Below are 72,089 nucleotides of genomic sequence, written 5' to 3'. Positions count from 1 at the left end.
TTTGAGAATGGCAAAGAGATTCTTTTAATTCTAGAAATCATAAAGATATTGAAGAAAATGAACTAGTTAAAAAATACTTGATACACTCATGGAATGAATCACATATAATTACCTAACAGTTTAAACTTCAAGTATGCAGAGGGGTAAAAAAAAATCAAACTGCATGGTTGCTGCTTCTAATTTCTAACAGTGATGGCATAATCCATATCAACAGGAAGTAAAACTCCATACTATTCTTTCTAAATTACAAAGACCAGGGAAGAGAGAAAAAATACATGGAATTTGACAATTTCTTCAAATTCTTTCCTGATGCTGAATGTTGAAACCCAGATATTAATTACAGACCTTGATTAAAGGGTGCACAACAATGAGTCTTTGCATAAAAAAAAGAGGACTAACGGTAATTAAGTCTGTGAGAGTAAGCTCAAACGATTCCAGAAAAATGGAGGCACAGGGATAGATGAATTATCCTGAAGGAAAGTAAGAATTTGGCAATTTTTTTTTGGAGCCTGTTAAGGTTAAGTTTCAAAAGAGTTTAGAATGACTCTGATACAAATAAAATGAACACGTCAACGACATTGTTTAACTAGAAAATTAACGAGGGAACCAGTAAGATGTTACACCTAGTTCAAAGGAGAATTCCAAAAATCACACATACAAGCAGTAAGCAATTCTGAAATCCATTTACAAAGATTGTAATAACATTGTTTGCTGACATATCCCCAGTGCATAACAAAAAGACTGACACATAACGTATGTTAAAAAAAAAAAAAAACCTGGCTAGTTTTGTAAATTCATGCAGTAGAGGGTCAGAAACAGCAGTTTATTACAAAGATAGCTCCTTTGGAATCACAGGGTAGCTAGTGCCAAAGACATTTCTTTTTTCCCTTTCTGTTCAGAAAGTAGGTTTAGTGTGTTTGGGGAACATAGATCAATGAATACACTTGAAGCAATTCTTCTTTATGGCTTTCTAATATGTCATTTTTCATATTTCAAGATAGTGTTGTAGATACTTTCATACTTTCAATAAAACATGCATGTTCAGCAAATTTTTTCAGTACGTGTGATATCAATCTCCACTGCCTTCCCATGTCCCCGGGTGACTGGTGGAGCCTTTTTATAAAATGGCCGGCAGTGTGAGAAGCACACTCAGTGGACGTGGATGAGCATAAGGCTGATAAAACCAAATCAAACTAGTTGCGGCCAAATTGATTCCCACGTGTCAGAGTAGAGCTGCTTCACAGGGTTTCCAGTGGCTGATACTACCTCTCAGCTAGTAGTCGAGTGCTTAACCCTCTGCGTCACCCAGGGACTCAGCAAGGCTTATAGGCTGGGCTTTTAATACTATAGATGATAATGTCAACTTAACTTTTTAGACAAAAATATATGAAGTCCTGAATTTTAGTATTTAGAAAATTAACATACTAATTCTCAGAGACTCATAACCTCTATGAGTCGGAACCATCTTGACAGCACCTAACAACAATACTCAGAGGGCCATTTGGAATGACTCTCCCTCTCATTCTCAGATATTTTAGTACCTTCCATATTGTTCACTTCTAGCATGTAGCGTATTAAATACTTGACACATGCACATACAATTATGTTGAAGATTAGCAACAATATGAGGGGGATAATTTCACATCTTAACATACTCTTTGTAGACTTGATCCAGAGAAACAATGTGAGCCAAAATTCAGTTAAGAATGTCTTACCCATTGCTTAAATACAGTCACTTTTCTAACAGAGCTTAACTAGCCCTTCCTTCCTTGAAAGATGGCAAACATTTAGAAGTTTGAAATTTCCTCAGGGTTTACAACCTAATTTGGGTTCAGAACAATATGGCCTCTTAACATCTTCAAGCTTCAAAAGCTTCCATTTATAACTTCATAAAGGGATGGCAACTCTGGCAATACTGGCCTGTTGATTGGCCTGTACACATATATACATAGAAAATCTAAAAGTGTGCTGGGTAATGGTTCAGATTGACCGAGTGGGGTGATGTTGAATTTTGACTCTCCAAAGCCTTCTTCTAGATGGAAATTTTCCGTGGAAATTTGCCATTTTAGTACCAAAATAGATTCATGATATCAGAGAAAATGAAGGCCATAGAGCCTATATTTCTGTGTTAATTAAAATATTTTCTGACACGAACACACATTTTTTTGCCTGGACCAAATTCATTTCAGTGAGGTACACTTGAAAATTCTAGTAGAACAAGCAACTTCTCTATAAATAAATATGATATTTTAAAATAACCAAAAGAGTAAATAAATAACAAGAATATTCTTTCTATACCTTTTATACAATTCTGACAAAGCAATGTTATCAATATAAATGTTATTATTGTTGTTGTTACATTCCGTCAAGTAGGTTCTGAATCATAGCAACCCTATGTACAACAGAACAAAACACTGCCTGGTCCTGGGCCATCCTCACCATTGTTTCTATGCTTGAGCCCATTGTTGCAGCCACTGTGTCAACCCATCTCGTTGAGGGTCTTCCTCTTTTTCACTGACCCTGTACTTTACCAAGCATTATGTCCTTCTCCAGGGACTGATCCTTCCTGAGAACATGTCCAAAGCACCTGAGGCAAGTCTTGCCAACCTTGCTCCTAAGGAGCATTCTGGTTGTACTTCTTCCAAGACACATTTGTTCGTTCTTTTGGCAGTCCATGGTGTATTCAGTATTCTTCACTAAAACCATAATTCAAAGGTGTCAATTCTTCCATCTTCCTTATTCATTGTCCAGCTTTCACGTGTACATGAGGTGATCGAAACACCCTGGCTTGGGTCACGCAAACCTTAGTCCTCAAAGTGACATTTTAGCTTTTTATCTCTTTAAAGAGCTCTCTTACAGCCAATTTGCCCAATGCAATGCACCTTTTGATTTCTTGACTGCTGTTTCCACGGGTGTTGATTGTGGATCCAAGTAAAATGAAATCCATGACAACTTCAGTTTTTTCTCCACTTATGATGATGTTGCTTATTGATTCAGTTGTGAGTATTTATGTTTTCTTTATGTTGAGGTGTAATCTATACTGAAGGCTGTAGTCTTTGATCTTCATCAGTAAGTGCTTCAAGTCCTTTTCACTTTCAGCAAGCAAGGTTGTGTCATCTGCATAACGCAGGTTGTTAATGAGTCTTCCTCCAATCCTGATGCCCCATTCTTCTTCATATTGTCCAACTTCTCGGATTATTTCCTCAGCATACAGATTGAATAGGTATGGTGAAAGGATACAACCCTGACGTACACCTTTCCTGACTTTAAACCCTGCAGTACCCCTTTGTTCTGCTTGAATGACTGCCTCTTGATCCATGTACAGATTCCTCATGAGCACAATTAAGCTTTTAGAAATTCCCATACTGCTCAATGTTACCCATAATTTGTTATGATCCACAAATTGAATACCTTAGCATAGTCAATAAAACAAAGGTAAACATCTTTCTGGTGTCCTCTGCTTTCAGCCAGGATCCTTCTGACATCAGCGATGGTATCCCTAGTTCCACGTCCCCTTCTAAATTCGGCTTGACTTTCTGGCAGTTCCCTGTCGATATACTACTACAGCCGCTTTTGAATGATTTTCAGTAAAACTTTACTTGCATGTGATAGTGTTCGATAATTTCTGCGTTCAGTTGGATCACCTTTCTTGGGAATAGGCATAAATATGGATCTCTCGCGGTTGGTTGGCCAGGTAGCTGGTCTTCCAAATTTCTTGGCATAACCGAGTGAATGCTTCCAGTGCTGCATCCGTTTGTTCAAACATCTCAACTGGTATTCATTCCATCAATTCCCAGAGCCTTGTTTCTCGCCAATGCCTTCAGTGCAGCTTGGACTTCTTCCTCAGTACCATCGGTTCCTGATCAGATGTTACCTCTTGAAATGGTTAAATATCAACCAATTATTTTTGGTATAGTGACTCTGTGTATTCCTTCCATCTTCTTTTGATGCTTCCTGCATAGTTTAATATTTTCCCGGTACAATTCTTCAGTATGGCAACTTGAGGCTTGAATTTTTTCTTCAGTTCTTTCAGCTTTAGAAATGCTGTGTGTGTTCCTCCCTTTTGGTTTTCTATCTCCAGGTCTTTGCACATGTCATCAATAATACTTTACTTTGTCTTTTTGAGCTGCCCTTTGGAATCTTCTGTTCATCTCTTTTACTTCCTCATTTCTTCCTTTTGCTTTAGCTACTGGACTATCAGAAACAAGTTTCAGAGTCTCTTCTGAGACCCAGTTAGGTATTATTTTCTTTCTCTCCTGTCTTTTTAATGACCTCTTGCTTTCTTCATGTATGATGTCCTTGATGTCATTCCACAACTCGCCTGGTCTTCTGTCATTAGTGTTCAATGCATCAAATCTATTCTTAAGATGGTCTGTAAATTCAGGTGGGATATACTCAGGGTCGTACTTTGGCTCTTGTGAACTTGTCCTAATTTTATTCTGCTTCAACTTGAACTTGTATGTGAGTAATTGATGATCTGTTCCACAGTCGGCCCCTGGCTTTGTTCTGACTGATAATACTGAGCTTTTCCATCATCTCTTTCCATAGATGTAGTCGATTCAATTCTTGTGTATTCCATCTGGCAAGGTCCATGTGCATAACCACTGTTTATGTTGGTGAAAAAGGGTATTTGTGATGGAGAAGTTGCTGGTCTTGCAAAATTCAATCATGTGATCTCTGGCATCATTTCTATCGCCTAGGCCATATTTTCCAACTATGGATTCTTCTTTGTTTCTAACTTTTGCATTACCATCACCAGTAATTATCAGTGCATCCTGACTGCATGGTCGATTAATTTTAGACATCAGATGTTGGTACAAATCTTCAGTTTCTTCAACAATATAAATGGACAATGACAAAAGAATGATATTTGCCAATGCTCGAAAACAAAACCCGTTGCCATTGAGTCGATTCCAACCCATAGCGACCCTATAGGACAGAGTAGAACTGCCCCATAGGGTTTAGTTACATGCTATTTCTACCCAGTTAGGTATTTTCATAGTTAAAGGGCATATAACTCTTAATCTTAGAGCCATAAATTTTGGTTGGAGTAAAATATGATAATCTGAAATAAAATAATCAGGTTCGTTTTTAAGCAAATGTTGATGTCTGTGTCTTATGTCTGTAGAAATCCCATCTCCTCTTCATGGCTATTTTCATTTCATCTTCATTGTTCTTTTGCTGGCATATGACCATCAAATGATCCACAATAGCTCCTATACACGCCTTTCCTTCCCTCTGTCACATTATCAATCAAGTTCTAGACTTGTACTGTTTTTACCGCTTCATTCATGTGATTTCCCTCCTTCCATTTTGTCAACTTTTTTCTTTAAAGCTGATGACCAGCTAATTCAATTAATTAATTGTATTTGTGGGTATTTAAGTACGAATATGTTACCTCTTCCAGTCAACTGACAGGTATTATACATAGATCGTCTGTGTGCAACACCAGAATATAATGTCTCCAAATTTAGGGATTATTGCAGACCAGTAGGGAGAATGATCAAGGGAAAAATGGGACCATTGTAACACCTAATATATGCCATATTGTTAGTGTTGATGCAGAAAATTATATGCTCTATATCCCATTTGTTAATAATCTCATTCTTGCCCTTTCTTTTCTATAATGTAAATGGTTGTACTTCTCTTGCTAGCTTTTTTTCTTTTTAAATCCACTGCTTGGCTTTAAAAATGTAAGATAGTGTACTTTTCTTCATGAAAGAAATCTCTACAAAATAAGAAAGAAATATTCCAATACTCCCTCTCAAAATAAAAAAAAGACACTTTTACATTTCGAAGCTATCCTTGCTAATGTTATATCTGACAAAAATGTTTAAGACACCCTGACATCAGTGATGGTTTCTATTTCCTACGAAAGTAAAGTTTAACCTTTAAAATGTTTGTAATTCTGATTGGATATCTTACTTAATAACTGTAGCACTGGTAATTCTATTTAAATTGACATTTCTGACTTCCGAAAGCTAAAACTGTGTGTGTTTCTTTTGTTAGGTCAGAAGAGCATCACTGGTATTTTCCTTTTCTCTCACATTGATGAGAAATCCAAGTCTCTGAGAATTTCTTATTTAAAAAGAATGACAGTTTTTTCTTATCGTTTAAATTCATAATATTTTTATTGGTAGACATTAGTGCAGCTCACCAATACTTCCAGCTCTTCTCCTTCTGGACATAGTGAAGGATTGCATATTCCTGTCCCCCTTGAAGATGGGAGAGGTCACATGTGAGCAGAATTGATATGTACAATCTCCAGATGAAAATAGTGAATCACTTGTGTTTGACTTTCCAATCTGCTTTTAACTTCATAACATTAATGGAGGTGCCATAAAATTCATACACCCTGGAGAGTTGACTCAACACATGGAGGACAGCTGACCTGGAATGTCACCGAGACATACCACAGACTTTGCGTGAGTAAGACACTTTTATTGGATTAAGCCATTGAGATTTTGGAGTTGCCTTTTAATAGAGCAAAATCTGTCCTTGCTATCTATGCTTTCTACACTATGAAATGTTTACAGTGATTATCAGAATATGTTTGAAACACATAATCTAAATATACTCCATATAGCTTAACGTTGTTGTTGTTAGGTGCCATAGAGTCGGTTCCAATTCATAGCGACCCCATGTACAAGAGAACAGAACACAGCCCAGCCCTGCGCCATCCTCACAATACTGGTTTTGCTTAAGCCCATTTTGCAGCCACTGTGTCAATCCATCTCATTGAGGGTTTTCCTCTTTTTCGCTGGCCCTCTACTTTACCAAGCATGATGTCCTTCTCCAGGGACTGATTCCTCCTGACAACATGTCCAAAGTATGCGAGATGTAGTCTCACTACCCTTGCTTCTAAGGAGCATTCTGGTTGTACTTCCTCCAAGACAGATTTGTTCATTCTTTTGGCAATCCATGGTATATTCAATACTCTGCCCCAACACCACAATTCAAAGGTGTCAGTTCTTCTTTGGTTTTCTTTATTCATTATCCATCTTTCACATGCATAGGAGGGAATTGAAAACATCAAGTCTTGGGTCAGGTGCACCTTAGTCTTCAAGGTGACATCTTTGCTTTTCAACACTTTAAAGAGGTCTTTTGGAGCAGATTTGTCCAGTGCAATGTGCCGTTTGATTTCTTGACTGCTGCTTCCATCATTGTTGATTATGGATCCAAGTAAAATGAAATCTTTGACAACTTCAATCTTTTCCCTGTTTATCATGATGTTGCTTATTGGTCCAGTTGTGAAGATTTTTTTTTCTTTTTGTTGAGGTGTAATTCATACTGAAGTCTGTGGTCTCTGATCTTCATCAGTAAGTGCTTCAAGGCCTCTTCACTTTCAGCAAGCAAGGTTGTGTCATTTGCATAACACAGGTTGTTAATAAGTCTTCTGCCAATCCTAATTTCCCATTCTTCTTTATAAAGTCCAGGTTCTTGGATTATTTTCTCAGCATACAGATAGAATAAAAAAAAATAAGTATGGTGAAAGGATACAGCCCTGATGCACACTTTTCCTGACTTTAAACCATGCAGTATCTGCTTGTTGCGTTTGAATGACTACCTCTTGATCTATGTACAGGTTCCTCATGAGCACAATTAAGTGTTCTGGAATTCTCATTCTTTTCAATGTCATCCATAATTTGTTATGATCCACACAGTCAAATGCCTTTGCATAGTCAATAAAACACAGGTAAACATCTTTCTGGTATTTTCTGCCTTCAGCCAGGATCCATCTGACATCAGATTCCCTCATTCTATGTTCTCTTCTGAATCCGGCTTAAATTTCTGGAAGTTCCCTGTTGATGTACTGGTGCCACTGCTTTTGAATGATCTTTAGCAAATTTTTGCTTTCATGTGCTATTAGTGATATTCTTTGATAATTTCAGCATTCTGTTGGATCACCCTTCTTTGGAATAGGCATAAGTATGGGTCTCTTCCAGTCGGTTGGCCAGGTACCTATCTTCCAAATTTCTTGGCACAGACGAGTGAGCACTTCCAGTGCTGCTTCCAGTTGTTGAACCTTCTCAACTGGCATTCCTTCAATTCCTGAAACCTTTTTTTTTTTTGTCAATTGCAGCTTGGACCTCTTTCGTCAGTACCATCAGTTCCTGATCATATGCTGCCTCCTGAATTGGTTGAACATTGACCAATTATTTTTGTTACAGCAACTCTGTGTATTCCTTCCATCTTCTTTTGATGTTTCCTGTGTCATTCAGTGTTTTGCCCATAGAATCCTTCATTACTGCAAATCCAGGCTTGGATTTTTCTGCAGTTCTTTGAGCTTGAGAAATGCCTACCGTATTCTTTACTTTTGGTTTTCTAACTCCAGGTTTTTGCACATGTCATTATAGTACTTTGCTTCTCAAACTGCCCTTTGAAATCTGTTCAACTCTTTCACTTCATCATTTCTTCCTTTTGCTTTAGCTCCTCAGTATTAAGAGACAGTTTCAGAGTCTATTTTGACATCCATTTTAGTCTTTTCTTTCTTTCATGTCTTTTAATGACCTCTTGCTTTCTTCATACAGGATGTCCTTGATGTCATTCTGTAACTCCTCTAGTCTTCTGTCATTAGTGTTCAATGCGTCAAACCTGTTCTTGAGATGGTCTCTAAATTTAGGTGGGATATACTCAAGGTTGTACTTTGGCTCTTGTGATCTTGTTCTAATTTTTTCAGCTTCAACTTGAACTTGCATATGAGCAACTGATGGTCTGTTCTGCAGTAGGTCCCTGGTCTTGTTCTGACTGATATTGTGATTTTCCATGGTCTCTTTTCATAAATGTAGTCCATTTTATTCCTGTGTATTCCATCTGGCAAGGTGCACATGTGTAGTCACCATTTAGTTGTTGAAGAAAAGTATTTGCAATGAAAAAGTCATTGGTTTTGCACAATTCTATCATGAGATCTCTGGCATCATTTCTATTACCTAAGCCATTTTTCCAACTACTGATCCTTCTTCTTTGTTTCCAACTTTCACATTCCAATCACCAGTAATTGTCAGTGTATCCTGATTGCATGTTTGATTAATTTTAGACTGCAGAAGTGGGAAAAAGTCTTCAATTTCTTCATCTTTGTCATTAGTGGGTGGTGCGTAAATTTGAGTAAGAGTTGTATTAACTGGGTAGAGTATGGATATTATCCTATCACTGATAGCATTGTGCTTCAGGATAGATCTTGAAATGTACTTTTTGACAATGAATGGAACACCATTCCTCTTCAATTTGTCATTCCTGGCACAGTAGACCATAAAACTATGCTTGTCTGATTCAAAATGGCCAATACCAGTCCATTTCAGTTCACTAATTCCTAGAATATTGATGTTTATGCAAGCTTGGCTCCATCTAAGTAATTAAGGTCAGCTCTACTTTGAGGAGACAGCTCTTCCCCAGTCATCTTTTGAATGCCTTCCAACCCAATGGGCTCATCACCCAGTACTATATCAGACAAAGTTCCACTGCTATTTGTAAGGTTTTCACTAGCTAATCCTTTTAAAAAGAAGGACCTGGAAGCCTACTTCTGAAAAATATTAGCTGTAATGTTAACAGAGGCAGATTGCCTGGTCCTTCTTTTGCAGTACTGCTAAAGAAAGTTTTATCTGCTGACCTTTAGGTTAGCAGTCGAGTGCAAACCATTTTTGCCACCTCTATTGGTAACTAAGAGGAATCGAAATAAGAATTAAACCGACATTGCCAGGTAATAAAATTCTGATCCATTGTGAACTTTATTATGAATAATAATAATAGTAATAATAATAAAAGACCATTAAAAATATTTATTGTGCTTTAGGTGAAAGTTAACAAATCAAGTCAGTCTCTCATACAAAAAGCCATACACACACATACACAGCACATTCCTCCTCTCCACTCTATATTCCCTGTGTCCATTCAACCAGCTCCTGTTCCCCTCTGCTTTCTCATCTCTGCACCAGACAGGAGTCACCTGCATAGTCTCGTGTCTACTTGGGCCATGAAGTTCACTCCTCAACAGCATCATTGTCTATCTTATACTCCAGGCCAATCCCTGTCTGTAGAATTGGTTTTGGGAATGGTTCCAATCTTGGGCTATCAAAGGGTCCGGGGCCCACGACCATCAGGGTCTCTCCGGTCTTAGTCAGACCATTAATCCCTTTTTTTTTTTTTAAGAGAATTTAAGATCTGCATTCCACTGTTCTCCTGCTCCATCGGGGATTCTCTGTCATGTTCCCTGTCAAAGCAGTCATCGGTGGTAGCCGGGCACCATCTAGTTCTTCCGGCCTCAGGCTGATGGAGTCTCTGGTTTATGTGGCCCTTTCTGTCTCTTCGGCTCATATTTACCTTGTGTCTTTTGTATTCTTCATTATCCTTTGCTCCGGGTAGGTTGAGGCCAATTTATGCATCTTAGATGGCCGCTTTCCAGCATTTAAGACCCAGAGGCCTCTCACCAAAGTGGAATGCAGACCATTTTCTTAATACATTTTGTTATGCCAATTGACCTAGATGTCCCCTGAAACCATAGTCCCCAGACCCCCTTCCCTGCTACTCTGCCCTTCAAAGCATTTGGTTGTATTGAGGAAATTTCTTTGCTTTTGGTTTAGTCCAGTTGTACTCATTGTCCCTGTGTCATGTGTTGCTCTTCCCTTCATCTAAAAAAAATTTTTGCCTTCTATCTAGTTAGTGAATATGCCTCTCCCTCCCTCCTCACCCTCGAACCATCAAAGAATATAATAAAAAGACCATTTTTAACCATCAAAAAAGGCAGTTCTTCCAATTTATAAATTCAAGTAGAATGTCTCTGTATTCACTCTTTGTAGAATTTGTATAAATAAATAAAGGAAATGCACAAATTGCCAAAGAATTGTAAGAGGGGATTGTAGATGGCTTGAATTATGTCACTAATTATCCTTTTACCCATGCCCCTTTGAAATGTGACTTTGTATCTCATCCCACTGAGAAAAAAAATCTATTTAACCACCATGTAGATATAGGGTGGTCTTGCGACTTCTTTGACAAATGAAATGCATGAAGAGTGATGTGTGCCACCAAATGTGGATGTAGTGAACACAGCACAATCAGAGTAAAGATGAGTGTTTGAGTACATATGGATGGATATAGACATATTGGTATATGGGTAGGTACAGGAGCGTGCATAAGTGAGAACGGATAGAAGTATCTATAAAAACCAAAAAACCAAATCCATTGCCATTGAGTCAATTCCGACTCATAGTGATCCTATAGGACAGAGTAGAACTGCCTCATAGGGCTTCCAAGTAGCAGTTGGTGGATTTGAACTGCCAATCTTTTGGTTAGCAGCCAAATGCTTAACCACTGAGTCACCAGGGTTCCAGAAGTATCCCAAAAAAAAATCAAACCCATTGCTGGTGAGTCAATTCCAACTCATGATGGCCCTATAGGACAGAGTAGAACTGCCCCATAGGGTTTCCGAGGAGCGCCTGATGGATTTGAACTGCTGACCTTTTGGTTAGCAGTCAAGCTCTTAGCCACTACTCCTCCAGGGTTTCTGAAGTATCTGTAAATACAAATATGTAGGTGCAGACACATATCTTCATTGAATACACAATTATGGACACTCCGTGGACATAGCCAAACACCTTCCAAGATTGGTTTTCTGGGTTTGAAAGCTTAGAACCATAGTGTCATGGGACAACTCAGTCAACTGGCAGAACATAATTCACAAAAATCATAATCTGCATCCTTGTGAGTAGCATCTGAGGCCTCAAAGGGTTGCAAGCTACCATCTAGGACACAATTACAGGTATCTACTCACCAGGAGCAAAACGGTAAGAAGGTAACCAAAACCTCAGAGAAGCAACAAGTCTACATGAGCCACAACTTCGTCTACCTTGAGACCAGATGAACTAGATGGTGCCCAGGTACCACCACTCACCATTCTGACTTGGGTCACAATAGACAGTTACAGACAGAATGGGATAAAAATGTGAAGCAGAACTCAAATTTATATCTATACATAGCCAACATGGAACAGTAGAGAGTGGAAGACTCCCTGAGACTGTAGCTCTGAGGCACCCTTTAAACCCAGAACTGAGCTTATCCCCTGAGACCACCCTTTAGTGAAATAGCAGAGTGGCACACAAAATAAAGGATATTACCCATAAGATCAGTGCTGTACTTAAAAAAAAAAAAAACATCGGTATGAGATCAAAAGGTCAACAATTACTCAAAAGCAAAGATGAGAAGATAAATGGGGCAGAGGAACTAGAGCACTGGAAAAGAAACAAACAGAACACAATTAAAGAGAGTGTTGACACATTGTGATAAATGTAACTAATGTCACTGAAAAATTTGTGTGGGAACTGTCAAATAGGAACTTAACTTGTTGAGTAAACTTTCACCAAAAACTCAACAAAATTGAAAAAAAAAAGTGATATGTTCCAGTTTTGACCCCAGGCCTCAGGGGGGCTTGCATGCTTCCACTCATTCTCTTGGAAGCCTGCTGTATTAGTTTCCTGTGGCTGTCTTAACAAAATACCACAAACTAAGTGACTTAAAACAACAGAAATTTATTCTCTCACAATTCTAGAAGCTAGAATCACGGTCTCGACAGGACTATCCTCTCTCTGAAGGCGCTTGGGGAGAAACTTTTTGCTTGTGCTAGCTCCTGGTGATGGCTGGCAACAGTTGGCTTTTCTTGGTTTGTGGCAGCAGAACTCCAATCTCTGTCTCCATCTTCACATGGCTGTCTCCCCTCTGCATCTGTCTTTGCGTTTCTCCTCCTTTTATAAGGATACTGCCATATTGGATTAGGGCTTAACCTACTGCAATAAGACCTAATGTTAACGAATGATATCTGCAAACACCCTATTTCCAAATAAAGTAACATTCACAGGTATCAGTGGTTAGGACTTGAAAATCTTTTGGGGGATACAGTTCAACCTATAAACCCAGTGCCATTGAGTCGATTCTGACTCATAGCGACCCTATAGGACAGAGTAGAACTGCCCCATAAAGTTTCCCAGGTATAGTACCTGCCATTACTGAATGATCAAGCCCAGATTAACCTGTTGAATGATAAAAAACATATGGCTCAACCACCCTTGTTGCCCTTCCCAGCACCCAACCATCTGATCACTAGACCTCTGAGTGAGACCCTACTGTAAAAACCAGCCTCTGGCCAACTCACTTGTTGCACACAGACACCTAAGCAAACCATTCAATATAGTCAAACTGGTCCAAGGTTAGCAGAACAGACAATCAGCCATACAGTCGTGAGCAATGATAAATTGTTACTGTTTTTAGCTATCCTGTTTCTTTTTTTTCTTAAATTGGATCACTGGAATGACATGTAACAATGTGTGAAAATTATGGAAACAAAAATTAAAGTGTGTTAATCTTGTGTATACAATCATTAGCATAACGACTTGGTGATTGATGGCCAGTAAAAGCCTGGTAATTAAAATTAGTCTGGTATGCTATATAATATTAATGAAGATGTTTACATTTAGAAAAAGAGTTAATATATCTCCATCCTTTGAAAAATGGAAAAAAATTTAGGTTTTTAAATTAATATTTTATATAATCTGCAGGCTTTTCTTTTTTCCTTCCAGTAGAGGTTTCTCGTCTAAATTTTGACCTCAAAATACATGAAAGACAATGGAACACCAAGGTAAAACAACAATTTATTCTTTCTTTCTCTCCTAATTTTCCAGAAGAGATGAATAAAGCGCTAGTAGACAAAAAAGCAAGAATCCCTGGGTGGCGTAAACAGTTAAGTCTTCACTAGGCTGAAGGGTTGGTGGTTCAAATCCACTCAGAGGGGCTTCAGAAGACAGGCCTGGTGATTTGCTTCCAAAAGTTCACAGCCTTGAAAACACTATGGAGGAGTTCTACTCTGCACAGATAGAATCACCATGAGTTGGAATTGACTCGAGGGCAGCTAACAACATAAAACATCAAGGAAATCTGGGGGGGCAGTGGCCAGTGTAGAAGACTTAAAGAGAATTGTAAAGCCACAGGCTTTAGCAATAGTGATTTACTAAATATCTGCCAGTTACTTGAAAGAACATGTTGGAGATTATATATATATATAATATACATATATATAATTACATCTTTGAAAGGTAAAGTAAATGCCTCGCCTCATTAAACTGTTTTAATTTAGTGATCTTTTCCATAGTTAACGCTTACTTCTTAAGTGAAAAATACGGTCATCTTGGCCATTTTGCATAGAAAACAATGTGTTATACACGTGCCAGTCGTTTTGTTTTATTTATTTTGTTTAACACAATTTAATCTGAGAGAGAAAGTTTGTTTCATCTTATTGTTAAATCCAATTTGGAAATAATAATAACAATAATGCATGAGTGACATTTATATAGCTCTTACTATCGCAACTTATTTAAGGGTCAAAACAACCCTTCGAAGTAGATACTATCATCTCTTTCGTTACTATTTGATTAATGGTATACCAGCCACTTTTAATGCCTCTGAACCTCAGAGGTGAGGTGTTATTTCCGTTATAATGCATTTAACATCAAGGTGGGTCCCTTTTGAAATATGTAAAGCTCAGCAGACCAGAGTTGGAACTCCATTGTTGTGTAGGTTGAGCATTCTATTAGGTGATGCTTCCTGGATGTGTTAGTTTTGTAAACTTTTGCCTTTTTCCCTTTATTTCCATGAGAAAAGGCTTTCAAGCATAATTATGCCTTTCTGTGTGATAGTTAGGGAACGCTGGTGGTTTTGTTTTCTTTTTTTCTGTGTCATATTTGGAAAACCAGAGGTTTCCCGTATAACCTAATGGAACCCATACCAAACTCATTGCTGTGGTGACGATTATGACCCTTAGCGACCCTACAGGACAGAGTAGAACTGCCCCAGAGAGTTACAAGGAGCAATGGGTGGATTTGAACTGCCGACTTTTTGGTTAGCAGCCGTTGCACACCGTAACTCTTAACCATTGCGCCACCAGGGCTCCAACCAAATAGAAAAGCACCCCCAAGAAATTATCTGTATGGCTCTCATTGGCGTATTGTCATAGCACAGATCGGTGGTGATACAGTGCCACTTGCCTCGTTGGTGGCTTGTATTACCAGATCATATTTCTCAAAATCCATATCATCAACCAAAACTTCAGACACGCTCAATTAGGAAGCATACATTCCAATACTGAAAACACATGCCATCAAAAAGTTAAGGAGGAAAAATGTAGTAGCAAATTGTTTATTATCTCCATTTCACAGAGGAGAGTGCTGAGACACAGAGATGTTCAGTCACAGAGTTACTAAGAACTCAAATCGGAGAGTGTGGTTGTAGACTCTGCTCCTAACGCCAATGCCCTAAAGCAGAAGGAGCAATATGTGTGGAATAATCCTTTGCTCTCTGTCTTAGCCTGGGTTCTCTAGAGAAACAAAACCAGGGTAGCATATAAATATACAAAATAAAAACTAAACCAGTTGCTGTCTAGTAGATTCTGATTCAGAGCAACCCTAGAGGACAGAGTAGAACTGCCCCATAGAGTTTCCAAGGAGTGGTTGGTGGATTTGAACTGCTGCCATTTTGGCTAGTAGCCGAGCTCTTAACCACTGCACCACGAGGGCTCCAAAATATACACATAAGGAGATTTATATCAAGGAAATGGCTCATGTGGTTGTAGAGGCTGGAAAGTCCCAAGTCTGTGGGTCAGGATGGAGGCTTTTCCTGACTCACATAGCTACAGAGGCTGGCAAACCCAAGATTGCAATGTCGGACAGTAGGCCTCTGGCCCACAGGCCAAGATTGGTAGGTAAGATGGCAGATAAGCTGCTAGCTCAAGTTCTAAAAACCAGAGGTCAGATGAACAGGAGCCAGCTGTAGGATCCAGAGTGAACAAAAGCCAGAAAGCTTTGCCCAAAAGTCCACCTATATTGGATGCAGGCCACACTTCCAAGGAAACTCCCTTTCAACTGATTGGCTACTCATAACAGATCTCATCATGGAGATGATTACATTATATCAGATCCTATGGAGGTGATTGCATCATTACATAGCTGCTAAACTACATCATAACTACAAAACCACTGAGGATCATGGCCCTGCCACATTGACACATAACCTTAACCATCATACCCTCCACTAGGTAAAATGTGGTATGTTGCTGTAATTGATTAGCTATGTCTTTCATGGATGAAGTAGGAGGTAATGGAAATATATGTGCTTCATATTTGCCATTACTTTACATAAAGTAGTCGTGTTCTTACACACGTCTATTCATCTCATGTGTACCATAGCACAGTTTTCCATTTGCTTTTGAGGTTTTTGTTTTGTCTTGCTTTTCCTTGATTTTCAAGTTATCAGCAGAATCTACTCTCTACTCTTTGTGAACCAGCCTTTAAAGTCTTCTATTTTGCTACTCATAGTCTACCCTTTACTTATTAGGCAACTTGAAAAAGCAACTTAACTCTTTGAGCTTCAGTCTCCTAATCTATAAAATAATGATGAAAAGAACTTTCTTGTGAATTATTTACGCATATTGTTAATAAAAAAAAGAGGTGATACAGGAACATACTTTACAATGGAAGCTATTATTTGTTGGGATGCTTATACTAACCAAGTGTATTAATAATGTATGCCTACTATCCTTGGAAACTCTATGGGGCAGTTCTACTCTGTCTTATAGGGTTGCTATGAGTCAGAATCGACTCGACAGCACTGGGTTTGGTTTTTTTTTTTTTTTACTGTTCTGAGTGAATAACATGTATTTATGTATACTTTTCCATAAGTCACCAAAAGGATGCAACAGAAGAGAGGGATACATAGTAAATCGAATTAAAATATTGAAGAACTTAAAACTTGCAAAGGAGAATTTTAATTTAGCACCATAAAAAAATCTAACAATTCTTCCTTAGAGTTTAAAATTGGCTAAGCTAGTATCTTAGTAACCTAGAGCTGCTATAACAAAAAATACCATAAGTGGGTAACTTTAAAGAACAGAAATTTATTTTCACACAGTTCTGAATTCAGGGCATGGGCTCCAGTGGAAGTCTTTCTTTGTCTCTTTCAGTTTTCAGTAGCTGCCAGCAATCCTTGGCATATCGATTTTATCTGCCTCCATCTTCATGTGGAGTCTTCTTCCATATGCGTGTGGTTGTCTGTGTTTACTCTGCTCTTTTTATGATACCACTTAGAAGTAATTAAGTTTAGGATTTACCCTAATCTGCTATGGCATCATTAAAAAAAAATTTTTTTAAACATACCAAAAATACCTCTATTTTCAAACAAGGACATATTTCTAGGTAGAGGAGTTGGAACTTTGAAATGAATTTTTGAGGGACACAATTCAATTCATAATAGCCAGGATGTGAACCCAGATAGCCCAGCTCTTGACCAATACATATTCTTGTTCAAGAGGCCTGTACTTTTCCATTTGGGATATTTTACAAATATTTTGGGTGGTGCTCAGAGACATTTTCCTCTTAATTCTTGTTTTTGGGCACTCCATTTTAGAGTTTGTAGGTATAAAAATCAGATTTCTGAACAAATAGAGAGCAACTTTAATAACACCAGATAAAGAATGTGGAAACTACCTTGATCCATAATTACTGGCTTTTTTTTTTTTTACATAAAATGGTTTTAACATATAAATATTTGAAATCTATTTACGAAATGTATTTATAATCATAAAAAATGATATATAGCTTTGTATCTACCATGACCCTAAACATGATGCCTTGGTACATATGGTAGCTGCTTAATATTTATTGAATTCAAAATCTGTAGAACACACATACACAACTCCAATAAAATTTGTTTCTTTTTGTATCTTAAAGCTGTGGTACAAACAAAAGTTGTTATTGTTGTTTTCAAATAAAATCTAATTACATTCATGATTTTTGAATAAAGAAAAAAGTGGAAGGTGGGGCCAAGATGGCAGAATAGACAGAAGCTTCCTGAGGTCCCTCTTACAAAAAAAGATCTGAAAAAACAAGTAAAACAATTATATTTATGACAAGCTAGGATAGCATTGTGATTAAGAGCTATGGCTGCTAACTAAAAAGGTCAGCAGTTAGAATCCACTAGGAGCTCCTTGGAAACCATATGGGGCAGTTCTACCCCGTCATATAGGGTCACTATGAGGAGTTGGAATCAACTGGATGGCAATGGGTTTTTTTTTTTTTTTTTTTTTTTTAGGAGCACTGAACATCAAAGGCAAAGTTAGAAAACGGACTGACTGGCAGAGAGAGGGAGAGAGGGTTCAGAAGAGGAGAGGAGCTGCTGGACCTGAACAGCTGGAATTCCTCAGGCGCCCTTCCTGGGAGTGGCTGTGGTGGGCTGGTAGTAGCATTTGGCTAGAGTTTCCTCAGGGAGAAACAGCCAGACACACGCCTATTCACACCTCCAGAACTAGAGAAGAACAACGCTCCTGGCAAAATCTAAGTACTTGCATATATTTTAATGTGTCCCCAACCCCTAAGCTGGCGTCAGTGGCTGTCCATCTCCCTGGGCCTGAGATAGGCCCTATTAAGAGACCTGAGCCATCCTCCCGGCCTTGGAGTAGGAATAAATTCACAACGTGGAGGAAAAGATAATTTGCCAGCTCCACTAACTGGGGGAGCACAGGACAGAAATGGCTCCTCTCCAGGCATAAATGGTCCGTGGACTTTGAATACCTTTTGCCCCTGCTTGGTCCTGTGAGGGCCTATTTCAAGAGAATAAGCCCTTGTTGGCAGACTCCAACTGTTTCAGCTGTGCGGTGAAGAGGTGGGTGTTTGATAACTGACACCACTTTGCCTATTAAACAGGGTCCTCACCTACCCACATCAGGGGCATAAGGACTGGTGGCTCCATTTAGGTCACCCAGCCACCCACGACAGGGGTCCAAGGATAACTGGTACCTCCCAGTCCTTACAACCAAAAGCATTGAGTGCCCAAGGTCTATCTGCAGAACCAACCCACCTGACTGCTCTAGGGAACAGGGATACACTTTCCTCACAGACACTCAGGGGATGGTTCCTCAGCCCCCTGCCTTGTTCAGAAGGCAAACCCCGGCTGCAATCAGACACTGGTACCTACACCAATCACCCCTGCCCCTCTAAGACTGTAGGACAGAGCCTGTATCACACACTTGATGATCAGCTACCTGGAAACCTGACCTGAATTCATACAAGAAAAGTGAATGGACTCCTAGACTGATATACCTGATAACACCTCTAGCCATCTGGGGACAGGACGTCAGAGCTCCAAAGGCAAATATAATCAAGCTAGCTCACTCAAGCAACCCATAGGGGTACACCAAAACAAAACAAAGCAAGAAGCTACAACACAGTAAGCAAGCATAAAATAATAAAATAACCTATAGATGGCTAGGAGACAACAGTCAATATCAAGTCACATAAAGAAACAGATCATGATCACCTCAACAGACCCTGAAAACAAAGAACCCAGGGATCTTCTAGATGAAAATGCATTCCTGGAATTACCAGAGACAGAATACAAAAGTTTAATATACAGGACCCTTCAAGACATCAGGAAGGAAATGAGGCAATATGCAGAAAAAGACAAGGAACACACAGATAAAGCAATTGAAGAAATTGAAAAGATTATTCAGGAGCATAATGAAAAGTTTAATAAGCTGGAAAAATCCATAGGCAGACAGAAATCAGAATTTCAGAAGATTAACAATAAAATTACAGAATTAGACAACTCAATAGAAAGTCAGAGGAGCAGAATTGAGCAAGTAGAGACTAAAATTTCTGAACTCAAAGATAAATCACTTGACACTAATATATCTGAAGAAAAATCAGATAAAGGAATTAAAAAAAATGAAGAAACCTTAAAAGTCATGTGGGACTCTATCAAGAGAAGTAACCTAGGAGTGATTGGAGTACCAGAACAGGGAGGGATAACAGAAAATACAGAGAGAATTGTTGAAGATTTGTTGGCAGAAAACTTCCCTGTTATTGTGAAAGATGAGAAGATATCTATCCAAGATGCTCATCGAACTTCACATAAGGTAGATCTTAAAAGAAAATCACCAACACATATAATCAAACTTCCCAAAACCAAAGATAAAGAGAGAATTATAAAAGCAGAAAGGGATAAACAAAAAGTCATCTACAAAAGAGAGCCAATAAGAAAAAGCTCAGACTACTCAGCAGAAACCATGCAGGAATAAGGCAATGGGATGACATATTTAAAATATCGAAGGAAAAAAATTTCCTGCCAAGAATCATATATCCATCAAAACTGTCTCTTAAATATGAAGGTGAAATTAAGACATTTCCAGATAAACACAAGTTGAGGGAATTCATAAAAACCAAACTAAAACTACAAGAAATACTAAAGGGAGTTCTTTGGTTAGAAAATCAATAATATCAGGCATCAGCCCAAGACTAGAACACTGGGAAGAGCAACCAGAAGCCAACCCAGGAAGGGAAATCCAAAAAAACAAAGAAAGATTATATATATATAAAAAAGCTCAAAACAGGGTAACAGCGATGTTATTGTATAAAAGAAGACAACATTAAATAATAAAGAGGGACTAAGAAATGTAATCATACAACTTCCATATGGAGAGGAAGATATGACAATACAAAGAAATAAAAGTTAGGTTTAAATTTAGAAAAATAGGGGTAAATAATAAGGTAACCACAAAGGAGACACACTATCCTACTCATCAAAATAAACAAACAAAAAAAAATAGCGACACAGCAGAAACAAAATAAAAAACAACAAATACTAGGAAAGGACAATATATAATCTACTCAGCACATAAAATTAAGGGGGAAAAAGAAACTGTCAACAACACACACACAAAAAGACATCAAAATGATAGCACTATAAAAAAAAAAACTATCCTTAATTACCCTGAATGTAAATGGACAAAATGCACCAATAAAGAGACAGAGAGTGGCAGAATGGGTTAAAAAACAAGATCCTTCTATATGTTGCCTACAAGAGACACACCTTAGACATAGAGACACACACAAACTAAAGCTCAAAGGATGGGAAAAAAAATATATCAAGCAAACAACAATAAAAAAAGAGCACGAGTGACAATATTAATTTCTGACAAAGTAGACTTTAAAGTTAAATCCATCATAAAGGATAAGGAAGGACACTATATAATGATTAAAGGGACAATACACAAAGAAGATATAACCATATTAAATATTTATGCACCCAATGACAGGGCTGCAAGATACATAAAACAAACTCTGTCAGCATAGAAAAGTGAGATAGACAGCTCCACAGTAATAGTAGGAGACTTCAACACAACACTTTTGGTGGAGGACAGGACATCCAGAAAGAAGCTCAATAAAGACACGGAAGATCTAAGTGCCTCAATCAACCAACTTGACCTCATAGACATATACAGAACAGTCCACCCAACAACAACCAAGTATACTTTCTTTTCTAGTGCACATGGAACATTCTCTAGAATAGACCACATATTAGGTCATAAAGCAAGCCTTAGCAGAATCCAAAACAGTGAAATATTACAAAGCATCTTCTCTGACCATAAGGTTATAAAAGCAGAAATCAATAATAGGAAAAGCAGGGAAAAGAAACCAAACATTTGGAAACTGAACAATACCCTGCTCAAAAAAGACTAGATTATAGGAGGCATTAAGGATGGAATAAAGGCATTCATAGAATCCTATCAGAACCTTTGGGACACAGCAAAAGCGGTGCTCAGAGGCCAATTTACATCAACAAATGCACAATACAAAAAGAAGAAAAGGCCAAAATCAAAGAATTATCCCTACAACTTGAACAAATAGAAAGAGAGCAACAAAAAAGCCCACAGGCACAGGAAGAAAACAAATACTAAAAATTAGAGCTGAACTAAATGAAATAGAAAACAGAAAAACGATTGAAAGAATTAACATGACCAAAAGCTGTTTTTTTTGAAAAAATGAACAAAATTGATAAACCACTGGCCAAAATGACAAAAGAAAGACAGGAGAGGAAGCAGATAACCCAAATAAGAAATGAGATGGGCAATATTACAACAGACCCAACTGAAATTAAAAGAATCATATGAGATTTTATGAAAAATTGTACTCGAACAAATTTGAAAACCTAGAAGAAATGGATGAATTCCTAGAAACACACTACCTACCTACACTAACACAAACAGAGGTAGAACAATTAAATAGACCCATAACAAGAGAAGAGATTGAAAAGGTAATCAAAAAACTCCAAACAAACAAAAAAAAAGCCCTGGTCTGGAGGGCTTCACTGCAGAGTTCTACCAAACTTTCACAGAAGAGTTAACACCACCACTACTAAAGGTATTTCAGAGCATAGAAAAGGACAGAATACTACCTAACTCATTCTATGAAGCCACCATATCCCTGATGAAACCAGGTAAAGACATCACAAAAAAAGAAAATTATAGGCCTATATCCCTCATGAATATAGATGCAAAAATCCTCAACAAAATTCTAGCCAAAAGAATTCAACAACATATCAAAAAAATAATTCATCATGACCAAGTGGGATTCATACCAGGTATGCAGGGATGGTTCAACATTAGAAAAACAAGTAATGTTTGGGATCACATAAATAAAAGACAAGAATCACATGATTTCATCGATCGATGCAGAAAAGGCGTTTGACAAAGTTCAACACCCATTCATGATAAAAGCTCTCAGCAAAATAAGAATAGAAGGAAAATTTCTCAACACAATAAAGGGCATTTATACAAAGCCAACAGCCAACATCACCCTAGATGGAGAGAGCCTGAAAGCATTCCCACTGAGATCGGGAACCAGACAAGGATGCCCTTTATCACCGCTCTTTTTCAACATTGGGTTGGAGGTCCTAGCCAGAGCAATAAAGCTAGATAAAGAAATAAAGGGCATCCAGATTGGTAAGGAAGAAGTAAGAGTATCTCCATGTGCATGTGACATGATCTTACACACAGAAAACCCTAAGGAATCCTCCAGAAAACTACTGAAACTAGTAGAAGTCAGCAGAGTATCGGGATACAAAATAAACACAAAAATCAGCTGAATTCCTCTACACCAACAAAAAGGACATCGAAGAGGAAATCACCAAATCAATGCCACTTACAGTAGCCCCCAAGAAGATAAAATACTTAGGAATAAATCTCACCAGAGATATAAAAGACTTATACAAAGAAAAATACAGTACGCTTCTGCAAGAAACCAAAAGAGACTTAAACCCAGTACACAGTGCCATTGAGTCAATTCCGACTCATAGCGACCCTATAGGACGGTAGAACTGCACAAAAGAGTTTCCAAGGAGCACCTGGCGGATTTGAACTGCCAGCCCTTTGGCTAGCAGCCATAGCACTTAACCACTACGCCACCAGGGTTTCCAAAAAAGAGCTTACATTAGTGGAAAAACATACCTTGCTCATGGATAGGAAGACTTAACATTATAAAAATGTCTATTCTACCAAAAGCGTTCTATACATTTAATGCAATTCTGATCCAAATCCCAAGGACATTCTTTAATGAGATGGAGAAACAAATCACCAACTTCATATGGAAGGGAAAGAGGCCCCAGATAAATAAGGCGTTATTGAAAAAGAAGAACAAAGTGGGAGGCCTTACTTTACCTGATTTTGGAACCTATTATACCACCGCAGTAGTCAAAACAGCCTGGTACTGGTACAAGAACAGATACATGGACCAAGGGAACAGAATTGAGAATCCAGACATAAATCCATGCACATATGAGCAGTTGATATTTGACGAAGGCCCCAAAACAGTTAAATGAGGAAAAGACAGTCTTTTTAACAAATGGCGCTGGCATAATTAGATATCCATCTGTGAAAAAATGAAACAAGACCCATACCTCACTCCATGCACAAAAACGAGCTCAAAATGGATCAAAGACCTAAATGTAAAATCTGAAATTATAAAGATCGTGGAAGAAAAAATAGGGACAACATTAGGGGCCCTAATGGCATAAACAGTATACAAAACATTACTAAGAATGCAGAAGAAAAACGAGATAACTGGAATCTCCTAAAAATCAAACACTTATGCTTATCCATAGACTTCACCAAAAGAGTAAAAAGACTACCTACAGACTGGGAAAAAGTTTTTAGCTATGACATTTCCGATCAGTGCCTGATCTCTAAAATCTACATGATACTGCAAAAACTCAGCTACAAAAAGACAAATAACCCAATTAGAAAATGGGCAAAAGATATGAATAAACACTTCACTAAAGAAGGCATTCAGGCAGCTAACAGATATATGAGGAAATGTTCATGATCATTAGCCATTAGAGAAATGCAGATCAAAACTACAATGAGATTTCATCTCAGTCCAACAAGGTTGGCATTAATCCAAAAAGCACAAAATAATAAATGTTGGAGAGGCTGTGGAGAGATTGGAACACTTCTACGCTGCTGGTGGGAATGTAAAATGGTGCAACCATTTTGGAAATCGATTTGGCGCTTCCTTAAAAAGCTAGAAATAGAACTACCATACGATCCAGCAATCCCACTCCTCGGAATATATCCTAGAGAGATAAGAGTGTTTATGTGAACAGATATATGCACACTCATGTTTACTGCAGCGCTGTTTGCAATAGCAAAAAGATGGAAGCAGCCAGAGTGCCTATCAATGGATGAATGGATTAATAAATTATGGTATGTATTCACACGATGGAATACTATGCATTAGTAAAGAACAGTGATGAATCTGTGAAACATTTCATAACACGGAGGAATCTGGAAGGCATTATGCTGAGTGAAATTAGTCAGTTGCAAAAGGACAAATATTGTATAAGACCACTATTATAAGAACTTGAGAAATAGTTTAAACTGAGAAGAAAACATTCTTTTGCAGTTACGAGAGGGGGGAGTGAGGGAGGGTGGGAGAGGGATATTCACTAATTAGATAGTAGATAAGAACTACTTTAGGTGAAGGGAAAGACAACACACAATACACGGGAGGTCAGCGCAATTGTACTAAACCAAAAGCATAGAAGTTTCCTGAATAAACTGAATGCTTTGAAGGCCAGCGTAGCAGGGGCAGGGGTTTGGGGACCATGGTTTCAGGGGACATCTAAGTCAACTGGCATAATAAAATCTATTGAGAAATCATTCTGCATCCCACTTTGGAGAGTGGTGTCTGGCATTTTAAATGCTAACAAGTGGCCATCTAAGATGCATTAATTGGTCTCACCCTGCCTGGAGCAAAGAAGAATGAAGAACACCAAAGACACAAAGCAATTATGAGCCCAAGAGGCAGAAAGGGTCACATAAACCAGAGACTACATCAGCCTGAGACCAGAAGAACTAGATAGTGCCCGGCTACACTGGATGACTGCCCTGACAGGGAACACAACAGAGAACCCCTAACCCCTGAGGGAGTAGGAGGGTAGTGGGATGCCAACCTCAGATTCTTGTAAAAAGACTAGACTTAATGGTCTGACTGAGACTAGAAGGACTCCAGAGGTCATCGTCTCCAGACCTTCTGTTAGCCCAAGACAGGAACCGTTCCCAAAGCCAACTCTTCAGACAGGGATTGGACTGACTGTGGGATAGGAAATGATACTCGTGAAGAGTGAGATTCTTGGATCAAGTAGACAGATGAGAGTATGGGGGCAGCTCCTGTCTGGAGGGGAGATGAGAGGGCAGAGAGGGTCAGAACCTGGCTGAACAGGCACGAATATAGAGAACGGAGAGAAGGAGTGTGCTGTCTTATTAGGGGGAGAGCAACTAGGAGTATATAGCAAGGTGTATATAAATTTTTGTATGAGAGACTGACTTGATTTGTAAACTTTCACTTAAAGCACAATAAAAATTAAAAAAAATTGTACAATACCGAAGGAATTAAAAAATGCTTTGATTTTGTTAAAAGAGCTAGTACATACAAACTACAGATAGGTGCATAATCCAATTCAGTAGACTGTTTTCTGTTATAGAAGGAAAAAAATTAATGGAATGAATGTTAAAATGTTTGATTTAATCAGAGATGATAAAATTGGATGTGGAGTGCTACAATTGAAAACTATTTTTTATTTGTTAAAATGAGCAATCTGTAGTAAAGAGAATATACTAAAAATGGATGACTGGCAGATTTTAAATGGTAATAAGCACTCTTTTCATGGAATCTATTCTTTTTTTTTTCTATTGGAAAAACAATGACTGGGAACCTACTGTGTATGAGATAAAGGGCCAGGGCCAGACATAAATCCTTAGCCTTTGTTTTACTTAAAATACTGAAATTTTACTCTTTATAGGTGAAAGTTTAAAAGGGCAATACCTATAACATTAGCGGTTTGGGTTGATTCAGTTTCTACGGAATAAGGATGTCCATGAATTCCGTTTCTAGTTTGTATCTAGAAACACATCTAATTTCTGTCTCCACAAAAATCTGTGCAGACTTTGTCTTAATGAAAATTTGTTAGTGACTTATTCACACATCCAGTTAATCCTTTTGGCATTTACAGCATTAAAATTGTATTAAAATAGGATAATAATTTTTATGTTTAATCTAGTGTAGCATCTAATGAGTGCCATCTCTAATATTTGTAAAATATTAGAATTCAGTAGAACTGCAGAATTATGGCATAGGTCTTTGATACTATCAGTGCAACTTCTATTGTACATACACTAATAGGATGTCAGATGTTAATAGATTCTTCTTTTTATGTTGGATGCATTGAACTAAACCCTGATCACCTGAATGATGTTGATTGGGAAAAACCTTTTTTCTTTTTTAATATAATTCTCTTCATTTATGTATTTCTGTAGGCTTTAGAAATGTTAGATATAGATGTACTAATTACAAAAAGAGATTGGAGCTTTACTGATTGTGATTTCTTAAAGTCAACAGTCAAAATCTAAAGAAGAGCAACCAAATTATTTTTATATGTCACCAAATTAGAGTTCTTCTTTGCAAGTTTTTAAGGCCCTCAAACATTTCAATTCCATTAAACAGACATTCATACTTTTTCTTGTATCCAAGCTCTTCGTTTTCATTCAGTCACATATGATCTAGCCCAGCTGGTACTTCATCGCTGAGCAAACCTATGAGAAAATTCAGGACCATCCTTCTGAGCATGCATAGCCTGAGGCAAATCCACTGACCTCTGTATTCCATTCACTACATAATAGGTTCACATGAGAAAATATTTAAATAATTGTGTACAGAAAATGTTAAATCCTGATGCCACTGAGTTGATTCCAACTCATAGTGACCCTATAGTACAGAGTAGAACTGCTCCACAGGGTTTCCAAGGCTGTAAATGATTATGGAAGCCGACTGCCACATCTTTCTCTTGCAGAGAGGCTGATGGGTTCAAATCACTGACCTTTTGGTTAGCAGCCAAGTACTTAACCACTGTGCCACCAGGGCTCCTTAAATATTAAATAGTAAAAAAAAAAAAAAAAGCAGGACTGGGTAGTGTTTCGTTACGTCGTGCCTATACAGGGTCGCTATGTGTCAGAATTGACTCCACAACACCTAACAACAACAACAACAATACAAAGCATGCAGCAAGGGTTTAATTTAGCAGGCCTGAGCTGCTCAAACCCTGCACATTCCCAGGGTCTTCAGAAATGGTCCTTGGTACGGCTCCTTGTTAATGACGTCTGAGCCATACCAGATAATACATAACAGCAGTGTGATTTATGGTGAACACCTGTTTGGTTTTTTGTTTTGTTTTTTCATGCCTATGTCAGTTTGACCTCTGGACGGATTAGAGTATGAGTAGCTGAGGTCAGTCATGTGTGTATGCTTTCATGACTGATTTTGAATAAAAACCATGAACACCAAGATTCAGGTTAGCTTCCCTGATTGACAACAGTTTGAAAAGGTTACATATTGTTGCTCGGAGAGCTAAGCTTTTATAAGGGAATTTACTGAGGACCAACAGAAGCATGTTCTTGGTTTCTCCTCAACTCTGACCTATGTACCTTTTCCCTTTGCTGATTTTAATCAGCATCCTTTTACTGTAATAAACTGTAACTGTGAGTATAACAGCTTTTTGGAGTCCTGTGAGTCCTCCTAGCCAATCATCAAGCCTGAGGTAGTCTTGGGGACACCAGACATAGTAACTAAATAATAAACTGCGGTTAGAATGACAAAAAAAAGAATAAATGTTCAAATTCACAAATTAAAAAATGCAAATTAAGACAACGTTAAGGTGTCATTTCTCATCATAAAACTAACAAAAGCTAAAAGGTATGACAGCACATTCTGTTGTTGAGGCTTTGAATCGACAGGCACTCTCATGCATTGCTGGTGGGAATTCAAACTGGTGTAGATTTTTTGCAGGCAGGGGGTGGGATTTGGTAACATTAAACCAGACTACCTATTCACTTATTCCAGCAATCCCACTTCTAAGCATCTACTTTGAAGATACACCTACAAGAATATGAAAAACACATATGCATAATGTTACTAATTGCACTAATTGCAATGTATTGAAACACCCTAATGCCCATGCAAAAAGAATGGTTGAATAAACTATGGTATATACACATGAATAAATGTTATGAAGCTATAAAAAAGAATTTTGGAAATCTCTATGAATTTATTCAGATTAACTTACAGTACCTATTGATAAGTGAAAAAAAATCAAAGTGCAAAAGATACTTATAATAGACTATCATTTATACAAGAATGAAGGGACATAAGAAACATATGTTGTTGCTGTTGTTAGGTGCTGTTGAGTTGGTTCCGACTCATAGCGACCCTATGCACAACAGAACAAAACACTGCCCGGTCCTGAGCCATCCTCACAATTGTTGTTATGCTTGAGCTCATTGCTGCAGCCACTGTGTCAATCCACCTCGTCAAGGGTCTTCCTCTCTTCCACTGACCCTGTACTCTGCCAAGCCTGATGTCCTTCTCCAGGGACTGATCCCTCCTGACAACACGTCCAAAGTATGTAAGACGCAGCCTTGCCATCCTTGCTTCTAAGGAGCATTCTGGTTGTACTTCTTCTAAGACAGATTTGTTCGTTCTTTTGGCAGTCCATGGTATATTCAATATCCTTCTCCAACACCACGATTCAAAGGCGTCAATTCTTCTTTGGTCTTCCTTATTCAATGTCCAGCTTTCATATGCATATGATGTGATTGAAAATACCATGGCTTGGGTCAGGTGCTCCTTAGTCTTCAAGGTAACATCTTTGCTCTTCAACACTTTAAGGAGGTCCTTTGTAGCAGATTTACCCAATGCAATGAGTCTTTTGATTTTTTGACTGCTGCTTCTATAGCTGTTGACTGTGGATCCAAGTAAAATGAAATCCTTGACAACTTCAATCTTTTCTCCATTTATCATGATGTTGCTTATTGGTCCAATTGTGAGGATTTTTGTTTTCTTTATGTTGAGGTGCAGTCCATACTGAAGGCTGTGGTCTTTGATCTTCATTAGCAAGTACTTCAAGGCCTTTTCAGTTTCAGCAAGCAAGGTTGTGTCATCTGTATAACACAGGTTGTTAATGAGTCTTCCTCCAATCCTGATGCCCCTTTCTTCTTCATATAGTCCAGCTTCTCGTATTATTTGCTCAGCATACAGATTGAATAGGTATGGTGAAAGAATACAACACTGATGCACACCTTTCCTGACTTTAAACCAATCAGGATCCCCTTGTTCTGTCTGAACAACTGCCTCTTGATCTATGTAAAGAAACATATATGTGTGTGCATATATATATGTGTGTATGTATATATACACACACAATATATTTACATACACATTCACAGTATATTTACACAATCGAAAGAATTGCAGAAAGAATAAACCAGAGCTGAATGAGATTGGTTACTATAAGACATGGGTGGGAATGATGTAATATGAATGGAGGAATAGGAACTGGATAGTAAGGATGAGGGGTGACACTTATTTGAGGACACCTTTTTTTATTTGTATAGCTCTGACTCTTGAAAACATATTAATGTTTCCCATGCACCCCAAACAAATAAGGAATGAAAAACAACCAAAAATGTGTAAATCAAAATAAGAATACTAGCAGTAATAAATGAATATAACTCTATTACAAGAGAAAACCATAGCCAAACTGAAGGGAAAGGAGAAGAAAAGAACTAATCCAAACAAATTTAAAAAGAGTAACTGTACCCAGTAGAGCAAAACAACACAACACAAAATAAAACAAAACAAGACACAAATACTCTAGTTAGTACATTTGCTTTTCACAAGGGTGTTAGTCAGAAATTCTGAAACTACTTTATGTGTATACTAGAAACGAGTTAATAGGTAAACATACTATATATGATGAGAGCCATGTTTCTCACTGTCAGAGATAGTAGTTACTAATAAGGAAAGAGGAAAACCTCGAATGAACCCTAGGAATTGTAATAGAATTAGAAGTATCTACATAAATTTGTGGATGTTATTATATAAACAGATATATATGGAAATAGAGATGTGTGTGTGTGTGTGTGTTGGAGATATAGTTGATACCCAGTCCCAGTCCCAGTTGAGCCCAGTTGATACCAGGGCTAAATCAAAAAATAAAACAAACCCGTTGCCATCAAGTCGATCACAACTCATAGTGACCATCTTGGACAGAGTAGAACTGCCCCATAGAGTTTTGAAGGAGCAGCTGGTGGATTCAAAATGCCAACCTTTCGGTTAGCAGCCATAGCACTTAACCACCTATGCCATCAGGGTTTCCAATACCAGGGCTAAGACAGGGAAAAGACACGATGAATCAGGATGATCTCATGGTACCAGAAAGTAAGAAAGTGTTCACAAATGATGAAGGTATGATGAAAGGTATACAGGAGCCAAACTGTTGAAGCTACCAAAGGTTAAATCTGGGAATACATACCCATGAGTCCGTACTGACATAAATAAATAATTGCATAAATAAATCAATGAGGAAGAAAAGTAGCTCTTCCTTACAGTAGAATTCCAGTTAGTAAATGTAGAAAAGATAGAAACATCATTAGGCAAATGTCACAGTAATGGTTGCTACAGACAAGAGTCATAAACAGTTTGCTAAAATTAGTGAGTGAAAGTATGAGAAACAAGATATTTGCATAGTCTGAAAGAATCTTCTTGTATACTTATTAACGACAAAGGGGGAAACAGTAAATTTACAGAGGAAATACTTGGCAAACAAAACTTTAAAGAAGGGATCAAAGTTAACATCACCAGTAATAACATAAATCGATATCATGTAGCTCCTGAAGTGATACACTGACATTTCTGTTTTATGCATGTGGAAAATGTACAATCTCAGTCTAATCAAGATAACACATGAGAGAAATAAAAATTGAGGAACATTCTACAAAATAACTGGTTAATAATCTTCAGAAGTGGCAAGGTCTCAAAAGACGAAGGCTGATGAACTGTCACAGATGAGCGGAGAATTAGGAGAAATGACAAATTAATGCATATGGGATCCTGAATTTAAAACTGGTTAAAACTGAGTAAATTCTCTAGATTAGTTTCTAGTTTGTATGGATGTTAAATTTCTTGATGCTGTATTAGCTTTATGTAAGATTACATATGTTAGATTACGTATGCTTATGTAAAATCACATTTGGGTTGGCTGGATGAGGGTATTTAGGTACTCTGTGCTGTTTTTGGAGGCCAGGTGGTACAGTGGTTAGGAGCTTGACTGCTAACCAAAAAGTCGGCAGTTCAAATCCACCAGTTGCTCCTTGAAAACTCTATGGGACAGTTCTACTCTGTTCTATAGGGTTGCTATGAGTCAGAATTGACTCAAGGGCAAAGTTTTTGTTTTTCTTTTAATGGGGCAGTTCTACTCTGTCTTATCCAGTTGCCATGAGTCAGAATTGATTCTATACTATTTTCTTAAGATATTTAGAATAAAAAAGTTAAAGAAATATACTTTGTTAAAAATAGAAAATATAGTTAAAATGTTAAACCAGATGAGCCTCAGAGACAAGAGACACAAGTCACAGTTTCCTGGGTGAACTGGGGCATGTTATCTTCCTACATAATAAGTCTTTATAACTTTACATTAAAAACATAAGAAATATTCCATAAAAATGAAAGTCAGTAGAATAAAAATTACATACATAATAAAATACTTGTCTCATCATATTCATATTTACAAAAAATGGTGATAGGTGAACCAAATTTAAGAGCTAATTCCATATATTCTTTTCAGTATAAAGATATCAACCTAACTATAATTTATATTGTAACTGCAAGTCAATGGAAATGCTGACTTAAAAGAAAATGAGATAAATATGTTCTATTTCGAAAGAAAATAAGAATTTGTATTTTCCAATTGAGAAAAATTTCAAATTTCACATTATGTACACTGTCCTATGGGAGAGGGGAGGTATTTTATCTTTACAACTGCCAAATTTTGATTCAAAATTTTGCAGATTAACAGATTAAGTCCTTAAAAATGTATTTTGAGGTTTTGAGTTTTATTTTCTCTAAGTAGCTGATTCATCCAAAGTTTGATAGGAAATGCTAATATGACCCCCCAACTTTATTCCAAAAAGTTCCCGCCTGCTAAACACATTTTTCCATGTAGTGTTCTGCCTCATAGCAAGAAGTATACACTAAGTCACACTTATATAACACCTTTTTTGCAGAGAACTTCAAAGTCTCCACAATTATTTCATGTTTCTGAAATTTTTACTTAGAAAAATAAGAGGTGTCTGAATGTTTTCTCCTCATACATATTTCCTAACTTACCATTGCCTTCTCATTTAACTTATTTACCATCACTTTGGCTACTATGGCCCCCTCTCCTAGTTTTCTTCTCTGTTGTCTTTAACTATGTCAAAACTATTTTTCCTTTCTTTAATTTCTTTTCTCAGCCATATTCTTATTTATTCTCCTGTGCAGCACTGCTTGCTTGAAATAACTTATTACTTTCTAAACCAGAAATCTAATTCCTTCTTTTCAGATGTGATCCACTTATCCTGGAACTGCTATCAAAAACTGAAAAAGGGCTACATAGTGGTGTCATTAGGGTGGGTGTAACCCAGTGAGGTAACTCATGGTGTCACACCCCCTCCATGATAATTACCACAATATTGTAGCTAAAACACCAGAAACTCTGACACAACCAGCAACTATATAAAAACATGGCAGAAACAAAAACAATAGCACGTGCTTGTTGCTCACACAGACAAAACCATGTGATTAAAAGTGTCATTATATTTGGGTAATAATGACAGATCTGACTGGACTACATTAACCCATTGCCATGGAGTCAATTCCAACTCATAGGGACCCTATAGGACAGAGCAGAACTGCCCCATATGGTTTCCAAGGAACAGCTGGTGGATTCGAACTACCGACCTTTTGATTAGCAGAAGAGCTCTTAACAACTGCACCTCCAGGGCTCTGAAGCACATTAAAAACCTGTTGCTGTTGAGTCGATTCCGACTCATAGAGACCGTATAGAACAGAGTAGAACAGCCCCATAGAGTTTCCAAGGAGCACCTAGTGGATTCGAACTGCTGACCTTTTGGTTAGCAGCTGTAGCTCTTAACCACTGTGCCACCAGGGTTTCCCTGGAGCTTATTAGAAGGTTCAAAAAGTAAATTAGCACAGAGTTTTAGCCTTGTAGGTATGCTGACACATGTAAACTGGGCTTATAAATTTTTGTTTTAGTGTTATCACTAACTACAGGGTTATTTTTTATTAAAAAAATAATAAATTTCTGTTGAAACACTGCATAAAAATTTTATAGTCATTTTGGTGTTACCCCCTCTGACAGTGTCACCCAGTGCAGTATGCACTGCCGGCATCCCCCTAGTGATGCCACTGAAGAGCTATAATAACTGTAATTCCTAGACTCTTTTGGGACCATGTATTCATTTTATAGCTTTTCTGTATGACACATTAGTTATAAATTTATGAATCCCAGCAATTTTGAAAACTGATGCTTGTGTTAGGTCAAACAGTTGACTTTTTTTTCCCCAAAAGGCAGTGTGTCATTGAAACCAGACTAAAAAAAAAAAAAAATTTTTTTTTACCTTGCATATTATTTTACAAAATAGTAAAACAAAGAAACAAAAACAAAATGAAACAATCAAAAACACTAGTTGAAGGTACCAGAGAGGAATGAACAACAGGCAGAAATTCAGCAACTAAAGGGGAATCAACATTTGAAAGAAGGGATTTTCATGGCAACCTGGTGGTCCAGTGGTTAAGCTCTCCACTGATAACCAGAAGGTTGGCTGTTGGAACCCACCAGCCATATATGGGAGAAAGATGTGGCAGTCTGGTTCTGTAAAGATTACAGCTGGGAAACTCTATGGGGCAGTTCTATTCTGTCCTATAGGGTTGCTATGAGTCGGAATCAACTCTATGGCAACAGGTCTGGTTTGTTTTAGCATGTGAGGAGTCCTGGTGGTGCAATGGTTAAGTGCTCAGCTGCTAACCTAAATGTAACCTAGCCAGACACTCTGCAGGAGAATGACCTGTCAATCTATTTCCATAAATATTATCCTTTTTGGGATCCTTGGAATATGCATGGTTACACACCTACTTCTGGCTCTCAGCTTTATTGGGAATCTGCTTTACCACTAACAGTGCAAGGTAGGAGGCCTTTATGGCTGTTTGAAACTGAAAAAACAGGCATGTGCCACAAATTACTATTTTTACAGGGTGTTGTATGAGGTGTGTACATTTTTGGTAAGAAAAATAGAAAATTTTCATGTGGGAACACATATGTTCCGGTGGACTCTGGTGGAACTCTGTGATTTTCGGAGTTCAAATTGGTGGGACAATGTATTGTCCCGCTCCCCTCTGAGGGTGTGCTTGTGAAAGAGGGCAAGGGAAAAAAATCCATACTACCTACCAAAAGGGGAAACTCTGGTGGCGTAGTGGTTAAGTGCTACGGCTGCTAACCAAAGGGTCGGCAGTTCGAATCCTCCAGGGGCTCCTTGGAGACTCTATGGGGGCAGTTCTACTCTGTCCTATAGGGTCACTATGTGTTGGAATCGACTTGATGGCACTGGGTTTGGCTTTTGGTTTGGTTACCTACCAAAAATTCAGACACACTTGATGATTCAGCATGCTTCCATTCATGAAAACACATGGTATCAACAAAAAATTCAAAGCAAAAGATAATAGGGTCTTGAAAGGGTTATAGCCTAGAAATCCCTAAGGGAAAGTTCTGTTTTGTTACATGGACTCAGTATGAGTGGAAAAATCTACTCAACAACACCCATCAGCATGTGAATTTACACAATTTTTCACAGGTGGAACCCCAGTTCATGGACAGCATGGAATCACCAGAACTCAAAAAGAAAGCTGAAATTGTACTGGCATGAAGAGTCAGAGAATGGAGGTCAAGGCTACCAGAACATCTAGAAAGTGATCGGGAAATCAGGAAAAGGAGAGAGCCACAGACGGGAGAGTACAAAAGCACACATATGATCCTAGGGGGAAACAAGAAATTAGGCTCAAACAACTCAGTAGACGTTTCAGCTGTTGCCCATGACAGAGAAGACAGAGTTAACAACCTGTTAAAACAAAAATATAAGCACTGTTCAGGAGAAGATAAGAGAATCAGGGTATCTGCAATATAACTTCCACAAGTCAAGTAAAGAAACGGGAAAATGAGACCCATAGTGAAGAGGAAAAGTAGTTAACAGACACAGGCTCTGAAGTGACTCAGATATTTGAATAAGTAGACTATAATATTATTATTATTATTATATATATACATATAATATATACATGTTAAATAACATACTAATATTAAGTACAAAAATATTAGCTATTAAAATATGTTTAGGAATTTTAAGGAAAATTTGTCAAAATGAGTGAATAGACAGAGACTTTCATCAGAGAAGTTAAAATTATAAGAAATAAATTTAAATTCTAATAAAAAGTACATCATGCAAAAGTAGAAAATATATATATATATACATATCTCACTTGATAGGATTAACAAGAAAAAGGAGATGATGAAAGAGTAAATTTGAGAAGAGGTCAGTAGAAAGAATAAAATCTGAAAACATGAAGGATAAAATACTGAAGAAAAATGAACACTGCCTCAGTGATAGGTGGGACAATACCAAACAGCAGTAACATAATATAATTGAAGTCCCCAAAGGAAAGAAAAAAGAGAATGACTTTTAAAAAAATATTGAAAACTTAATGGCTGAAATTACACAAATTTTGTGAAAAAATAGACTTACAAATCCAAGAGATTCATCAGACACTGGGGGCTTTGGTAGCACAGTGGTTAAGAGCTCGGCTGCTAGCCAAAAGGCCTGCAGTTTGAATCCAGCAGCTGCTCCTTGGAAGTTCTACTCTGTCCTGTAGGGTCAATGTGAGTCGGAATTGGCTTGACGGCAATAGGTTTGGTTTTATACACACACACACACATTATATATATATATATATATATATATATATATATATATATATATATACACACACATTTGTTTTGGGGCAGTTCTACTCTGTCCTGCAGGGTCACTATGAGTCAGAATTGACTCAATGGCAGTGGGTTTTTATACATTTGTTACATTTATTATATATATATACTTATTTATTTATATGACAACCGAAGCCCTGGTGTCAAAGTGGCTAAGAGCTCATCTGCTAACCAAAATTTCAGCAGTTTGAATCCACCAGTTGCTCCTTGGAAACTCTTCGGGGCCATTCTACTCTGTCCTATAGGGTCTCTATGAGTCGGAATGGACTCAATGGCAATGGGTATATATATGACAACCAGAACTAGGCACAGGATAGTCAAATGGTAATAACAAAAGATAAAGAGAAAATCTTGAAAGTTGACAGAGAAAGCAAATATATTGTATGCGAAGGAACAAAGAATCATGGGATATCTGACTTCTTGAAAACAAGAGATGCCAGAAAAAAAAGGAAGGACAGACATATTTAAACATCTGAAAGAGAAAAACAAATGTCATCCTATAAATCTATACTCAGTAAAATCTTTCAAAATATACCCATTTTCAGATAAATGAAAACTGAGAGAATATATGGCCAGCAGAAGTTACTATTTGGGAATTTCGAAAGGAAGTTCTTTAGGATAAAGGAAAATGATACCAGAAACAAATCAAATATACAGAAAGAATAAACAGCACTAGAAATGGCAAATATATGGGACACTATACAATTTTTTTTTCTTCTCTTTATTTAAAGATATCTGACTGTTTCCAGGGGAAGAAACAAATATGGTAGGGTTTGCAATAAATATAGATGTAATATATACTATAATAATAGCATAGAGAATGGGTGAGAGTAAGTGGTTCTTGAATTTTTGTGAAGTGGTTGTCTCTGAGAGACCTCTAAGAAAAACAAAAATACTAGGCTCAGATGGTTTCTAAGGTGTATCTCAACAATCATTTAAAAAATAAATAATACCTATTTTACAAAAACTATTTGACAATAAAGCAGGAAAATTTATCAACTTGTTATATGAGGCCAGTGTAATCTCGTATCAAAATGTGACAAAGATCCTCCTATTAAAAAAAAAAATCCATAGCAATATCCCTCATAACCTAGAAGCAAAAATCCTTAAAAAAGAAAGAAAATTGAATATAGTATTATATGTTAAGGGTTATGCTTCATGATAAAGTGAATTTATCCCAGGAATGTAAAAATCAATAAAAATATTTCACCAGAGGCGGGGCCAAGATGGTTGACTAGGCACACGCTAGCTCGGATCCCTCTTGCAACAAAGACTCGGAAAAACAAGTGAATCGATCACATACATGACAATCTACAAACTCTTACCATCAAACACAGATCTAAAGAGTTGACCTGAGTGACAGGTCAGCGAAAAGCTGCGCCCTGAACCAGCGACTGCTTCTGGAACCCGCGACCCACTCCAGAGCCTTGAGCCCTAGTGGTTCCCTGGTGCCAAGTAGCGGGGCCGACTGTGGCTTGCTGAGGTGGGGCAAGCAAGGAACACAGCCCTAACCCCTAGCCCCCTGTAGTAACCTCCGTACAGACTCAGCCAGTGCAAGCAGGCTGCACACTAACACGGCTAACGAGAGAACCAACGAACAATCACGGGGAAGCAGCGACTGTTTTCGGAGCCTGGAGCCAGCGTCCCAGTCAGAAAACCTTGGCGCCGGGCTTTGGACTGGGTGCAGGGAAGCTGGGCACGGCATCCTGAGAGGGCGAAAAAACAGACGCAGCCCTAGCCCCCTGAAGTGACCTTGAGGAAAGCCCAGCCAGTGCACGCAGTCAGCGCAGTGACGCAGCTGACAGGAGGAGAAGTCAGCGTGAGGCAGCGACTGGTTTTGGAGCCGGGAGTGCAGCATCCCAGCCGGGGAACCGTGGCGCTGAGCATTGGACTGGGAGCAGAGGAACTGACCACGGCTTCTGAGACAGCACATGCACAGGATGCAGGCCTGAACCTCGGGGGCAATCTCGACTCAGCCAATGCACACAAGCTACCCGCCCCTCGGGAATCTGAGATAAAACAGTCCTCACCAAGCAAGATAACTCACTTTGTCTATATTCCTGGGTGCTACTCTCTCCTATCTGATCCCTCCCCTCCCCTTCCCAGGCAGCTTCATTAACATTGGAATTTCCTGGGCCAGAGAGTGAAGTACTCTGCAGTTTTTTTGTTTGTTTTGTCTTTTCCTAACCCATTCTCCAGGCCTGAGAGAAGCAGCTACAAAAAACCCAGGGACCAAGAAGCCTTCCCTGACTTCCCGAAATTGGACTAAAAATACAGAACCAGCTCCAGCCAAGCATTTGTGATCCAGAGTCTTGGGCTTTCATCCCTACAGGGACCAAGGTGGCTATTATAATTCAAAGGCAATTCTGATAGTGATCTGACTATAATTGTTTTAGCAGATTACTGGAAAGACAAGTTTCCCAGGTCTGATATCTCTACCTATTAAACAGAGCCCTCACTGACCCACAACGGGGAACTGAGGGCTGAAGCTCCACACAAACCACCTAACCTCCTGCCATAGGGGTCTGAGGATAGTGACATCTACCAATCTGTAGAGGTACATGCATTGGGTGCCTACAGTACAGCTGCAGAGCCCACCCACCAAAATGCTTTAGGAATAGAGACACACCTACCTCACTGGCACTTGGGGGAAGCCTCTCAGCATCCTGCCCCCCCTGGAATGTGACCCCCAGCTGCTACTAGAATCTGGTGCACACAACTATCACCACTCCTCCTCTAAGCAAATAGGTGACAGTCAACCCCACACACTTGGTGACCCCAAATCAGATTCTACTCAAGAATAGTGAATGGACTGTTAGGCTTATATTTCTGGTAACAGCCCAAACCAGCTGGTAAGAGGACATAAGTGATTCAAAGCCTGCAACAATCAAGAAAGCACAATCTAGTAGCCTATCTGCATATATTGAAAGAAAACAAAACAAGACAAGACTCAGTGAGCAAATATAAAGCAAATCATTACAATATCTTATAGATGGCTCAGAGACAGCAGTTGATATCAAACCACATAAAGAAGCAGACCATGATTGCTTCTACAAATCCCCAAATTAAAGAATCAAAATCTTTCCCAAATGAAGATACAGTCCTGGAATTGCCAGATGCAGAATATAAAAAAATAATGTACAGAATGCTTCAAGACATCAGGGATGACCTCAAAAATGAAATAAGGCAATCTACACAAAAAGCCAAGGAACACACTGATAAAGCAGTTGAAGAAATCAAAAAGATTATTCAAGAACATAGTGGAAAAATTAATAAGCTACAAGAATGCATAGAGAGACAGCATTCAGAAATCCAAAAGATTAACAGTAAAATTACAGAATTAGACAACGTAATAGGAATTCAGAGGAGCAGAATCGAGGAATTGGAATGCAGAGTGGGGGAGTTGGAGGACAAAGCAATTGACACCTATATAGCTGAAGAAAAATCAGATAAAAGAATTAAAAAAAATGAAGAAACCCTAAGAATCATGTGGGACTCTATCAAGAAGAATAACTTGCGTATGATTGGAGTTCCAGAACAAGAAGGGATAACAGAAAATACAGAGAGAATTGTTGAAGATCTGTTGGCAGAAAACTTCCCTGACATCATGAAAGATAAAAGGATATCTATCCAAGATGCTCATCGAACCCCATATAAGATTGATCCAAAAAGAAAATCACCAAGATACATTACCATCAAACTTGCCAAAACCAAAGATAAAGAGAAAATTTTAAAAGCAGCCAGGGATAAAAGAAAGGTCTCCTACAAAGGAGAATCAATAAGTTCAGACTACTCAGCAGAAACCATGCAGTCAAGAAGGCAATGGGATGACATATATAGAGCACTGAAGGAGAAAAACTGCCAGCCAAGGATCATTTATCCAGCAAAACTCTCTCTCAAATATGAAGGCAAAATTAAAACATTTATAGATAAACACAAGCTTAGAGAATTTGCAAAAACCAAACAAAAGCTACAAGAAATACTAAAGGAAATTGGTCAGAAAATCAAAAACATCAGATAACAACACAACACAAAGACACAGAACAGAACATCCTGATATCAACTCAAATAAGGAAATCAAGAAAACAAACTAAGACTAATTTTAAAAAGGAAAAAATGCTCAAAACAGGGAATCATTGAAGTCATTATGTAAAAGATCACAATAATCAAAAAGAGGGACTAAATACAGGAGGCATAGAACTGCCATATGGAGAGGAAAACAAGGTGATATAGGAGGATACAAGTTAGGTTTTTACTTAGAAAAATAGGGGCAAATATTAAGGTAACCACAAAGAGGTCTAACAATTCCTTAACTCAAAATAAAAACCAAGAAAAACATAATGACTCAGCAAATATAAATTCGACTACTATGAAAATGAGGAACACACAATTTACAAAGAAAAATGTCTCAGCACAAAAAGTGAGTGGAAAAATGAAATTGTCAACAACACACACAAAAAGGCATGAAAATGACAGCACTAAACACATTCTTATCTATAATTACACTGAATGTAAATGGACTAAATGCACCAATAAAGAGACAGAGAGTCTCAGACTGGATAAAGAAACAAGATCCGTCTATATGCTGCCTACAAGAGACACACCTTAGACTTAGAGACACAAACAAACTAAAACTCAAAGGATGGAAAAAAATATATCAAGCAAACAACAATCAAAAAAGAGCAGGAGTAGCAATATTAATTTCGGACAAAATAGACTTCAAAGTTAAATCCACCACAAAGGATAAAGAAGGACACTACATAATGATTAAAGGGACAATTGACCAGGAAGACATAACCATATTAAATATTTATGCACCCAATGACAGAGCTGCAAGATACATAAGACAAACTTTAACAAAACTGAAAAGTGAGATAGACTCCTCCACAATTATTGTAGGAGACTTCAACACAACACTTTCAGAGAAGGATAGGCCTTCCATTAAGAAGAGACATGGAAGATCTAATTGCTACAATCAACAAACTTGACCTCATAGACCTATACAGAACACTGCACGCAACAGCTTCAAAATATAATTTTTTTTCTAGTGCACGTGGAGCATTCTCTAGAATAGATCACATATTAAGTCATAAAACAAACCTTTGCAGAATCCAAAACATCAAAGTATTACAAAGCATCTTCTCAGACCACAAGGCCATAAAAGTGGAAATCAATAACAGAAAAATCAGGGAAAAGAAATCAAATACTTGGAAACTGAACAATACCCTGCTCAAAAAAGACTGGGTTATAGAAAACATTAAGGAGGGAATAAAAAAATTCATAGAATGCAATGAGAATGAAAACACTTCCTATCAAAACTTTTGGGACACAGCAAAAGCAGTGCTCAGAGGTCAATTTATATTGATAAATGCACACATACATAAAGAAGAAAGAGCCAAAATCAGAGAACTCTCCCGACAACTTCAACAAACAGAAAGCGAGCGAGCAACAAAAGAATCCATCAGGCACCAGAAGAAAACAATAAAAATTAGAGCTCAATTAAATGAAACAGAGAACAGAAAAACAATTGAAAGAATTAACAAAGCCAAAAGCTGGTTCTTTGAAAAAATTAACAAAATTGATAAATCATTGGCCAGACTGACTAAAGAAATACAGGAAAGGAAACAAATACCCTGAATAAGAGACAAGATGGGCCATATCACAAGAGACCCAACTGAAATTAAAAGAATCATATCAGATTATTACGAAAAATTGTACTTTAACAAATTTGCAAACCTAGATAAAAGGATGAGTTCCTAGAAAAATACTACCTACCTAAACTAACACAATCAGAAGTAGAACAAATGAATAGACCCATAACAAAAAAAGAGATTGAAAAGGTAATCAAAAAACTCCCCCCAAAAAAAGCCCTGGCCCGGACGGCTTCACTGCAGAGTCCTACCAAACTTTCAGAGAAGAGTTAACACCACTACTACTAAAGGTATTTCAAAGCATCGAAAATGACGGAATACTGCCCAACTCATCCTATGAAGCCACCATCTCCCTGATACCAAAACCAGGTAAAGACACCACAAAAAAAGAATATTACAGACCTATATCCCTCCTGAACATAGATGCAAAAATCCTCAACAAAATTCTAGCCAATAGAATTCAACAACGTATCAAAAAAATAATCCACCACGACCAAGTGGGATTTATACCAGTTTTTTTATGCAAGGTTGGTTTAATATTAGAAAAACCATTAAAGTAATCCACCATATAAATAAAACAAAAGACAAAAACCACACGATCTTATCAATTGATGCAGAAATGGCATTTGACAAAGTCCAACACCCATCCATGATAAAAACTCTCAGCAAAATAGGAACTGAAGGAAAATTCCTCAGCATAATAAAGGGCATCTAAAAAAAAATTTTTTTTTTTTATACAAAGCTAACAGCCAACATCATTCTAAATGGAGGCAGCCTGAAAGCATTTCCCTTGAGAACGGGAAGCAGACAAGGATGTCCTTTATCACCGCTCTTATTCAACATTGTGCTAGAGGTCCTAGCCAGAGCAATTAGGCTAGACGAAGAAATAAAGGGCATCCGGATTGGCAAGGAAGAAGTGAAATTATCTCTATTTGCAGAGGACATGATCTTATATACAGAAAACCCTAAGGAATCCTCCAGAAAACTACTGAAACTAAGAGTTTGGCAGAGTCTCAGGTTGCAAGATAAACATACAAAAATCACTTGGATTCCTCTACATCAACAAATAGAACACCGAAGAGGAAATCACCAAATCAATACCATTCACAGTAGCCCCCAAGAAGGTAAAATACTTAGGAATAAACCTTACCAAAGATGTAAAAGACCTATACAAAGAAAACTACGAAGTCTTAGTGCAAGAAAATAAAAGGGACCTACATAAGTGGAAAAACATACCTTGCTCATGGATCGGAAGACTTAACATAGTAAAAATGTCTATTCTACCAAAAGCCATCTATACATACAATGCACTTCCGATCCAAATCCCAATGACATTTTTTAAAATGATGGAGAAACAAATCACCAACTTCAAATGGAGGGGAAAGAAGCCCCAGATAAGTAAAGCATTACTGAAAAATAAGAAGAAAGTGGGAGGCCTCATTCTACCTGATTTTAGAACATATTATACAGCTATAGTAGTCAAAACAGCCTGGTATTGGTACAACAACAGGCACATAGATCAGTGGAACAGAATTGAGAACCCAGATATAAATCCATCCACATATGAGCAGCTGATATTTGACAAAGGACCAGTGTCAGTTAATTGGGGAAAAGATAGTCTTTTTAACAAATGGTGCTGGCATAACTGGATATCCATTTGCAAAAAAATGAAACAGGACCCATACCTCACACCATGCACAAAAACTAACTCCAAGTGGATCAAAGACCTAAACATAAAGACTAAAACGATAAAGATCGTGGAAGAAAAAATAGGGACAACGTTAGGAGCCCTAATACAAGGCACAAACAGAGTACAAAACATAACTAGAAATGACGAAGAGAAACCAGATAACTGGGAGTTCCTGAAAATCAAACACCTGTGCTCATCTAAAGACTTCACCAAAAGAATAAAAAGAGCACCTACAGATTGGGAAAGAATTTTCAGCTATGACATCTCTGACCAGTACCTGATCTCCAAAATCTGTATGATTCTGTTAAAACTCTACCACAAAAAGACAAACAACCCAATCAAAAAGTGGGCAAAGGATATGAACACACACTTCACTAAAGAAGATATTCAGGCGGCTAACAGACACATGAGAAAATGCTCTCTATCATTGAAATGCATGAGATTCCATCTCACTCCAACAAGGCTGGCATTAATCCAAAAAACACAAAAGAATAAATGTTGGAGGGGCTGCGGAGAGATTGGAACTCTTATACACTGCTGGTGGGAATGTAAAATGGTACCCACTTTGGAAATCTATCTGGCGTTTTCTTAAAAAGTTAGAAATAGAACTACAGTACAGCCCAGAAATCCCACTCCTCGAAATATACCCTAGAGAAATAAGAGCCTTTACACGAACAGATATATGCACACCCATGTTTATTGCAGCACTGTTCACGATAGCAAAAAGCTGGAAGCAACCAAGGTGTCCATCAATAGATGAACGGTTAAATAAATTATGGTACATTCACACAATGGAATACTACGCATTGATAAAGAACAGTGATGAATCTGTGAAACATTTCATAACATGGAAGAACCTGGAAGGCATTATGCTGAGTGAAATTAGTCAGAGGCAAAAGGACAAATACTGTATAAGACCACAGTTATAAGTTCTTGAGAAATAGTGTAAAATGAGAAGAACACATTCTTTTGTGGTACAAGAGGAGGGAGGGAGGGAGGGTGGGAGAGGGTTATTTACTGGTTAGTTAGTAGATAAGAACTACTTTAGGTGAAGGGAAGGACAATATTCAATACAGGGAAGTTCAGCTCAACTGGACTGGACCAAAAGCAAAGAAGTTTCCGGCATAAACTGAATGCTTCAAAGGTCAGCGGAGCAAGGGCGGGGGTTTGGGGACTATGGCTTAAGGGGAGTTCTAAGTCAATTGGCAAAATAATTCTATTATGAAAACATTCTGCATCCCACTTTGAAGTGTGGCGTCTGGGGTCTTAAATGCTAACAAGCGGCCATCTAAGATGCATCAATTGGTCTCAACCCACCTGGATCAAAGGAGAATGAAGAACACCAAAGTCACACGATAACTATGAGCCCAAGAGACAGAAAGGGCCATATGAACCAGAGACCTACATCATCCTGAGACCAGAAGAACTAGATGGTGCCGGGCCACAACAGATGACTGCCCTGACAGGGAATACAACAGAGAATTCCTGAGGTAGCAGGAGAACAGTGGGATGCAGACCCCAAATACTCATAAAAAGACCAGACTTAATGGTCTGACTGAGACTAGAAGAATCCCGGTGGTCATGGTCCCCAAACCTTCTGTTGGCCCAGGACAGGAACCATTCCCGAAGACAACTCATCAGACATGAAAGGGACTGGACAGTGGCTAGGAGAGAGATGCTGATGAAGAGTGAGCTACTTGTATCAGGTGGACACTTGAGACTCTATTGGCGTCTCCTGTCTGGAGGGGAGATGGGAGGGTAGAGAGGGTTAGAAACTGGCATAACAGCCACGAAAGGAGAGACTGGAAAAAGGGAGTGGGCTGACTCATTGGGGTAAAATAAATTGGAGTATGTAGTAAGGTGTATATAAGCTTGCATGTGACAGACTGACTTGATTTGTAAACTTTCACTTAAAGCACAATAAAAATTGTTTAAAAAATAATTCAATCTAAAAAAAAATAAAGTGCTAGGACTTAATTGTTTTTCAATTAATACTTGCTATTAAATTTTGAAAAAAAAAAATTTCACCATTGTCATGGATTGAATTGTGTCCCCCCAAAATTTGTGTGTCGCCTTGGCTAGGCCATTATACCCAGTATTGTGTGATTGCCTACCATTTTGTCATCTGATGTGACTTTCGTATGTCTTGTAAATCCTACGTGTATGATGTTAACGATATGGGCTAGGAGGCAGTTATGTTAACGAGGCAGGATTCAATCTACAAGATTGGATTGCATCTTGAGCCAATCTCTTTTGCGATATAAAAGAGAGAATTAAGCAAAGAGATGGGGAACTTCATACCACCAAGAAAGCAGTGCTGGGAGCAGAGCACGTCCTTTGGACCTGGGATTCCTGTAAGGAGAAGCTCCTAGTCCAGGGGAAGATTGATGACAAGGACTTTCCTTCAGAGCTGACACAGAAAGCATTCCCCTGGAACTGACGCCCTGAATTTGGACTTCTAACCTACTAGACTGTAAGCGAACAAACTTCTGTTTGTTAAAGCCATCTACTTGTGGTATTTCTGTTACAGCAACATTAGATAACTAAAACAACTATATTAGCAAAATAAAGAGTAAAAACATTTTGATTCTCTAATACATACAGAAAAAAACATTTTTAAAAATTCAACATTTATTTATAATTAAAACTCCAAGAAAAATTAAGACTAAAAGAACTCTCTCACTCTGATATATCGACAAAAATCCTTCATCTAAAATAATATTGAATGGTGAAATATTGAATGTTTCCCCTAAGGTCTAAAATAAAGCAAGAGTGTTCAGTCTAAATGCTTCAACATTCTTTTGAAGGTTTAAACCAGTACAATAAGGCAAAGATAAATAAATAACAATGAAATTGTCTACATAAAAAAATCCTGGGAAATCTACAAAGCAACGACTAGAACTAGTGAACTTAACAGTTTACAAGGCCAGCATATGAAAATCAATAGCATTTCTTTATACCAGCAGTGGTAGCTCCAAAAAGACCACTATACTGAAAATTACAATGCATTGCTAAAGCAATATTAAAGAAGAGCTAAATATATGGAAAACTGTACCATGCTTGAAAATTGGAAGAATCATTATTTTTAACGTATGGAATCCAATTCAATGTTAATAATGTTAATATGAGGATTTAATTAAAATGATAAACTGATGCTAACATTTATATGAACATTCAAAGTCATAACCAAAAAAACCAAACCCACTGTCATTCAGTAGATTCTGATTCATAGCGACCCTATAGGACAGAGTAGAACTGCCCCATAGGGTTTCCAAGGCTGTGCATTTTTACAGAGGCAGACTGCCATATCTTTCTGCAGAGGAGTGGCTGGTGGGTTCAAACTACCCGCCTTTTGGTTAGCAGCCAAGCATGTTAACCATCATGCCACCAGGGCTCCCTAACCAGTTGGCATGGAGTTGATTCTGACTCATGGAGACCTCATTGTGTTTCAGAGTAGAACTGTGTTCCATGCTGTTTTCAATGGCTGATTTTTCTCAGGTAATCACCAGACCTTTCTTCCAAGGTACCTTTGGGCAGATTTGAACTGCCAACCTTTCTGTTAGTAGCCAAGCACTTAACTGTTTGCTCCATCTACGGATAGAATTGACAAAACAAATTCAAACATGACCAAAAAGCCGAAGGACTTAAACTACCTGACTTTAAGTCTTAAAATAAAGTCTCCATAAATAAAGCAGTGTGGTATCGGCAAAAGCATAGATAAATAGAGCAATGGAACATAACCAAGAATCACCAAAATGGTCATTTAACTTGCCATAACATTTCCAAAGCAATTCGATGGAGTAAAGGAATGCCTTCTCAAACAATAGTACTGGAACAAATACCAATATGAAAAAACATAAAGCTCAACTCCTATTTCACATCATACATAAAAATTAATTTAAGAGGGATTCTAGGCCTAAACATAATAGCTAAACTACAAATCTTCTAGAAGAAAACAGAATGTTTTCATGACCTGGTGTTAGAAGAGACTTCTTAGAAGGGATAAAGAAAGCAATAACCATAAAAGAATAAGGCTAAATTAGACTTCATCAAAAGTAAAAACTTCTGTATATACATGGAAATCGTGGTGGCATAGTGGTTAAGAGCTACAGCTGCTAACCAAAAGGTCAGTAGTTCGAATACACCAGGCACTCCTTGGAAACCCTATGGGGAAGTTCTACTCTGTCCTACACTCTGTCCTACACTCTGTCCTATAGGATCACTATGAGTCGGAATTGACTCAATGGCAACGGGTTTGGTTCTTTGGTTTATATATGATATTATATATATAATATACATACTTATATACACACACATATTATATATATATATATGATAAAATGCTTGTATTCTGTAAATAAAGTGCAGTGATTAAGACTTCAGGCAGTTTGAATTCACCAGCCACTCCTTGGAAACACTATGGGGCAGTTCTACTCTGTCCCACAGGGCTGCTATGAGCCGGAATCAACTCAACAGCAAGGAATTTGGTTTGGTTTTACAACTCCATAAAAATGGCGAAAAATAGGAGAAAATTTAGTTGACCTTGAGTTTGGCAATGAGATTTTAGATAAAACACCAAAAGCACAATCCATGAAATAAAAGAGATTGATAAATTGGACTTCATTAAAATTAAAGGCTCCTGGGTTGCTCAGTGGTTAAGTGCTACGGCTGCTAACCAAAAGATCGACAGTTGAACTCGACCAGCTGCTCCCTGGAAACTCTGTGGGGCAGTTCTGCTCTGCCCTATAGGGTCGCTATGAGTTAGAATCGACTCGATGGCAATGGGTTTGGCTCTTTTTTTGCTCTGTGAAAGACACTGTTGAGAAAATGAAAAGATAAGCCACAGACTGGTAGAATGTATGCATTTGCAAAACAGATATCTAGTAAAAGACTTGTATCCAAAATATACAAAGAACTCTTAATATGGAACAATAAGAGAGCAAATAACGCAATTTAAAAATGGGCAAAAGATCTAAACAGACACCTCACCAAAGAAAATACACAGATGGCAAGTAATCATATGAAGAGATATTCAACATCATATTTCATTAGAGAATTGCAAATTAAAACAACACTGAGATACCACTACACACCCATTAGAACTGCTAAAATCCAAAAGACTGACAAACACCAAATGCTGAGAAGGATATGGAGCAGCAGGGACTCACAATCATTGCTGGTGGGGATGCAAAATGGTACAGCCACTTTTAAAGACTGTCTGGCAGTTTCTTACAAAGCTAAACATATGCTTACAGCATGTCCAACAATTATGCTCCTTGGTATTTACCCATCTGAGCTGAAAACATGTCTACACAAAAACCTCCACAAGAAGGTTCACAGCAGTTTTATTCATGATTGCCAAAAGTTGGAAGCAACCAAGATGTCCTACAGTAGGTGAGTGAAAACTGGTACATCTATACCATGACGCGTTATTCAGCAATGGAAAGAAATGGGCTATCAAGCTACAAAAAGACCTGGAGGGACTTTAAGCACATATTGCTAAGTGAACGAAGTCAGTCTGAAAAAGCTACATATTGTGTGACTCCAACTATGTGGCATTCTTAAAAAGCCAAAACTATAGTGATATTTAAAAGATCAGTGGTTGTCAGGGGTTCAGAGGGGAGAGGAGGAATGAATAGATGAAGCACAAGGCTTTTTAAGGGTATGAAAATATTCTGCAGGAAGCCGTAATGGTGGATACATGATGTTATTAATTTGTCAAAACCCACAGAACTGTACAACACAAAGAGTGAACCCTAACGTAATCTATGGACTTAATTTTTTTAATAAAGATGTATCAATTTCGGTTCATTGGTTGTGACAAACGTACCACACTAATGCAAAATGCTAATAATAAGAGAAACTATGTTCAGCAGCGGGTGGCTGTATATGGGAACTCTCTGTGCTTACTATGAAATTTTTCAATAAAACTAAAACTGCTCTAAAACAATAACATAACAAAACAATAACAGCAAAAGAAATAATAATAATAATAACAAAATTCTCAAATACGAGCAAAATCCTTGAACAGGCACTTAACAAAAGATGATATACAAATGGCCAATAAGTACATGAAAAAGTTTCCAAAGTCGTCAGTCTTTAGGGAAATGGAAAATAAACAATATTGAGATTTGGGAACACACCAACTATGTTGTTGGTGGGTGCTGTAGAGTCGATTCCAACTCATGTGAACCCCACGTGATAGGGTAGAACTGCCCCATGGGGTTTTCTAGGCAGTAATCACACAGTACAATGTTCGGTCTGCATTCAACGAGATGGATTAATACAGTGGCTGCAACAATGGGCTCAAACACAGCAATGCTGGTGAGGATGGGGCAGGACCAGGCAGCGTTTCTTTCTGTTGTACATAAGGTCACTATGAGTCAGAACTGACTCTGACACAACAACAGCAACAATCTTTAAGGAAGTAGATTGCCAGATCTTTCTCCCAAAGAGCTTCTGGGTGGGTTCAAACCACCAACCTTTCAGTTAGCAGCCAAGCACTTAACTGTTGTGCCACCAGGGCTCCCTTTACACCAACTGTAATGACTAAAATTAAAAAGACTGGCAAAAGTTGGCAAGCATGAAGTAACCAGAACTATCATACACTGCTGGTGGGAGTGTAAAATAATACAACTACTTCGGTAAACTACTTAATTTCTTGTACGAATGAACATATACCTAAGTACCAGCAATTTCAATTTAGGTATTTTCCCATGATTGATGAAAAGATAAGCAGCCCTGGTGGTTAACGGTTTGGCTGCTCATTGAAGGGTTGGCAGGTCAAACCCACCAGCTGCTCAGCAGGAGAAGGTGTGGCAGTCTGCTTCCATAAAGATTTACAGCCTTGGAAACCCTCTAGGGAAGTTCTACTCTGTTACATTGGGTCCATATATAATAGAATCGACTGGACAGAAACAGGTTTTTTTTTTTTTTTTTTTTTTAACTTTTATTGAGCTTCAAGTGAATGTGTACAAATCAAGTCAAACTGTCACATGTAAGTTTATATACACCTTACTCTGTACTCCCACTTGCTCTCCCCCTAATGAGTCAGTCCTTCCAGTCTCTCCTTTCGTGACATTTTTGCCAGCTTCCAACTCTCTCTATCCTCCCATCCCCCCTCCAGACAGGAGATGCCAACACAGTCTCAAGTGTTCACCTGATATAATTAGCTCACTCTTCATCAGCATCTCTCTCCTACCCACTGTCCAGTCCCTTTCGTGTCTGATGAGTTGTCTTCGGGAATGGTTCCTGTCCTGGGCCAACAGAAGGTTTGGGGACCATGACCGCTGGGATTCTTCTAGTCTCAGTCAGACCATTAAGTATGGTCTTTTGGTGAGAATTTGGGGTCTGCATCCCACTGATCTCCTGCTCCCTCAGGGGTTCTCTGTTGTGCTCCCTGTCAGGGCAGTCATCTGTTGTGGCCGGGCACCATCTAGTTCTTCTGGTCTCAGGATGATGTAGGTCTCTGGTTCATATGGCCCTTTCTGTCTCTTGGGCTCTTAGTTATTGTGTGACCTTGGTGTTCTTCATTCTCCTTTGTTCCAGGTGGGTTGAGACCAATTGATGCATCTTAGATGGCCGCTTGTTAGCATTTAAGACCCCAGAAGCCACACTTCAAAGTGGGATGCAGAATGTTTTCATAATAGAATTATTTTGCCAATTGACTTAGAACTCCCCTTAAGCCATAGTCCCCAAACCCCTGCCCTTGCTCCGCTGACCTTTGAAGCATTCAGTTTATGCCGGAAACTTCTTTGCTTTTGGTCCAGTCCAATTGAGCTGACCTTCCATGTATTGAGTATTGTCCTTCCCTTCACCCAAAGCAGTTCTTATCTACTAACTAATCAGTAAAAAACCCTCTCCCACCCTCCCTCCCTCCCCTCCTCATAACCACAAAAGGATGTGTTCTTCTCAGTTTATACTATTTCTCAAGATTTTATAATAGTGGTCTTATACAGTATTTGTCCTTTTGCCTCTAATTTCGCTCAGCATAATGCCTTCCAGGTTCCTCCATGTTATGAAATGTTTCACAGATTCGTCACTGTTCTTTATCTATGCGTAGTATTCCATTGTGTGAATATACCACAATTTATTTATCCATTCATCTGTTGATGGACACCTTGGTTACTTCCAGTTTTTTGCTATTGTAAACAGAGCTGCAATAAACTTGGGTGTGCATATATCTGCAGAAACAGGTTTTAATGAAAAGATACTTTTTTACTCTTTTTAAACATTGCAACATTGTTCACAAAAGACTTAGACATGAAAGTGAATCACAGCTTTGTTCCTAATTACCAGAAACTTTAAAATGACCCAATTGTCCATAATATGAGAATGGGTGAAATGACGGTAGTATATTGATGCAATGAAATAAGGTTCAGCAATAAAAAGGAACAAATGACTGATTCTTGCAACAATAGAGATCAATCTCAGAGGCATCCTGCTGCATTAAGGAAGCCAGTTATAAAATAGTACATACTGTATTATTCCATTTATATGAAGTTCTAGTACAGACAAATTTAGTCTGTGTTGAAATAAATCATCAAATTAGTTGTTTCTTAGGAAGTAGGAAAGGGCATAAGGGAATATTCTGGGATAATAGAAATATTCTATAGCTTGATAGGTTCATATGCAGTTGGATGCACTTGTCAAAACTCATTATTTTTTTACAGTGAAGATTTGTGCCTTTTACTGTATGTAAATTCATCTAAAAACAAATTTAAAAAGTATCAAATTGCAATTAACAAGGTTATTTTCAGCAGTGGCATGGAGTTAATGCTGAAACTTTATGTGTATTCTAGACTTGAGTAATTTTATTGAAGATAATGGGATATGGGTTTGTTACTACTGGAGAATGGGTTTGGATATATGAAAAGGGAAAGGCTACAATGAACCTTGTAATATTAAACTGGAATTATCAATATAAACTTAAACTGATTGCTCAGAGAACCAAGAAGCAATGACATAGCAGTAGCAATGAACATATCTTACACCAAGGCCATGTTTTCTAAATTCCATTCTCCAGTAAAAGGAAACAGAGACACTTGAGAGATTGCAGTTCCTCCAGGGATGGGGTACAGAAAATACAAGATGAGACTGGAAATCTTCTTGCACTAGAGACTAGGAACTATTCAAAGAAACATGGATTTCTAGAAAGTAAAACATAGAACTGCCAAGATAATTAAAAGCAGAGACTCAAACAGATACTTGTACCCCAATATTCATTGCAGCACTATTCACAATAGCCAAAAGGCAGAAATAACCCAAGTGTCCATCAACAGATGGATAGATAAACCAAATGTGCCACATACATACAATGGTGTATCACTCTGCCATAAGGAGAAAGGAAGTCCTAATACATGCCATAACATCATTGTACCTTAGAAACATTAAGCTGAGTGAAATAAGTCAGTCACAAAAGGGCAAATATTATATTATCCTATTTATATGCAATATTTAGAATAGACAAAATCTTATTAATGGTTACCAGGGGTGGGGAGAGGGGATAAGAGGTGTCATTACCTAGAGGAAAATTTCGGAAAGAGATAATGGTGATGGTTGTACAACATAATGAATGTAATTAATATCACTGATTTGTACATTAAAAAATGCTGAAATGGCAAGAATTTTGTTACATATATACTTAGTACAATTTGAAAAAAGATACAGAAGTCACACCTGGGAAAATGTGAACGCCAAAATAAATCGTAGTATTTAAGGGTTATAATAGATTGAAGAAGATGAAAATTTACCAGTTCATTCTGTTAAACAAACTGATAAGGATTAGTAACTATCAATTAAAAAAAATTTTTTTTTGACCACATATTCCAGGAATCATATGCATTATTTCATTTGATATTTTTTAATCATGTTGCAAGTTAGGCATAATTATTCTGATTTACATATGAAAAAATGGAGACTGTTATTCTGTGTAAATTGTTTAGTAATACACATCTAATCCCAGCCAATCCAGGATTTATATCCTACTCCATCTTACTGTCTGTCCTATAGGGTCGCTATGAGTTGGAATCGACTCGACGGCACTGGGTTTTATCTTACTGTGAAACTCAGTTTTCTTTATTTCATACCACCTTTCCTCTCAAGTAAACAGTTTTCTGAATTCTTTCATTGGATTCAATTATTTTCAAATGTGTTTAATTTGATGAAAATCTGAAATTAAATATATCAAACTATCATTTTTTAGTAAATAAGGTAAAATATGGAACACTCTGTTGTTTCATCTAAAGAAACCAATATTACAGATATAAAAGAATCCTCTACCTTGGAAATCTTTTAATAGTAAAAAAAAAAATCTAAGCACCTTTGAAGATTTTAAGTTTTTCGAGTGATGTCATGGTTATTGGGATACCCGGAGTAATCAAAATGCAACACTCCCCCATACACACACATATACATTTATACCTCACAGATGCTTTAAAAGATCTTGCTTTTTAACAAAAGATTTGTAGAAATCGGTCATTTTGAAACAGATAGTATGGATTGAGTGCTTTTCTTTCAGACTTTTCTGTATGTTCTCTGGTGATTTCTTCATTGGCTGTAAGTGCAAATTGCCTACTCTAGGTTGGTATGCACGGACCTCATGTATTTTAAAAATTTTCCCAGACAATCTGATTCATAAGTGACTTTAATGAACCTATTTGGAACTGATAAAGCAATATGATCTGTAGTGAATTCAGATTCTGATAGAGATGGCAACCTATACTACAAGACACTCAATATGTTCACCAAACCAAACCAGACCTGTTGCCGCTGAGTGGATTTGGATTCATAGCGACCCTATAGGACAGAGTAGAACTGCCCCATGGGGTTCCAAGGAGTGGCTGGTGGATTTGAACTGCCAGACTTTTGGTTTGCAGCTGAGCTCTCAACCAGTATGCCACCAGGGCTCCCTCAATATGTTTCAAAAATTTTTTTTTTAATTTAGAGGGCCAATAAAAACACTTCCATGTATATGAAATAAACATTTTTGGTGCTAGGACAAAGCCTCAAGCTTTGGGTTATTTTTAAATAAAATTAACATAAAACCATTGTAAGGTATATCACACTTGCTACTAAGTCTCTTTCTATATTTAACATGCATGATAAAATATTCATAATTTCTATTTTCTTATGGTATGAGAAAAAAAGGAAGTATTGAAAAATTCCTTTAGTATTCTAGTTTTGTTGTTTACCAGTTTTAATAACCAGTTACATCTGTGAGTTCCCCAGATTCAATGGACACTTTTAAAAAGTTGGTTATTCACAACCATCTTTATTTTTAAACGATTTGAACATTCACCAAGGAAAGGGAAATATTAAAAAAAAAAACAAAAAAACCTTAACTTGTATACATGAAATCTCTAGATAAAAAAATACTTACCATTAAATATTTGTGTATATTATTAGGAAAAAGACAAGAATATAAACAGTTTGACTATACCAATTGGGTCTCACCATTGTGCACATCTTGTATAAACCCAACATAACTCCAACAACCTATCTATGATCTCCTAAAAGTTGCTGATTTGGAGAATTTAATCCAATTTAGCAAAACGTATTATAACAGAAACGAGTAATTCGAGTTGCTAACACTTTCCCTCCACTATAGACGACTAATCTTTCCAGTCAGAAGTCTTAAGATTCTTCACCAATTTAAACTTAGTAAAAATATGTATTCTGAATTTCTGCTTTTTTCAACTTCAGAAATTTCAGATATGACTTGAATTTAATAAATATTATCAAGTTTTATATCTTTGTTGCTTAGTTTTGAGCTATTCAGAATTCCTTAGTTTTCAGGTTAAAAAAATCCATTTCATTTTGCTTTTTCCAGCAATAATTTGGACTCCTTACAACAGGGCTTAGGTTTTCCTGATCACCCAATCCTATCAATATTGAGTTCAAGGATGCACGTTTGTGTGTATGTGTGTGATGTGTTTTTCTGAGAGAGATTTGTGTGTATAGCTGAGTCTTCTCCAATCAGATCAAAGCAATATGAAAAAAAAAAAAGAAGCCTAGAGTGAATCTTTTTCTTTTTTGAACTTATTTTCTAAATTTCAACTGGAGGTTAGGTCTAAGATGACTCAACACCTAAGCCATGCTTGAAACACTCAGAAATTTCAAGATTCTTCAGATTTAAAAAGGAAACATTTTTACAATGAAGTCTGAAGTTACTAATACAGAATTTACAAGTGCAGACCAGGCAGTGATTTGTAAAATGAAGAAAACCATTAGGACCAAAGGGCTGTGAAAGAATTCTATGCAGAAAGTAGAGCCATTTCATTGTGTACATGTAACTCAGGGCTCTTCTCTAGAGCTATTCCTTCCTAGCACCAGGGAAAATGTTTTCTTGTCGGCTTAGATTCTACTAGAGATAATTAATAGAGGAGAAAAATGCACATCTTTTTTCTAAGTGAGATCATACAATATTTGTCCTTTTGTGATTGACTTATTTAGCTGAACGTAAGATTTTTGAGGTTCATTTATGTTGTAGGCGTGGATCAGAACTTCATTTCTCTGTATGGCTGAGTAGTATTTCATTGCATACATTTTGTTTATCAATTCATCACTTGATGGACCCTTAGGGTTGTTCCCACCTTTTGGCTATTGTGAATAATGCTGCAATGAACATTGCTGTACATATGTCTGTTCACATTGTTTTCATGGCTCTTGGCTATATACCTAGGAGTGCAATTTTTGGGTCATGTGGTACTTCTATGTTTATCTTTTTGTGGAATTGCTACACTGCTTTCCACAGTAGCTGTACCTTTTTGCATTCCCACCAGCAATGGATAAGAGTTCCAATTTCTCCACATCCTCACCAACATTCGTTATTTTCCTTTTTTTTTTTTTTAAATCTTAACTATCCTAATGGGACTGAAGTGATACATCTTTGTTGTTTTGATTTGTATCTCTCTAATGGCTAATAACATTGAACATTTTTTCATGTGCTTGTTGACTATTTGAATATCCTCCTTGGTGAAATTTCTGTTGAAGCCCCTTGCCCAGTTTTTGATCAGGTTGTTTGTCTTTGCATTTAGTTGTAGAAGTTTTATATATATATTTGGCTATTAGATCCTCGTCGGATATATGGTTCCTGAAGATATTTTCCCAATCTGTATGTTGTCTCTTCAATTTTTTGATAAAGTCTTTAAAAATTAAAGTTTTTAATTTTTTATGGGGTTCCATTCATCTATTTTGTATTTTGCTGCTCATGCTTTTGTTATAATATCGGATAATCCATCTTTAAAAACTAGGCCCCTCAGCCACATCCCTATATTTTGTTCTAAGAATTTTATGATTTTAGTTTTCACGTCAAGATCCTTGATCCATTCTGAATTAGTTTTTATGTATTGTGTGAGGCATGAAGCTGATTCATTCTTCTGCTGGTGGAAATCCAATTTTCCTAGTAACATTTATTAAAGAGACCCTGGCTTCCCCATTGAACGGACTTATCCTTGTTGAAAATCATTTGACCGTACATGTATGAGTTTATTTCTGGACTCTCACTTCTGTTCCATTGACCTGTGAGTCTGTTGGAGCCCTGGTGGCACAATGGTTAAGAGCTTAGCTGCTAACCAAAAGGTTGACAGTTCAAACCCACCAGCTGCTCCTTGGAAACTGTATGGGCCAATTCTACTCTGTCCTATAGGATCACTATGAGTCAGAATCAACTGGACGGCAACAAGGTTGGTTATGTGTTTATTGTTATACCAGTACCAGACTGTTTTGATTACTATAAATGTATAGTATGTTTTGAAGTCAGGAAGTGTGAGTCTTTTACTTGTTCTTCTTCCAAATTGCTTTGGCAATCTGGGGTCTCTTGCCTTTCTATATAAAATTAAGGATTGATTTTTCCATTTCTGTAAAGAAGTTGTTGTAATTTTGATTGAGAGTGGACTGAATCCATAGGTCACTTTGTGCAGTATTGACATCTTAACTATATTGCGTCTCCCAACCCATGAACACAGGGTGTCTTTCCATTTATTTAAGCCCTTTTAACATCTTTTTAGCAGTGTTTTATATGAAATAAGAAGAACAGACAAATTCATAGAGACCAAATTTTATTAGTGATTACCAGGGGTCAGAGGGATGGGGAAAGGGAAAGCTTTTGTCTAGTGTTTACTGTGATGGGAAATTTGGCAATGATTATGGGTGGTGGTTGCACGACATGATTAATGTAACTGATATCACTAAATTGTAGACCAGGAAAAAAAAAAAAAAGAAAATAACTATAGCAGAGGAGGAAGGGAAAAATAAATTCAGACAAAAAAAAAATCATACTCCTCTGTGGGGCCTAGGGGTCTATATGTTCTAGCCCCTGCTCACCTCTTTGACTCCATCTAATACAACTTTCCACTCATTCACTCACTCACTCATTCACTCTCCCACTCACTCTCTTAGGCTGGGTTCTCTAGGAAAACAAAAGCAGTGATGCACATAAATATGCATTTATAGAGCTTTATATCAAGGAAATGGCTCATGTGGTTGTAGAAACTGTAAAGTCGGAAGTCCCTAGATCAGGCTGGAGGCTTCTCCTGATTCATGTAGCTGAAGGGGCTGGCGAACCCAAGATCTGCTGGTCAGACAATAGGCCACTGGCTCACAAGTTGTGGAGGCTGATGAATCCCAAGATCAGCAGGTAAGCTGCTAGCTCAAGTCCCAAGAACCAGATGCCAGATGAACAGATGCCAGCTGCAGGATCCCAAAGTAGCAAAAGCCAGAGAGATATGCTAGTAAGTTCATCTATATTGGATGCAGGCCACACCCCCAAGGAAACTCCCTTTCAACTGATTGGCCACTCACCACAGATCCCATCATGGAGGTGATCATATTACATCAGATCTCATTACAGAGGTAATTACATCATCACATAGCTGCCAAACTATATCATAACTGCCAAACCATGGAGAATCATGACCTAGCCAAGTTGACACACAACCTTAACCATCACACTCACTTACTCTCTTACTCAGTCACTCATTCACTCTCTCACTCATTCACTCACTCTCACTCACTCACTTTCTCACTCTCATTCACTCTCACTCACTCACTCTCGCTCTCTCACTCACTCTCTCATTCATTCACTCACTCACTCGCCCTCTCACTCATTCATTCACTTGCTGAAGGAATTATTTGTTGAATCATTTCTGTTGAGCATTTGTTATGGGCTTATTAAGTCTCTTGATGTTTTCAGTGGAAAGAAACATTTGTATTCATATTCATTTTATAAATAAATGTAAGTCACTATAAAAAAATAGGTGTTCTTTGTTCCATTCTATTATTGGCATATAGTAAGAATATTTACATTTCTAAATATAACTCTGAAATAAAAATTTTAAAATAAATATGTATCAGATAGTATTGGTGTCCCTCCCAATATCTTGTTGGCTACCTGAGTTAGACTGTAGCTGAGAAAAGTCCTAGCACGCTGAAAGCTTTTCACCTCAAGCACCTGAATCTATCCTCCCCCCCCCCCTTTTTCTTTTCTTCTCTGCCCAGGACTACGGGGCTTGCTCATCTGCAAGCAGGACATGTGGGATATTTAAGCTCATGCCTCCCTCTCTCCAAGGCTTTCAATCAATGAGGGACAGGAATCAATGTAAAATGCCCCAGCTGCCCCAGTTACCAGTGATTCAATCCCAAGGCACATTATACGTGGTACATCACAAGGCCCCTTTTGGATTAAGCCCCAGTTGCTCTCAGCAGAAAGGCATTGATCACCACACCTTTATTGACCTATTCCCATTCTTCACTGTTATGCATTGAATAGTGTCCCCCCAAAATATGTATTGGAATTTTAACTCCTATACCTGTGAATGTAATATGGCTCAGAAATAGGGCTTCTTTTGTTATGTTAATGCAGCAGTATCAGTGTAGGGTGTGTCCTAAACCCAATCAACTCTGTGCTATAAAAGAGAAGATTAGATTCAGAGGAATCGCAAATGGGGAGAGGTGCCAGAAGAAGATTGCCAAGGAACCAAGGGATGCAGGAAGAGACAAGACTCTTTCACTAGAGCCTACAGACAGAGAGAAATTTCTCCTAAAGCAAGTGCCCTAAATTTGGACTTCCAGCCTCCTGAACTGTGAGAAAATAAATGTCTGCTCTCTAAAGCTACTCATTTGTGTTTTTGTTACAGCAGCACTAGGAAACAAAGACAGTTGCTATACCTTCCTCACTCATTTCATTTTCTCAAATCATTTCCAAAATAAATGACATGCCCTTGAGTTTTTTGCTTTTGGAAGAGTTGCCCTTGAGTTGTTTGCTTTTGGAAGAATCCAAACTAACAAAATGTTTACTCCATTTAATTAGAGAGAAAAGTTAATAATATCTATAATGTTTTCATGGTAAAAATATGGCTGCAAGGTCTTATTTGTAGTGAAACTTTAATCAGCATACCTCTTTACTCCTATTCTTGTCTTTTCTTCTTTGGCTTGCTGTGCAAGAGGGACACATTGCTTATCTGTGAAATTTGATGCAAAACTTCAAAACCTCTGTGATATATTCTCATGTAGTAATGCAGGACACATGCTGAAAACATGAAACATTTCCATGTCCTAAAGGGAAGTCTTTATAGTAAGTTTTCCCAAAGACTAATAGTTTGAAGCCCTGAGAGATTTGTTTAAGTAATACTAAAAGAGCTTGTATTGCCAAATAAGAGAAGAGTAAAGGCCTAAGAGGGATGCACATTAAAAAATTAGATGACTCTAAATGGTGTTTATAACCACAAAACTGAGCTTGGATTTACATGAATCATCAAATTTCTTCATGTCTTGACATTTCACTATTTTTAAAAAGCCAACTGTATTACCAGGGGTTGTTGTTATTGTTAGGTGCCATCAAGTCGGTTCCAAATCATAACTACCCTACAACAGAACAACATTGTGAATGCAATCAATACTACTGAAGTGCAACTTAAAACTGTTAAAATAGCAAATTTTATGTTCTATGCATTTTTTTTACCACAATAAAATAAAATAAAAACACTCAGCCTTTATTTGCTTCCATCTTCTCTGTTACAAAACTCACAAGATATCAGAGGACATTTATTCCCAAGACAATCAACGTGATTGTAAATATACGTGACTTCACTAAATGAGTTTCTCTCCTGGACAATGAATAAGGAAGACCAAAGAATTGATGTCTTCTTATGGTGTTGGCAAAAAATATTGAATGTACCATGGACTGCCATAAGAACAAACAAATCTGTCTTGGAAGAAGTACACCCAGAATGCTCCTTGGAAGCAAGGATGGTGAAACTTCCTTTCATGTACTTTGGACATGTTATCAGGAGGGACTAGTCCCTGGAGAAGGACATCATGCTCGGTAGAGGGTCAATGAAAAAGAGGAAGATCCTCAATGAGATGCACTAACACAATGGCTGCAACAATGGGCTCAAACATGGCAACAAGTGTGAGGGTGGCACAGGACCAGGCAGTGTTTCATTCCGTTCATAGGGTTGCTATGAGTCAGAACCGACTAGATGGTGCCTAACAACAACAACAACAACAACAACACACGCAGAAGAAGAGTAGAAAAAGAAATAAGCAATCCAGATTTTTTAAAATGCAAGACTCTATCACCTGAGAAGCTTGATACCAACTCAAGATATAAATCTACAGTACATTAGTAAACAAATTTTCAATATATAAATGTATAGAAAGTCATCCCTAGGATGTAATGTGCATTCAATAAGAGCAATTAAAATGAAGGCAAGCACATTTGCTTACTTTTAAATATATTCTGTATCCAGGTAAATAAACTGTACGTGCATAATTGGATTTCAAAGTTTCTTCTAATACCATTTTTAAGAATGAAGTTATATTAATTATAGGATAGTAAAACTAGATACATTTGTAATTAATTGAAAAAATTTTTGGTGCATGAATATAAAATAGTATGATACCTCAAAATCTGAGAAAAGAGCTTCTCATTTCTCACAAAAATGTGGGAGAAATACAAGCAACATACATAATGGTTAAGATTTCCCATTTGTAGAAGCATTACAATCGTAGCAAATAATCCTTAAGCTAATGACTCCAGAATATCAACATATTAGTGATCTATTGCTGCATAACAAATTACCCCCAAACTTGTTGTTGTTAGGTGCTTTCCAGTTGGTTCCTATTCATAGCCACCCTATGTACTACAGGATGAAACACTGCCCTGTCCTGGGCCGTGTTCACAATCATTGTCATGCTTGAGCCCATTTTTGGAGCCACTACGTCAATCCATCTCGTTGAGAGTCTTCCTCTTCTTCACTGACCTTGTACTTTACCAAGCCTGATGTCCTTCTCCATGGGCTGATCCCTTCCGATAACATGTCCAAAGTATGTGAGACGTAGTCTTGCCATCCTTGTTTCTAAGGAATATTCTGCTTGAACTTGTTCCAAGACAAATTTGTTCGTTCTTTTGGCAGTCCGTGGTATATTCAATATTCTTCTTCAATACCACATTTGAAAGTCATCAATTCTTCTTCAGTCTTCCTTCTTCATTGTACAGCTTTTGCATGCATATGATACGATTGAAAATACCATGCATTGGGTCAGACTCACCTTAGTCTTCAAGGTGACATATTTGTTTTTCAACACTTTGAAGAGGTCTTTTGCAGCAGATTTGCCCAGTGTAATGTGTCTTTTGATTTCTTGACTGCTGCTTCCGTGGGTATTGATTATGGATCCAAGTAAAATGAAATCTCCATTTATTCTGATGTTGTTTCTTGGTACATTTGTGAGGTTTTTGTTTTCTTTATGTTGAGGTATAATCCATACTGAAGGCTGTGGTCCCAGATCTTCATCAGTAAGTGCCTCAAGCCCTCTTCGCTTTCACCAAGCAAGGTTGTGACATCTGCATAACACAGGTTGTTAATGAGTCTTCCTCCAATCCTGATGCCCTGTTCCTCTTCATATAGTCCAGTTTCTTGGATTATTTGCTCAGCATACAGATTGAAAAGGTATGGTGAAAAGATATAACACTGACCCACACCTTTCCTGACTTTAAATGATGCAGTATCTTCTTGTTCTGTTTGAACGACTTTCTCTTGATTCATCCACAGATTCCTCATGAACACAATTAAGTGTTCCAGAATTCCCGTTCTCTGCAATGTTATCCATAATTTGGTATGATCCACACAGACGAATGCCATAGTCAATAAAACACAAGTAAACATCTTTCTGGTATTCTCTGCTTTCAGCCAGGATCACTCTGACATTCCTGGTTCCACATCTCCTAAATCTGGCTTGAATTTCTAGCAGTTCCCTGTCACCCTACTGCTGCAACCACTTTTGAATGATCTTCAGCAAAATTTTGCTTGCATGTGATATTAATGATATTTGTTTGATAATTTTTGCATTCAGTTGGATCATCTTTCTTGGGAATAGGCATAAATATGGATCTTTTCCAGTCAGTTGGCCAGGTAGCTGACTTCCAAATTTCTTGGCATAGATGAGTGAGCACTTCCATCCCTGCATTCATTTGTTGAAACATCTCAGTTGGTATTGCGTCAATTCCTGGAGCCTTGTTTTTCGCCAATGCCTTCAGTGCAGCTTGGGCTTCTTCCTTCAGTACCATGGGTTCCTGATCATGTGCTGCCTCTTGAAATGGTTGAACATCAACCAATTCTTTGTGGTATAATGACTCCGTGTATTTCTTCCATTTTCTTTTGATGCTTCCTGTGTTGTTTAATGTTTTCCCATGGAGTTTTTCACTGTTGCAACTCAAGGCTTGAATTTTTTCTTCAGTTCGTTCAGCTTGAGAAATGCTGAGCATGTTCACTATAGGGTAGCTATGAGTCGGAATCGACTCAGTGGCACTGGGTTTTTTTTGGTTTTCTATCTCCAGTTCTTTGCATGTGTCATTATAATACTTTGTCTTCTCCAGCTGCCCTTTGAAATTTTCTGTTCAGTTCTTTTACTTCATCCTTTCTTACTTTTGCTTTAGCTACTGGATGTTCAAGAATAAGTTTCAGGGTCTCTTCTTACATCATTTTGGTCTTTTCTTTCTCTTCTGTCTTTTTAATGACCTCTTGCTTTCTTCATGTATGATGTCCTTGATGTCATTCTACAACTCTTCTGGTCTTCGGTCATTAGTGTTCAGCCCGTCAAATCTATTCTTTAGATGGTTTCTAAATTCAGGTGGCATATACTCAAGGTCGAACTTTGGCTCTTGTTGACTTGTTCTAATTTTCTTCAGTTTCAAGTTGAACTTGCATATGAGCAATTGGTCTGTTCCGTAGTCAGCCCCGGTCTTGTTCTGACTGATGATATTGAGCTTTTCCATAGTCTCTTTCCATAGATGTAGTCATTTTGATTCCCATGTATTCCATCTGATGAGGTCCATGTGTGTAGTCACCATTTATGTTGGTGAAAAAGGTACTTGCAACGAAGAAGTCATTGGTCTAGCAAGATTCTATCACGGCATCTCCAGCACTGTTTCTATCACCAAGGCCATATTTTCCAACTACCCATCCTTCTTTGTTTCCAACTTTCACATCCCAATTACCAGTAATTATCAATGCATCCTGATTGCATGTTCGATCACTTTCAGGCTACAGAAGTTGGTAAAAATCTTCAATTCTTCATCTGTGACCTTAGTGATTGGTGTGTAAATTTTAATAATAGTTTGGTAACTGGTCTTCCTTGTAGGTGTATGAATATTATCTTATCACTGACAGCATTGCACTTCAGGATAGATCTAGAAATGTACTTTTTGATGATGAATGCAAAACCATTTCTCTTTGTCATTCTCAGCATAGGAGACCATATGGTTGTCCTATTCAAAATGGCCAATACCAGTCCATTTCATCTCACTAATGCTCAGGATATAGATGTTTATGTGTTCCATTTCATTTTTGACTATTTCCAATTTTCCTAGATTCATACTTTGTACATTCCACATTCCATCACAAAACTGAGGGGCTTAAAAAAAAAACAATTATTATATCACCGGTTCTATGAGTCAGGAGTGTGGACATGATTAAGCTGGTTGCCTCTGCTTCAAGGTCTTCCATAAGGCTGCAGTCAAGGTATTGGCCAGGGCTGCAGCCTCATCTGAATGCAGGAGTAGGGGAGATCTGCTTCCAAGCTTACTCACAGGTCATTTGGCAGCCCTGGTGGCGCAATGGCTAAGCACTCAGCTGCTAACTGAAGGGTTGGTTGTTGGAACTCACCAGTGGCTCTGTGGAAGAAAAGAACTAGAGATTTGCTCTTGTAAAGATTACAACTTAGGAAGCCCTATGGGCCCCTTCTGCTCTGTAATACAGGATTGGTATGTGTCCTAATCGACTCGATGGCACTTAACAACAATAGGATCTCATCGGCTGTTTTCTGAGGACATGAGTTCATTGACATGTGGGCCACGTCATGGGGTTACTTACAATATTGCATCTTGCTTCGCCCATAGCAAGACTCAGAAATAGAGAGCAACTTACTCAACATTGTGTTGGAGGTTCTAGCCAGAGCAATTAGACCAGATAAAGAAATAAAGGGGATCCAGATTGGCAAGGAAGAACTAAAAGTATTTCTATCTGCAGAAGACATGATCTTATACACAGAAAATCCTAAGGAATCCTCAAGAAAACTACTGAAACTAATAGAAGAGTTCAGCAGAGTATTGGGATACAAGGTAAACATACAAAAATCAGTTGGATTCCTCTACACCAAAAAAAAAGATATCAAAGAGGAAATCACCAAATCAATGCCATTTACAGTAGCCCCCAAGAAGATAAAATACTTAGGAATAAATCTTACCAGAGATGTAAAAGACTCATACAAAGAAAACTACAGTACACTTCTGCAAGAAACCAAAAGAGACTTACATAAGAGGAAAAACTTACCTTACTCATGGATAGGAAGACTTAATATTATAAAAATGTCTATTCTACCAAAAGTGATCTGTACATTTAATGCAATTCCGATCCAAATAGCAACCACATTCCTTAATGAGATGGAGAAACAAATCACCAACTTCATACGGAAGGGGAAGAAGCCCTGGATAAATAAGGCATTACTGAAAGAGAAGAACCAAGTAGGAGGCCTTACTTTACCTGATTTTAGAACCTATTATACCACCACAGCAGTCAAAACAGCCTGGTACTGGTACAACAGTTACATAGACCAGTGGAACAGAATTGATAATCCAGACATAAATCCATCCCCATATGAGCAGTTGATACTTGACAAAGGCCCCAAGACAGTTAAATGGGGGAAAAGATAGTCTTTTTAACAAATGGTGCTGGCATAATTGGCATCCATCTGCAAAAAAATGAAACAAGACCCATACCTCACTCCATGCACAAAAACGAGCTCAAAATGGACCACAGACCTAAATATAAAATCTAAAACGATAAAGATCATGGAAGAAAAAATAGGGACCCTAATACATGGCATAAACAGTATACAAAATATTATTAAGAATGCAGAAGAAAAACTAGGTAACTGGGAGCTCCTAAATATCAAACACCTATGCTCCTCCAAAGACCTCACCAAAAGAGTAAAAAGCCTACCTACAGACTGGGAAAAAGTTTTTAGCTATGATATTTCTGATCAGTGCCTGATCTCTAAAATCAACATGATACTGCAAAAACTCAACTGCAAAAAGACAACTGAATTAAAAAATGGGCAAAAGATATGAATAGACACTTCACTAAAGAAGACACTCAGGTAGCTAACAGATATATGAGGAAATGTTCACGATCTTTAGCCATTAGAGAAATGTAGATCAAAACTACAATGAGATTTCATCTCACTCCAACAAGGCTGGCATTAATCCAAAAAACACAAAATCCAGTTTCCTGAATAAACTGAATGCTTTGAAGGCCAGAGTAGCAAGGGCAGGGGTCTGGGGGCCATGGTTTCAGGGGACATCTAAGTCAATTGGCATAATAAAATCTATTAAGAAAACATTCTGCATCCCACTTTGAAGAGAGGCGTCTAGGAAGCAGCCATCTAAGATGCATCAATTGGTCTCAACCCACCTGGGTCAAAGGAGAATGAAGAACACCAAGGACACAAGGCGATTACGAGCCCAAGAGACAAAAAGTGCCACATGAACCAGAGACTACATCATCCTGAGACCAGAAGAACTAGATGGTGCCTGGCTACAACGGATGACTGCCTGCCCTGACAGGGAACACAACAGAGAACCCCTGAGGGAGCAGGAGAGCAGTGGGATGCAGACCCCAAATTCTCATAAAAAGATCAGACTTAAGGTCTAAGACTAGAAGGACACTGGTGGTCATGGCCCCCAGACCCTCTTTTGGCCCAGCATAGGAACCATTCCTGAAGCCAATTCTTCAGACATGGATTGAACTGGACAATGGGTTGGAGAGGGATGCTGGTGAGGAGTGATGTTTTTGGATCAGGTGGACACTTGAGACTATGTTGGCATCTCCTGCCTGGAGGGGAGATGAGAGGGTAGAGGGAGTTAGACACCAGTGAAATGGACTCAAAAAGAGAGAGTAAAGGGAGAGAGCAGGCTGTCTCATTAGGGGGAGAGTTTCAAGGTGTATATAAGTTTTTGTGTGAGAGACTGACTTGATTTGTAAACTTTCACTCAAAGCACAGTAAAAATTATTTAAAAAAAAAAACAGAGTGAGCAGATGGATGCTGCTATCTTTTTGTAACCTAGTCTTGGAAGCAATATTTCATATTATATGCCAGTTTCTTTTTGCTAGAAGCAAGTCACTAAATTCAGCCCATGCTCAACAGGGAGAGCATTACACAAGGCCATAAATACCAGGAGATGGGGATCTTTGGGGGCCACCTTGAATGTTGCCTGTTGTTAGTTGCTGTTAGTCGATTTCAACTCATGGCAACCCCACTTGTGCAGAATAGAACTTCTCCATAGGGATCTCAAGGCTGTGACCTTTTAGAAGCAGATCACCAGGCCTATTCTTCTGTGGTGCCTCTGGATGGGCTTGAACTACCAACCTTTTAGCTAGTAGTCAAGTTCTTAACCATTTGTGCCACCCAGGGACTCCTTGAAGGTTGCCTACTGGCCTCCAGTGATTCATGTGCCTCCGACATACAAAATACACACACCTTCTCCTATGTTCCACAAAAGTCTTATTCTGTACAGCATCAGTTCAAATTCTGAGATCTCATTATCTAAAGTAGGTTCAGGTATGGTTGGGCCTTTTTAGCATAGTTCCTTAAATATAGCTCCTTCTGTATGCTGTTGTTGTTCGTTGTGGTCGAGTGGATTCCAGGCTCCGAGTGACTCCATGTGACAGAGTAGAGCCTCTCCGTAGGAGCAGATTACCAGGTCTTTCTCGGAGCTGCTGGGTGGGTTTGAAACACCAGCCTTTCAGTTAGCAGCCAAATGCTTAACCATTGTACCATCAGGGCTCCTTTCCTTCTGTATAGTAGACCCGTGAAACTAAAGGGACAAATTATCTGCCCCTCCCACACTTAGCACACAATGGTGAGTGCTATGGTGAGTACAATGTGCTCTAGAAACTGTTGTTCCAAAGTGAGGGGGTGGGAATCATGAAACAGTCATTGCTTTATATCAGTTCTGAAATCCACCTGGACAAAATTTGGATGTTGCTTGCTTAAGTCTCAAGGAATAATTGTCCAAGACTCTCAGCTCTCCTCTCTGAAGTCTACCTTACACATTTGTGGTTGCTGGTTATGCAGTATTTAAGAAGCTGTCTTTGTGTCTGATGCTGGATCTGGAAGTTATAGGGCAGGCTGGTGGGTAAAGAACATGGATAAAAAATGTGGGAAAGAAAGAACAAGCTGTAACCCACAAGCCTGAGGTAGAGCCCATGAAGACAGGCCAAAACCTGTGTCATTTATTGTGTTCCCTGTCAGGGCAGTCAGTGGTAGTAGCCGGGCACCATCTAGTTGTGCTGGACTCAGTCTGGTGGAGGCTGTGGTATTTGTAGTCCATTAGTCCTTTGGACTAATCTTTTCATTGTGTCTTTGCTATTCTTCTTTCTCCCTTGTTGCTGACGGGGGGAGACCAGTGGAGTATCTTAGATGGCTGCTCACAAGCTTTTAAGACCCCAGACACTACTCACCAAAGCAGATTGTGTAACATTTTCTTCATAAACTATGTTATGCCAATTGAGCTAGATATTCCCCGAGACCATAGTCCCCAGAGCCTGCAGCCCAGTAATTTGGTCCCTCAGGGAGTTTGGAAGTGTCTGTGGAGCTTCCATGACCTTACCTTGGAAAAGTCATGCTAGCTTCTCCAGTATTGCGTACGGTCTCACCTTTCAACAAAATTACCACTTATCTGTTTTCTATTTAGCCTTTTTCCCTCCCACCCTCCCGTCCCTGGTAACCATCAAAAATTGTTTCCTTTTTTGTGTAAACCTTTTCACGATTTTTATAATAATGGTCCCATACAATATTTGTCCTTTTGAGAGGTTGGTAGTTGGAATTCACCAGGCGCTCCTTGGAAACTCTATGGGACAGTTCTACTCTGTCCTATAGGGTCGCTATGAGTCGGAATCTACTTGATGGCAGTGGGTTTTATTTCACTCAGCATAATGCCCTCCAGATTCACCCATGTTGTGAGATTCTTCGCAGATTCATCATTGTTCTTTATTGTTGCATAGCATTCCATTGTGTATATGTACCACAGTTTCTTTATCCATTTATCTGTTGATGGGCACCTAGGTCGTTTCCATCTTTTTGCTACTGTGAACAACGCTGCAATGAACATGACTGTGCATATGTCTATTCATGTGAAGGCTCTTATTTCTCCAGGATATATTCCTAGGAGTGGGATTGCTGGATCATATGATGTTTCTATTTCTAGCTTTTTAAGGAAGCACTGCATCGTTTGCCAAAATGCTTTTACCATTTTGCATTCCCACCAGCAGTACATAAGACTTCTAATCTCTTCGCAGCCTCTCCAACATTTGTTATTTCCTGTTTTACTGGTTCCTGCCAGTAAGGGGGGGGTGGTGAGATGGTATCTCATTGTGGTTTTGATTTTCATTTCTCTAATGGCTAGAGAATGTGAGCATTTCCTCATGTGTCTGTTGGCTGCTTGAATGTCTTCGTTGGTGAAGTATCTGTTTATATCTTTTGCCAAACTTTAATTGGATTATTTGTCTTTTTGCTGTAGAGGTTTTATATTCTCCTGCAGATTTTAGAGATTAGGGCTTTGTCAAATTTGCCATAGCCAAAAATTTTTCCCCTGTCTGTAGGTTCCCTTTTTACTCTTTTGGTGAAGACTTTTCATGACATAAGTGTTTAATTTTTAGAAGATGCCAGTTATCTAGCTTATTGTCTGGTATTTGTGTATTGTTCCTTATGGTTTGTATACTGCTAATGCCATGTATTCACATGTATTGGAAACCCTGGTGGTGTAGTGGTTAAGTGCTATGGCTGCTAACCTAAGGGTCGGCAGTTCAAATCTGCCAGGCACTCCTTGGAAACTCGACGGGGCAGTTCTACTCTATCCTATAGGGTCACTATGAGTTGGAATCGACGAGACGGCAACGATTTTCAGGTTTTTTAATGTCATGTATTAGTGCCTCTAGCATTGACCCTATTTTTTCTTTTTTAATTTTTATTGTGCTTTAAGTAAAAGTTTAGAAGTCAGTCTCTCATACAAAAATTTATGTACACCCTGCTGTATATTCCTGGAAACCCTGGTAGCATAGTGGTTAAGATATGGCTGCTAACCAAAAGGTCGGCAGTTCGAGTCCACCAGGCGCTCCATGGAAACCATATGGGGCAGTTCTACTCTGTCCGATAGCATGCTATGAGTCAGAATCGACTCGACGGCAACGGGTTATATACTTCTAGTTGCTCTCCCCCTAATGAGATAGCACACTCCTTCCCTCCACTCTCTATTTTCTTGTCCATTCGGCCAGCTTCTGACCCCCTCTGCCCTCTCATCTCCCTTCCAGACAGGAGCTGCCCATGTAGTCTCATTTGTCTACTAGTTCCAAGAAGCTCACTCCTCACCAGTAGGTAATTTTCTATCCCATAGTCCAGTCCAATCTCTGTCTGAAGAGTTGGATTTGGGAATGGTTCCAGTTTTGGGCTAACAGAAGGCCTGGGGGCCATGACCTCCGGGGTCCTTCTAGTCTCAGTCAGGCCATTAAGCCTGGTCTTTTTGAGAGAATTTGGGATCTGCATCCCACTGCTCTCCTGCTCCCTCAGGGGTTCTCTGTTGTGCTCCCTGTCAGGGCAGTCATCCGTTGTAGCCGGGTACCGTCTAGTTCTTCTGGTCTCAGGCTGATGTAGTCTCTGGTTTATGTGGCCCTTTCTGTCTCTTGGGCTCATAATTACCTTGTATCTTTGGTGTTCTTCATTCTTCTTTGCTCCAGGCAGGGTGAGACCAATTAATGCATCTTAGATGGCCTTTTGCTAGCTTTTAAGACGCCAGACGCCTCTCTCCAAAGTGGGATGCAGAATGTTTTCTTAATAGATTTTATTATGCCAATTGACTTAGATGTCCCCTGAAACCGTGGTGCCCAAACCCACCGCCTTACTGCGCTGGCCTGCAAAGCGTTCAGTTTATTCAGGAAATTTCTTTGCTTTTGGTTTAGTCCAGTTGTGCTGACCTCTCCTGTATTTTGTGTTGTCTTTCCCTTCGCCTAAAATAGTTCTTATCTATTATCTAATTAGTGAAAATCGCTCTCCCTCCCTCCCTCCCCCCTTGTAACCAATTATTATGCCAATCCTGTTTCAACTATTTCTTGAGTTTTTATAATAGTGTTCTCATACAATATTTGTCCTTTTGGAACTGACTAATTTCACTCAGCATAATGCCTTCCAGATTCCTCCATGTTATGAAATGTTTCACGGATTCATCATTGTTCTTTATCGATGAATAGTATTCCATTTTGTGAATATACCGTAATTTATTTATCTGTTCAACCATTGGTGGGCACCTTGATTGCTTCCATGTTTTTGCAATTGTAAACAGTGCTGCAATGAACAAGGGTGTGAATATATCTGTTTGTTTAAAGGGTCTCATTTCTCTAGGATATATTTCAAGGAGTGGGATTCCTGGATCGTATGGTAGTTGAAGTGCCAAATCTATTTCCTAAGTGGTTGTACCATTTTACATTCTCACCAGCAGTGTATAAGTGTTCCCATCTCTCCACTACCTCTCCAACATTTATTATTTTTTTTTGTTTTGTTTTTTGGATTAATGCCAGCCTTATTGGAGTGAGACAGAATCTCATTGTAGTTTCGATTTGCATTTCTCTAATGACTAAGGATTGTGTGCTTTTCCTCACACTATCTGTTAGCTACCTGAATGTCTTCTTTAGTGAAGTGCCCATTCATATCCTTTGGCAATTTTTTAATTGGGTTATTTGTCTTTTTTTAGTCCAGTTTTTGCAGTATCATGTAGATTTTAGAGATCAGACGATGATGGGAAATGTCCTAACTAAAAATTTTTTCCCAGTCTGTAGGTAATCTTTTTACTCTTTTGGTGAAGTCTTTGCATGAGCATAGGTGTTTGATTTTTAGGAGCTCCCAGTTAT

The sequence above is a fragment of the Loxodonta africana genome, chromosome X (genome assembly GCF_030014295.1).
Source record: "Loxodonta africana isolate mLoxAfr1 chromosome X, mLoxAfr1.hap2, whole genome shotgun sequence".
Classification (NCBI taxonomy): domain Eukaryota; kingdom Metazoa; phylum Chordata; class Mammalia; order Proboscidea; family Elephantidae; genus Loxodonta; species Loxodonta africana.
Note: the sequence above shows the minus strand (reverse complement) of the source record.